The sequence below is a fragment of the Cebidichthys violaceus genome, unplaced genomic scaffold (assembly GCF_023349555.1).
Source record: "Cebidichthys violaceus isolate CVI_PGR_0920_01 unplaced genomic scaffold, fCebVio1.0.p SCAF_13, whole genome shotgun sequence".
NCBI classification, from domain to species: Eukaryota; Metazoa; Chordata; class Actinopteri; order Perciformes; family Stichaeidae; genus Cebidichthys; species Cebidichthys violaceus.
In genome coordinates, this window is record NW_027176296.1 from 15,756,570 (window position 1) to 15,828,658 (window position 72,089).

Consider the following 72,089-nt stretch of genomic DNA (forward strand, 5'->3'; position numbering starts at 1 on the left):
GATCTATATGTATGAATATGTAAATATTGCATTGTTAAAGACAATAAGAACATAAAGGTTAATGTCAAAATTTAATTCAGTGTCAAGTAGCTCTGAGAATCGTGATATGCACAGAGAATAAGAGTATAGTGGACTCTACCTCTAACATGTCATAATTAAAATAATACAGTAGTATAATAAAGTTCATACACATATTCATTTATTCAGAGGTTGATACAAATGTAACTGGCATTAATAGATGAATAGCTATAGACCGTAAGCATCGAGGGACCGTCAGAGAGTTGTCATATCTCAGTATGTGCTTACAGCGCCTCTGGTGGGAATGTAACATACACGTTCAGCTTCCAAGTAGTCAGCGCTGACTAGGAATCAGTTTCACTGTCCGCACGTTCACGGAAACACCCCTAAAACCGACCGGAGACCAGCTCAACCCCAAACTCCCCCCCCAAAAAAACGTTGGCGGCTGCGCTGCATCTTCTCTACCGGCAACGTGGCAACACTCAGCACTTTAAAGTTCTACTGGTTTTCCTTCCTGCCTCATGTAACCTACAATCCGAGGACACGGTTAGTCACGTGGACATTACACAGGAAGGACTGACAGCATTTTTGTTTTGTTGGAGTGATCCTGGAGATGGACGTGATTTCCTCTTTTGCAGCCCTGAGAGGCTGCAGCTGTCAAACTTCTCAGGGCGTGCTCCACTGTTTACTCTCAGCTCACTGACCACACTCTCAGGCCCGGGACTCACAATGCAAACAGAACGGAGATGAAGGACTATTCATACCCTGAATGGTATGATTTTGATTTTAAAGTGTCCATTGGTAAGTTGTTTGTTTCCTCTCATCAGATCCTCATTTTGAAGCACTGCTTCCTGTGCGGTATCGACACAGTGTTATATGGGTGAACTTTATCCCCTTGTTATCATGCGGACTTGTTTATCAGCTCCTGTGCTGAGTTTCCTGTGACATGATGTGGCAGTGGTTGGATGCACTTTGACTGCATCAGGAACATGTGCGAAGCAGTGAGAGCCTGAACACTTTTTCGCTGTGTGGATCTCTGCTCTGCGTACCTCAGGTGTCGAGGGAGGCTGATCTTGTGTGAAGGGCGTCATCATGGATCACAGAGGTCACCCCCGGCCCGACCCCGTCCGCCACTCTCACGGAACTAAAGACAGAGAGGACTACTACGGGTATCCTCAGCGGGACAGGGACCGCGGCTACCAACCGCCGAACCCCAGGGAGGGGGACAGGCACTGGGCTCAGACGGATGCCCGCTACGGGGCTCACTTCACCGGTCCTCCTGCCAGACCGGAGCAGTATCCACACAACGCTCAGCAGTATCCTTATGGCTACGGCCATCCGGAACTCCAAAGACCCCAGTCCAGGTGTGTACAGTAAAGGGACTGAATTAAAGAGCTCAGTATAAATGGGCGTTGTGTTATCGCACACTGATTTCTGTTATGATGTGGATTGGGCCATAGTGACTGTAACATATTAAGAAAATGTAGTTTGCAGGTGGTGCAACAAATCCAGGATCAAGTGCGTAACCCATTTGGTTGAGTGCGTGTTTTCCTTCCTGCTGTTTAGTGCATGCTGGGATACTCACCTGTCACCACGAGAAGGGTTAAAGAAAGGCCAGAGGGAAGCTCTGTAGACCAGTGTTTCGCTCTCTTTAGAAAGAAAACGAATGAATGCTCTGATGAAGCCCTTTTATTTCCAGGCACGGGTATGACTACCCCCCCCACAGCCACTGGGACTACAGAGACAACTATGGTTACTATGACCATGACTACTATAGGGGACAGCGCGGACAACAAGGTACAGTGATCAAAGAGAGCTCTGTGGGAGGACAAAGCTTTTATTAGCAGCGCTACACTCTGTGTCTTGGTTAAAAATGAGAATGAGAATGGTACTTGTTGTCGTTAAGATGCCGGCCTGTGGGGGGCCCAGGACTCCTCGAGAACGGCCCCTTATCCTGACACAACGTACAAGCATGAGCACTCAGGGAGCTCCTACACTGATGAGCACAGGTGAGCCGAAAGATTATTGTTATTATTGTTTATTGGAAACATTGTTTGTGATTTTTATGTGGTGTTTTTGCACCACAAAGAAGGGTTTTTTTTTTTCTTCTAAAAATGCAATCTGAACACACAAGGAGGACAAAAGATATCTTAAAAAGTTAAGATAGAAGCGTTGCAATAGTAAAAGAGAAGTATTCACAAAAAACCTTCTATATTATGGTTTTTGAAGAGTTAAAGGGCCAGCGTGTAGCATTTAGAAGGATCTATTAGCATCAAATGGAACATGATTTCACTGTATAAGCACCTGGAAAAAACAGCATTGTTGCGTAATTGTTACCTTAGAATGAGTTGTTATTATCTCCATACGGGGGGGGGAGGGGGGGGGGGGGGGGGGGGGTCCTCTTTACGTACGGCGTGTTTCTACAGTAGCCGAGAAGGGACAAACCAAACACCTGATGGGAACATTCGCAGCATCACGCTGGCCACCGTAGTTCTTCTACGAGCAAAGCACCGAAGGGACTTTCTCAGTTGATTGTGATCTGCAACCTCACCGTTAGATGCCGCCAAATCCTACACACCGGACCTTTGAGATAAATCCAAAAATTAGGAGTGTCCCAAAACCTGCAGAGGGGAAAGCTGATTTTAAAGAAGTCAACAAATCAGCATTTTATTTGGGCCAAATAATGCCTAAAAATGTTACATTTTAAAACCAATGCCAAACCCAACAGGAAGCCAGTTTAAGTTGGCTAGCATGGGAGTAACAAGGTTGTTTTTTTTTCCCCGTGCCAGTTATTATTCAAACAGCACTTATTCAGCACTATGTGGAGCAGGTGGAGATTGCTCTGACGTCTTCCTCTTAACAACATTAGTGTTGATAACATGACGTTAAGGGTGAATCACTGTGTGCTGTAGCAGCAATAGAAAGTTGCAAATTCAATATGCATTTCTATGTAAACGCCAGATGTTGTTGCCTCCGTTCTTTCAGGTATGACCAAGGCAGAGGCAACTCCCAGCATTACCTCAACCAATACGAGGATAATCCCTCCAGAGACAACGAGGAGGTGTCCTCTTATTACCAGGGGACGTTAGAACGTTCCAAAAACTCAGGGCTGTCCTCCAGCAGCTATGAGCTGAGTCAGTACATCAACGGGGCTGAGCTCAGCGAGCCCCCCCCGCAGTCCGTCCACACGTCTGACGCAGGTGAGCGCGCGTAGTTTATTCTCTCTCCGTCCGCCCAGTGCTCTCCGTGACGCGCGTTCTTCTGTGCTCTTCGCGTCTCCACAGAGCACGGGCCGGTGCACCAGACGTCAGCGCCTCTGAAGTACTCGATCCCTCACGCGGTCGTGAGCTTTGGGCCGGCAGGCCAGCTGATACGGGTCGCCCCAGGCTTGTCCACACAGGAGAAAGTCAGCCAGCTGGAAATCCACAGTCTGGAAGTGGGTGCAACACTAGCCTGTGTTAATAAACTGTATTAGATTGTCTAAACCACTAGTGCTGTATTCTTGAAGACGAGATTATTTTTGGTCTTCATGCCTGCACAGGTAATTCTGGGTGAGACGAAGGAACAGCAGGAGATGAGAAACTTCCCAGGGCCTTTGACCAGGTATCGCCATTTGAGTATATTTTGCAGAATGTCAAATCTAAAATGATTACTGGTCTTGTGAGACGTAAAGAGATCATGTTTAAAGTTCAGTGTTTGACTGTACTCTGCTTTTCATGTTTTTGCAGGGAAGATCTGCACAAAGTAGATGCCATAGAGTTTGCCCACCAGAGGGCAGGCGCCTGCATGAGCGGTGACGAGCTGCAAGATAAGAGCTCTGCTGCCCTCCTGTGGAATCTACTGATCCTGCTCTGCAGACAGAATGCAGTACGTGGATAATGTCTTTGTTGTTGCGCGTGGACATATTTGGCTCAGCATCAAACAACAAATCTCAGGAAAAAAAAAAAAAAATTCCTGATACAATTTTCTCCAAATTTCCGTTGTTTCAGCAAACAGTTGGCTCGGATATTGCAGAGCTGCTGATGCAGGGCTCACATTCAGATGGGAGCTGGGAGTCAGACGCTCCCACACTCATTGACTTCGGCGACGGCGCCACTGCTGAAGCGCCGCCTCGCACAGGAGACGACCTGCTCACGGGAACCTGGAGCAGCTTCAGCTCTGAGACCTCCGAGAAGGCCCTGCAGAGCTACACTCAGCTGCTGCTGGCTGGAAGAAAGAAGGTTTCCCACCTTTTTAACTCTCTATACATTCATCATATGTTTCTTATTTATTTAGTTTATATAGTTTATTTAGTTTATATAGTTTATTTAGTTGCCTTGGATGTCATACTGTGTCTGAGCGTTTGTCCCCTCACACTCTACAATGTGGTTTCCAGGAGGCCTTGGAGTCAGCTATGAGCAGCGGCCTGTGGGGGCATGCACTGTTTCTGGCCAGCAAAATGGACAACAGGTCCTACACCACTGTGCTGAACAGGTGAGAAAAGCAAAGCCACACTGAGACACGACGGCTACAAGAAATCTGCATACGACTCTACACGCGAGAATGTGATCCATTTGGCCCAATAACATTCGAAAAGTTGTAGAAAACGAGAAATGTAGGAAACGTAGAGGAGCCGTATGGTCCCCATAGGATGACTCCTAATGATTTGGGTGACCCTTTGACCTTTTCTATACCGCCACCGTGAAGCTGACTTTTGTTGTTTAAAGTCAAATGTCTCAGCAGCTCTTGGATGGATTGCCATGAAATGTGATACAGGCATTTGTGTTTCATCATTATCAGATCTGAAATTTGCGTTTATGACCGAAAAATTGCTAAACTGACACCCCTTTCATCCTTCTGTTTAGCGCTGATTAGCAACAGTTAGCATGCTAACAGTCCTAACTAAAACGGTGAACATGGCAAACCAGCTAAACATAAGCATGTTAGCATCGTCACTGTGAGCGTGTTAGCCTGCAGATGTTAGCAATTACCCCGAAGCTCCACTGTGCCTAAGTATGGCTCAATAGAGCTGCTAGCATGGCTGTTAATCTGTGGAATTTCAAATTATCATGCCATTTTTTTAGTACAAAAATGTATTTGACGTTTTTTTATGGGTGTTATTGCACCTCCAATCAATAGTTCACTGTGCTGAACAGATGTAAAGACAATTCAGTAATGAAGAAAAAATCAACGCAATCATCGCCTCCAGTCAGAACTAAGAGAGGAAGACAAATTTAATACTTGTGACTTGAGGAGCACATGGCAAGGAAGACGGGACGTCTCGGCTCTGTCCAATAAGTCCCGTGGCTTTCCACACCCGTGCATCCAAAAATAATTCCTTTCATTTAGAATCTGTGGAAGGTAATTACAGTTATCAAAACAAGAGGAGATGAGACCTCTGGAACACTTCAACTTGGCTTCCTGTTCCTGAACACTTTCCAAAGAAAAGAAAGAAAAGTTTGATATTTTCCGCATGAGGCAATAGATCGAGTTTGGTTATCAGTGGTATTTCTAACATGTGCATTTGTCCACCAGGCAAAAGTTTAAAACTCTATTCATCAATCAGTAATGATTTATTACTTCTGTGTGCTGATCGACATTAATAATAAATCATTGCGCCATCGCACTAAACTAAGGTTTCTGTGAACTATTTGTCATGTAACCCAATCCGGCTTTACAGACTATTTTGGCATCTGCAGTATGTCTCGCAGCAGCACTTGCCACTAGAGGAATGCCCGGGGGAGGGTAGATAGACAGGCAGATTTTTTTTATTTTTTTTATTTGTGAATGACATCAGCATGGTGTATCACTTCTTTACAGAGTAGCAGCAGTGACGCTCTTTAACTGACAAGATTTAAAGGTGTGCATTGAGACAAAGGGCTCTTTTGGCAGGTTTACAGGCCAGCTAACGGCCAGCGATCCCCTCCAGACCCTCTTCCACCTGCTGACTGGGAGAATCCCTGTTGTATCCATGGTAAAACATCCCGAACAAAACCTCTGCGCACATCGTCACAATTGCAGTTATTGTACTGTTTTTAAGACATCAGTCTGTAATTTATTAGCCAATAAGAGCCATGTGCTATATGCTCTATATGCTCTGTACCCAGTGCTGTGGAAATGAAAAATGGGGAAACTGGAGGCCCCATCTGGCTGTTATGCTCTCCAACGAGACGGGAGATCCTGCCGTCCAACAGAAGGCCATCGTCACCATGGGGGACACGCTCGGTACCGACTCGCCGACTCAAACGTTGCAATGTCGTCTCTGCGCAGATGTACGAGCTGATTGTTCCGTGTTTGCTCTTCCCCGCTCAGCCTCCAAAGGCCTTCTACATGCCGCCCACGTGTGCTACCTGACGGCCGGCGTTCCCTTCGGGGTGTTCACGCAGAAGGCGGAGAGACTGGTGCTTCTGGGCAGCAGCCACAGGTGAGCTGCGCCATTCATCTGACCATTTTTAGAAGAAGAAATGACCAGTAGGCAGGGCTGGTAAACGTCTTTCAATGCTTCTTGTTTTAATCTGCTTATGTTTTGTTTTACCTCCTGTGTTTGCTGAGATGATCTTGCTTATGTCTGGTTTGCTGTGGTCCTCTCCTCTCCTTCAGGCAGTCCTTTGAATACTTTGCCACGAACCTTGCCATTCAGCGCACTGAGTTGTATGAATACTGCCAGTCACTTGGGGGCAAATGCCTTCCACTACCGTCCTTTCAGGTAGTTCCCACATACACCAGATCTCACTGCTTTTTAATATAGAATATTGTTCTCATTTGCAGTCATAGTGATTCAGATTTGATGCTGAACATTGCTGCGTTGTGGTCAGGTGTATAAGTTCCTGTATGCCAGTCGACTGCTGGACTGCGGCCTTGCATCTCAGGCCTTCCATTACTGCGAGGTGGTGGGACGGGCGATCCTCAGACAGAGGGAGCCTTTCTTTGTGCTGACTGGAGAGGTTGTGAAGGTATTCACACGTCCTCCTACACACACATTATGTCTTATACATATGAGTACTGTAATCAAAGTGATTCAATGTGTATCAATTCAGCTCTACAGGGATGTACTGCACATTGTGTGTCTCTTTCTCCTGCAGCTGTCAGACAGGCTGAGACACTCCGAGGGTCAGTTCAGTGAAGCAGGTGTTAGCGGAGCCGGGCAGGAACCCGACTGGCTGAGGCAGCTGCGTGCCAGACACCACAGTTTACAGGTGTGCTTCTTCGTGGCTTAGATTTCAGAAAAATGTCTAATCTTAAGGGGAAATATGAAAATTTGGCTGATCAGAAATTGAGTTTGAACAGGAATCTTAACTGGTTGGATAAAGCAACAGTCCTGGGAAATGTTAAACTATATAAGAGAGTGTTAGAATGTGTGGATTGACCGATAATTCAGGAGACAGGGTCCCTCAAAGTTGACCCATATTAGACACCCACCCCACCTTAAGGCACAAATATAAAAAGTAAACACGTCAGTACGGTTCCCTGATCGTCGTAAAGCAAACAAACATCGTCCTCCACAAGGTCAAAAGCCCGCTTTTGGTCCAAAATAATAAAATATGGTATTTGCACACGATTTCTGCCCCTAATGCTACATGTGTATGTTCTTGACACGATTATTATTCAAATTCAAGCACTGCTCCACATTCAAAATGAGCAATAGTGAGCGTTACATCGTCGTCCAGTGTCTGAAAAATGTATTTAGCTTTCAAAAGGCTTTCTTGATCTTTGGTGATCCCTTAACGTTTCCTCTAGCGTCAGCATCAGGTCAAAATGTAACTGGTTTATGACCAAATACCTTCAAAATGATGACATTCCCACCAGCCTCAGCTGTACTGTGTGTTAAGCGTTAGCAAACATGCTAAACTAAGCCGGTGGACTTTGCAAACATTGCACCTGCTAAACATCAGCATGAAAGCATCGTCACTGTGAGCATGTTAGTTTGCTAGCGTTAGCATTTCGCTCAAAGTGTTGTTGCGGCTAACTCTTGTTTGTCTTGTTTACAGTAAGACGATATAAGCGTCTACATTTCTTATTTTTCTCAGACGGGGAGTTACGACTGTGCTGAAACATACCAGCCACCTCCTGAGGGAAGTGCGTTGGCCCATGAGGGTGGCAAAGTGTCCTTAGGTAATTTCTTATCCTCTCATTACCTCAACTGATGCAGCTGTGTGGCCTGTTTCCCATTAGAGAGCAGCGTCTGTTGCACCTGCTTTCTTATATCTGCTGATGAATACTCAAAGGACACTTCCTTTTTTGATTTTTCTACAGACTCGCACTTGGATGACCTAAACCGTGACATCCAGAGTCCAGAGCCAGAACTCCTTTACCACAGAGGCACTGGGGGCCAAGCGAACCTGGAGCATCAACTTGAAGGAATCACTGAGGAAATGAACGTGTTGTCGTGGGACGATAACAGAGTTCAGGACTGGTACGAGATGTGCAGCAGCATGCCTTACACGTCTGTCAACGACAAAGAGGAAAAGCGTTACTGCTCGTGTGACACCCTTTGCTAATAGACCATTATGTCACTGTCCTCTCCCCGTTGCTCGTCTAGGCCGCACGCCAATCCTCCGATGCCAGTACCGTTGGTTTACGCTCCCCCAGCGGCCACAGCGACTGCAAGCCAAGCCTTCAGTTATCATAACACAGATAGCGCTGAAGTCAGGGCTGCCTCGCCACATTGTCCTCTGAGTAATCAGCCAACGGCAGCAGAGGGTGAGAATCTAATGCGAGATCATTTCTTTCTCCATTCAGATATGTACTATGGGCCGCGGGGGAGCCGGCTTGTGTGTGTGATGTTTGCGATTTCTTCTGCAGGGGCGGGGTCGTCCTCTGGAGCAGGCACAGTGAGTAATCTTTGTAGTATTCTCACAGATAGAAAACACAAAGACGGCACCCTCCTGGTTTGATGTTACATATGTGATCTTTTCATGGATTTGTGTCAATGTTTTCCCACTGTGTTTCAAGATTTGAACCCTTTTGAGTGTTGTTAAATGTTTCCAAAAAGCGACCCTGGGTGCGTGTTTGTGTTTCCTCTGAAGATGGGGGTTCAGATGCTCGATGTCAACGTCAGTCGCCAGGGGCAATTCCAGCAGAGAGGCCAGCGAGGTTCAGGAGGCTCCGAGCAGACCGGCGAACCTCCTAAACAGGTTGGGTCAGACCTGCTGAACCACAGGTGACAGAATGCCACTTTGTTGGACGCGCGTCTCATTCTCTCTGTGTTTTAATGCAGAGCACCAAAGCCGGATGGTTTAGCGGTTGGTTCAAGTCGAAGCCCAAAGATGTTCACGAGGAGAGTTCAGAGCAGAGAGGCCCGGCTCCGATGGTAAGAGTCGAATGAATAAACATTAGACTGCTCCGTTTCAATTGGCGATCTAAAATGTCTATTTTTGTACGTTTTCTCAGGCGCTACCACCGACTACTGGCTTCTCTCCTCCTCCCCCGCCTGCCATGTTTCCATCTCAGCCTTCCTCTGCTGGGATCAACCCGTTTTCTAGGAAAGCAGGTGAATTATGAAATGATTTTAACAAAATGTTTTCATCGTCAGTGTCGAATTCCTTTTTTCCCCGTCTTTTTTTTTTTTTTTTTTTTTAGAGCCACTAAGTTACACAAGTTGCCGAGTTCCACATTCTTCACATGTTATGTGGGATTTCTGAGGTCACCGACCTCGCTGTGTCGCTGCCATTAACACAGTTACTGACCAGCGGGTCCAATTTCATATTTGGGCTAAAATGCAGTCATGATATGCGTGACATTTTACCTACATTAAGCAATGCAAATGTAATCGTTTTCTATAAATAGCCATGTTTCCTTCCTAGGCCAGCAGCTGGGGTAGAAGCCCAGTCCGGACCACGAGCCCGTATCACAGGTAAATGAAGCTACTGAGAGATAAACGTGTCTGCACCGTATTTAAGGACTCGCACGGTTACTTTGAAACCTTCTGTGTTTGTAGGATGTGGGGATATCAGACCACCTGTCATTCACAGTGCCTTTATGTCTAAGGAGAGCTTCACCTGAGCTTGGATGAACAACCCCCCCCCCCCCCCCCCCCCCCCCGTATTTGTATTTCTCTATAAAGGATGTCTAACTATCTATGTACAAGAGATTTAACCAGGACTGCCGATGACAGCAACTGACCACGTAACAAACTGCCACGCCGCGTGCTGCAAGGGCATTTAGCTCAATTTATGCTATATTTAGAAGTGTAAATCCATCCATCCATCTTCTTTTTTTTTTTTTTTTTTATGATACGACGTCTGTCCACGCCACTTACGCACAATTGTTCCAACAATTAAAAACACATTCAAACATAAATGAGGTGCGAAGTGAAATGTAATCCGACGCTGCGGCCGTTTATTGGCCTCACAGAAGCCATCCGAGCGGAGTAAGCCTGACTTTGCAGGGCTGGCAAATTATTGCACCAGTGTGAACATTATCTGACTGCGTTAACCTTCTGTAAAGTGAATTATACTGTATACAAGACATTGAGTTGTGACGCTGCCAAGACGGATGATACCACGTGGTGCGAGAGGAGGAGGAGGGGTGGGGGGGTGTGTGTGTGTGTGTGTGTGGGGTGGGGGGTGGGGGGGGGGGCAAGCAAACCACCATGCCGTATACACCCACTGCACAGCCAGCCAGTATTCCCTTATTAGATTAAACTGTTTATGCGCTGATACTTGCAAGGCCTTCAACCAGCTTTAATAATAGCACTATCATATAAATATATAAGACAAAGCCAGTGTAGGCTCCTTAAGATGTATATAAAACACAGTAATATATGTTATTATTGCGTCACCTTTTTTTAATTCGATTTTTTTTTTTTTACTTCTATCACATGGCTTTGTGCCGTCTGTATTAAAGTATTTGTCTATGCTTTTTTTTTTTTTTTTGTACCTCTGTACCGGCACATGCAATGTGTACCGTTTTATCAAAGTCATTTTTGCCTGCCATATTGAATAAAAATATCTTGCCAAGAAATACGTGGGATTCCAAACGGGGCCTCTTATTTAACGTAGAGCAAGTCACATCGCGGCAGGTGCGGGTCTCCTTTTACAATTAGTCGGCAGTAGCCAAGTGTAGCCGGGCCGCACTGGCAGGTCGACGGTCGCCGCCTGCCAAATAATGTGTCGGAGCTTAAACGCATTTAGAATGGATCGCTTTATGAAAAGACCCTTTCAAGTGGCATCCGGAAAATAAATCTCCCTCAATAGTGGAATTCTGACTAGAGTTACAGGCCGATTCCAAAAATGTGATTTCTCATCAAGTCATTCACCGTCTGTCTGCATAACTGTGATGCTGTTTTAAATGACCCCTCAGGGATAAAACATTATTAATAGTACAAAAAAAAAAAAAAAAAAAAAGCTGATGACATTTGAAATGACCATTTGGTTTATTAAGAGTAATCTTCAGACATAATTTAATAAGGTGTGCAATGTTGTTTCCCTTTCATCCACTAGAGGTAGAGCTCCTACATGCTACATACAAACCAAACATGTTGTGCACCGCAGTGTGTGCAACAAGAGCCGCAGCTTTACACCCGGCCTTACATGCACACTGAAGTGTACACTTCACACATTTACAGGTTCTCCTGCCTGGAACTAGCTGTACTCCCAGACTGAATAATGAATACAAAGCACCATGACGATAATTTTAAAAAAAAAGAAGAAAGAAGCAATGACAGACTTGATTGGCTAACTTCCCTGAACCATCAAAACGCATTAACGTGGTCACAGCAATTGTGTCTCAGGAGGTACGACTGGCTTACGTTAGGGCACGTCTGCGTGCGTCCAAACAATAAAAAAAAAAAAACAGCCTGCACCTGAGAATAAGTCAATATTGATAAAGCTGTTAGTCGTATGCGTGTGACAGGCGCTGATGGGTTGAGAACATTAAGCTGATGCTAAAGTCGGGTCTATGAATCTCTGCGTAGCCGTGAACGCAGCACGAGGAAGTGATGGGCCTTCTGAAATGCAATGCTCGGCACCATATCCTGCTTGAATTGAGTCCGCATTGTCCCAACCGTAGCCGCCAGATTCAGAGTGACCCAGACACAGCACAGGTTCCTCCTAAGGAACTGCCTGCATTGCCTACAAGCAGAGGGGCAACGTTGTGAGATTAGTATTAGCTAATTATTAATAACTACTAACATATATATCCTCATTTTAAAAAAAGGGTCCGATGCCCTTGTAACCGCTTTCACGTGACACCATTAATCTGTCAGCTCCGGTGTCCATGGTGGCCATTTTTATCCCACTATGTTCCTATGGGAACCCAGCACGGCAGGGACAGAGAGTCTGTGTGTGTGTGTGTGTGTGTGTGTGTGTGTGTGTGTGTGTGTGTGTGTGTGTGTGTGTGTGTGTGTGTGTGTGTGTGTGTGTGTGAGAGTGACCAGTTTTAAAACTGAACAGGGCACAATCATCCTACATACATACCATGACATAAATACAACTGGTACCCTGTGACTGTGAGTGGATCCAATGTGGATGAGAACAGCGCCTGTCTTTTAAACGGATTCAGACATGCGTTGTGTCCCTGTGGTTCAGCACGTGCTGAGCGAGCTTCGTGGCGCACTGGAAAGACTTGTGGCACTCCACGCAGACAAAGATCCTCCCGGCGCACGCCTGCTCCTGGTGAAGCTTCAACGTGGCCAGGTGGCTAAAGCTCTTGCCGCAGCCCGTGCAGCCGTGGGGTTTCTCTTTGCTGTGGACGTACTGGTGACGCACGAGGCGGGAGGCCATGGCGAACGCCACGCCGCACTCGGCGCACTTATGGGGCCGCGCACCGCTGTGAATGGCCTCGTGCTCGGTCAAGTTGGACGACTTCGTGAAGCACTTGGAGCACACCGGGCAGACGTACGGGCGGACTCCGGCGTGGATCTTCTGGTGCTCTGCCATGCGACTGGCCAGAGCGAAGGCCTTGCCGCAGTCGGGGCAGGAGAAGGGCCTCTCTCCCAGGTGCTTCCGCTCGTGGCGCTTCAAGGAGAGCGGTTTGTTGAAGGTCTTGCCGCAGTGCGTGCAGGGGAAGGGCTTGTCGTTGGTATGCATGTTCCGCTCGTGTTTCCGCAGGTCAGAGGAGCGAATGAAATCCTTCCCACAAGTGTCACACACGTAGGGCTTTTCACCAGTGTGTGTGCGGATGTGCTTGCGGTAATCCGAGGACCAGATGTAGGTCTTGACGCAGAAGGGGCAGCGGTATGGTCTTTCACCCGTGTGGAGGCGCTTGTGCTGCTGCAGCGTGCCCTGGTGCGAGTAAGCCTTGCCACATGTGTCGCACACGTGTGGCTTGAGGCCGGTGTGCGTTTGCAAGTGACTCTGCAGGTTGCAGAGCTTCTTAAAAGCCCAGTTGCAGTGGGTGCACTTGAAGGGTCGGTGCTCTTTGTCGACTCCATTGCGCTTTTTCATCGCGACCAAAAGTCGAGGGATTTTGTCATCTTCGCACTTTTTAAGTAATTTCTTGACAGAAGGACTATGCACATCCTTCTTGTTGGTCTTATTCCCGACACCACCTGGAGAATATTCCTCCACGTTTAGCTCTTTGAGCTTAGACGCCCTCTGGTTGGCTGATGCGTTACTTTGTATGGTATGGCTCTTGAGGCAGTTACTTTCCTTATTTTGCGCAGCATCCAGGAGCACTTCATTAGATCCGCACACTTTATTGTGCTCAGCATGTTCGGTGCATTGTGACAATCCTCGACTGCCGTTGTCTATCTCGTCTTTAAGTCCCGTGAATTCTCCCGGTGAAAGTTCAGCAAACTTCTCCACGAGAGACCAGTTCGGTGTCTGAGGATTCAGATAAAGGATTCCAACTTCGCAGCTCTCCGAAAGCGAGTTCATAGCACAAATTGCGTCAAATGAAGAGCCGACCTTCACATGCGGAGGGTTCATTAAGAGCTGTCCGTCAGAGGGAGAAGAGGTGACAGAATGCCTTTCTTGGTGTTTCCTATTACTCCTCTTTTCAGCAGCTGGCCTGTCGGACGTCCGTGGGGAGATTTCATCAGCCATGGTCACTTGAAATCATGCCATGAAATCATCTGCATGAGTTGGGGAGTTCATGACAATAAGCCTCCTTAAAAAAGACAATAAAAATACACAGACCATGCTATTACCATCCTCATCCAAGCCAGTGGGTCTTCATTATAACTTCCATTTCTTAAATACATGATCATATCAAAGCCTTCTCACATGGATTCATTTTTTTATGATATAACTGTTACCATACAGGCCGGCTCACTACTTACTTTGCGGCTGCATCCACCATGACCTTAGGCGTATTCTTCACATACTGCATCTTGCAGTCACGTGGCACATGAATTGCCCAAATTTCCAACATATGTTTCTCCATAGACTTTCCTTATATTCCCATTCCAAAAAAAAAAAAAAAAAAAAAAAAAAGAAAGTCTCCTGAATATGAACTAACCACATTAAAAACCATCTCTCAGAGCTAAGCTATACTCTGCGGTCTCCTTCCGAGCAGGTCCGCTTGAGGAGATGCCACAGAGATATCCAAGCCCCCGGGTCGTGATGTGCAGTCGGTGGTGTTAACGGGCGGAGTTCTGGCAGCAGCCGTCTGTGGGACTTGGTCAGCATCTATCCTGCTAGTCAGCAACGGCAGTGATATCTCCACAGCCTGGCTCAGCTTACTTGTTTAACTGACTTAGCTTACCGCCTGTTTGCATGCAGCCTGTTGAGAAGAGACTGTTGAGTTTCTTGCATTCCTGCAAATAAAATGAAAACGTTCAATGATTAAAAGGCACAAAAAAAAAAAATACTAACACAAATACGTCCACTTTTGTCCTTCCGCCGTATCGGTGTAGCAGGTTGGCAGCGCATTGGTATTTTAATGAACTATTAAGTTGAAAGGTCTCGCGTGTGTTAATTCATTTAGCCAATTAAAGCAAAAAGTCAGAAATAGCATCGTGTATGTAACCTACATCACGTTACTAAATATGCTACTTAAGTGTTTTAACGTGTCATTTACATTGACGCGGCCCGTTTTCAGAGATGGAATTTGAAACCCAGTATCACAACATGATGCCGTTTCACACTGTCTAAGCTTTCGTTCCTATTTTAAACTCACTTGCAGTTTCTTGTAGCGGCCTCAGCGTGTCGCTGTTCACTTGCTGTTTTTTAGGAACGCTCGACCCACAGACTGTGGAAAATCACCGGCTCCATTCAGCAACAAGAGAAATCCGTGGAAATCTCACTTCAGGCCTGCCTCATTGTGGCCATTTGTATTGTTTACGAAGAACAGAATGTTCTCAATTGATAAAGAGAAAAAAACGATTTATTTTGAAAGATCTTTTCGTGGAAACGGAGGTTTTTAGTTTTAGTATGTGACCAATTCATGACTTTGAAGAAAAAAGGTTTTAGATTTTAATTTGGTGTGACGTGTTCAGCTCTCAAGATGATACATAAGTTGCAGGTTTTTTTCCCCAGGTGACCTCGCATCCCTTCCCTATTGATGATTTGGGAACCATCATGTTGCGTTCAGTGAGGAGGATGTAGTTACTCGGCATGCACTTATCAATATCAAGTATGGACATGTATCATCAGTTTTAAGAAATCTTGGCTTCCTCTATAGGTTTCCTCGTAATGCGTCTTTCCTGAATTTCTCAGTTCATCACCTGTTCGCCAAAATCCTTCTGTTTCTTGTCTTCCGATCAGACAGTGGCCGTCTGTCTTACACTGTAGAGACAAACAGGCCTTAAGCGGCTTGCATGTGTTAAGTAATTGAGCGGTTCTCGTGAGACTCGTGTCTTGATTAAATGGACAGTGCTGGCACTCGGGGTATTTTCCCAGGAGGGCAGACTGAAATTTGACACTTATCAAATAACCTCCACAAAGCTGTGATGCACCTTCTTCGTCGACACATATCAAGTTTTAATCTCCGCCGACTTCCTCCTGCGTAGTTTCCCACACAGCTACACCACACACGTACTGTATCATCAACAAAAAGTGAAGACAAAACACACAGTTGTGGGTTTGTGAGATTGAAAACTGCAGAATCCAGTAAAAGCAAAGTAATTGTTGGCCGACATTATGACTGGCAATTCCTTTTTTTCGTACTTTATGTGCAATGTGACTGTGCTATTGTGCATGCGTGTGTGTACTATGCAGTGTGCAAGGAGTTTCATCTTCATTCAAATAAGTGAAATAAAGTCAGTCAGAGGGAGTTGAAATGTCTTTGCCGTCTTTGTGTTCGTCAACTGGAAGCTGTCACAACAAAGCTGTGGTGGATGTTACACAAGTGTCTTTTTTTTTTTTTTTTTTTTTTTTTAGTGACGCAGTAAATGAACCAGAATGCTTAAGCTGTACTAACACGCCGTATGAGGAGCATCACCCAGGAACTCCCTGTTGGGATTCAAAAGATTGTGGTTTGTTGGTTTACTGGGTGTTTGTGTTTCTTCTCTTTCCACTAAGGAAAGTTTCCTCATGATCGCCTCAAAGGCATAAAGGAGAGGACAAACACATGCTTGCTTACACTGAATTTGAGAAGTCTGAGCTTCAAACAAATACTGTCCATTCATGTGAAAGTATCACTTCACAACATTTATAGTATTTCTATTCATCCCGACTGATTTAGCAGGACACGTGTAATCTGTGAGGGCTAGTTGTCCCTGAAGCCATTGTCCTTTTAAATAACTCAATGTGTTCTTTATATTGTGTTCATTGCTTGTTTGACGGTTATACTTGGGGATAATAAAGATACTCTTGATCCTTGATCCAATCAAAGAGGTCTAAATACTTCAAATGCGTTTTGTTAGAAAGTTGGACATATATACGTAACTCACTGGCACACTGCAGAGACAAAAAGTGCAGAGTCATTCTGTAGGAGTGGGGGGTGGGGGTGGGGTTCCTGGATTTCACGGTGGAGGAGAGTAGACCGCCTTGATTGAGAACATACCAGATTTTGGAATTTTCCGCAGAACACAAGTTCTCCGGCTGTGGAAGCGGTTGGATTTGCTTCGCTAAGGATCCGGTTGCATAAGTCGCACCGTTTACACGACCCACTTCGAACCTCTCAATGCAGACTTGATGTAGTTACACTATCCAGTACACTCCTTCCATGTAGAGTTTTGGGTGATTTGTTTTGTCCGGCTTTGTAGCCTAGTTTTAATAGAACATATTTCATTGGTCTTGTATTATTGCACACATTAAATTGCTGGTGGAATGATTCCTTTTGTGTCTTTAAAGCTACACATTTGTGGCCAATAATGACTTGTTCAGTAAATCATATCATATTTAGGAGAAAGCTAACAAGCTTGGCACTGCCAATGGAATGCAAAACGGACAAATCTAATGCAGCATCTAAAAATAGTACAAGGAACTGTTGTCCCAAAGCACTGATGTTATTTATAGTGCTGCAGATTAAGTCAATATTCCATAAGAATCTTTCACTTGGTGATACAAGCACCAAATTTGGCATGGATAATGCATAGGAACTACTCTTTCAGAAAAGCCCGGTATCCACCTGAAAATCCAAGATGGCCGCCATTTTTCAAGATTGCCGTCGCCGAAAATGTGAATAAAGGTTTTTCAGTGTAGAACTTAAATGCCACCTAATTGGAGAAGCTTTCTGCGAGATAATGACAACAAGACTGAGCTATTTGAGTTTCTGGCCGAGAAAATCACGACATTGTGTCTGGAAAATGTTGTGATTGTGACCAAAGGGGAACATGTTCTTTGCAACAAACCCGACAGTCTGGAAGGCAACCATGAAGAGGCTGACCTTGCTGCGTGCCCAACAACAGATCAAATCTGAATTGATCGAGGCCTGTGATACCGACATACTTGTTCTTGCAGTCAGTGTTTTTGAGACTCTCCAGGATGCGGGCTTAGAGGAACTGTGGCTTGAGTTTGGTCAAGGTCAGTCCATCAGGTGGTTACCTGTTGATGACACGGTGGCGCATATAGGCCCTGAAAAATCCCGTGGCATCCTTTTCTTTTAATACCTTCACTGGCTGTGATGTCGTATCAGCCTTTCGTGGTAAAGGCAAAAAGACTGCATGGCAAACCTGAGAAGTGTGCCCTGAAGTGTCTCATGTCTTCCAGAAGCTCAGTCAATACCCACCAGTTACAGACGATGCAGATCTCAGCGTGATTGAGAAGCTTGTCATAACAATGCACGACAAGAACGGCACTGCTGACGGGGTTGATGAGGCAAGACTTGACCTATTTGCTTGGAAGCAGAGGTCCTATGATACCATTCCACCTACCAGGTCACGTGAAGCGTGCTACTTACCAAGCTGCCTGTATCTGGGCCCAAGCAACTGTATGTCAAATGCATACAGAGAGCCCTGCCAACTGATGGCGCAAAGAAGGTGACATTTGGCAAGTAGTGTGGACGACACTTCCGCCAATTGCTCAGAGCTGTCAACAACTGACAAAATGTGGGTGCCAGACTGAATGTCGTGGAAGATGCAAATGCTATCGCTTTAGCTTCAAGTGCACACAGCTGTGTGCCTGCAAACGCGATGAGAACAATCCGTAATCCTGACATTCAGCTGTACACCCACTGCCACACGTTGATTTTGTTTGGATTTTTATACGGATCAATCCTAGCGCCAAGCACTGATTGAGTTGAGGCCGCCATCATTTGTAATACTTCTTATAATTTGTGTGATATCACCATTGCACTATGCATTCTCAAGACCATGTATCGATCATATATATCTCAGTCAAGTATTATGAAATGATTTAGCCTTTTATTCTTTATGGATTGATGGATATAAATGCCCGTCAAAGTCGTGTGCTTTGTGCACCCAACCCAGGCATCTATCAAGCACCTGTCTCTTAGTTGTATATGAATGTAATCTGCAGGAGACAAGCTTGTATCACATGTCCTCCCATCTTGTTTACTCTGCCCCTTTATTCTTAATCTGTCCGATACATCAGCAAGATTTGGGCCATAATTCTGCCCCTTTTGTCCTCCATTCACACAATCAACGCCTAGCGAGTTATTTAACTTAAATGTGATTTGTGGATTCTATTCGCCTGATGCTCATTCTCCCCTTTATGAGAATGTCAAGCCTTTCAAATGGACCTTTGCACGATCCAGTTAATAAATGCACCAAATATTTGCTACCATCTTGTGGCAAAACAGGATTGTAGCTGTGACACTGACTGCTTTTCATTTTTTGGTTAGGACTTCATCTACTGTAATATTTATATGGCCAAACCCGAAGAGGCTGACAGCAGAGTCTTGCTGCATGCCCTACACGCAGTTGAGCAACAGAATCTGAATTGATCAAGGCCTGTGATAAAGACCGCATGACAAACCTGAGAAGTGTGCCGCCAATTGCTCAGAGCTGTCAACAAATGACAAAATGTGGGTGCCAGACTGAATGTCGTGGAAGATGCAAACGCTATCGCTTTGGCCTCAAGTGCACACAGCTGAATCTATCATATCTCAGTCAAGTATTATGAAATGATTTAGCCTTTATTTTTATTGTTTATGGCACAATCAGATATCGGGTCAAATTCAGCACCGATCAACACTATTTATGTAATTAATTGGCTTATATCTCAACAATTTTGGACAATTTGGACTTTCTAAGTGCAGAATTGGATTTCTTGTGCTCAAAAACACATATTTTGATGCCAAGATCAGCAACATTGGATTATCCAATCACATTCCAGGTCAAAAATCGCATATAATGGCATTTGCTGGTGGCCATCTTGGAAAATGGCGGCCATATTGTTTTTTCATCGTAGATACCGGGCTTTTTTCGAAAATATAGGTCTTGAAGATAATTTGTGCCAAATTTGATGCTTGTATCACCAAGTGAAAGCTTGTTTCACTAATCTGCAGTTCTAATATCCCTCTGATCTCAGAGTGTCTGGGGGGTTCCAGTGTTTTCTAACATCGGGTCCTAAACTGCAGGATCCCAGTTGATGGGCAGTCTCCCTCATCAAAGTGCCACCTTGCTGCTTTCTCTTGTCTCTCCCTTTTTTTTTTCATAAATCATCCCAACTGTGGAAGTGAGTTAAATGAATAATGGGATTCTGAGTCTATAACGTCCTTTACATTGATCGTCAGGTAGCAATTATCAATGCAGCCATTCGGGAGGCTGAAGAACAGAGGCGGAGGCTTCTTCTTTCATTCACCCCCGATTTCCCCTTTGTCTTTTAAAAAGGCCATTGTACCTCTCACAGCTGAAGGACTTTAATCTTTGCTCTATTGTGCCAACCTTTTTTTTTTCTATTAACATCTACATTTGGGCCTATGACACTAAGGGCAAGACTGAACATGCCCAAGTCTAACTCCACTTTGTTACTTCGATCTGTCATTGGAGATTCCATTGGACCCGTACTTGATGGTCACGGAGTTAAAGCATCGGATATGGTATCACTAAAGGCTTACGGTAAATTGCCAGAGGAATTATAACTAATACACTTAGAGGGAAAATGGTGCCATGACACCCAACAGCTAAAATTAGGACGTGTAACTTTAAAGGGACAATTTTAAGATCACTATCTTTCACGTCATATATCATTTGTTTAATCAGAACAAAAGCAAAGTTATTATGAGGGTGCATTATTTTACTATTTAGATTTTGTATGGAGCCAGGTTAGCTGTTTCTTCCTGCTTCCAGTCTTTATGCTAAGCAAAGCTAACAGTCCCCTGGCTGTAGCTTCAAGTGGTCATTCGTGATGCATGACGCATTCTAATGCCAGGTGTGAACTGATGTCCTTAGCACTGTCCACTTGTGATTGGATCACCCAAAACACATTTCAATGCAGGGCCACTTTATTCCCTCTTTGTGTTTCATTTTCACCAGTTGTCTTGTCGTCTAATCGTTCTCCCTCGTTTTTTGGAAAGTGGAAAACAAAGGGGTGTTAAGTGGCATTACAAACAGACAACCCTTTTTACCAGGACCACATCAAAACTTGCAAAAGTCAGCAAAACCAAAGGAAGCATTAAGTCAGCGGTCTTCAGTGGATCTCAGGCTTTAAGGCAAAAAGGAATCACCTTTGTCCATTTGTCTCAGGCTAGTTTCCAATAAGGCTCAATGCGTATGAAACAGACATTAACATAGATAAGGCATTGATTGGGCACTGAACGCTAAAAACACATGGCATTTTGGAACAACAAAACCCATCACATATTATAGACTATGTTGTTGTATTATCCCTACGAAGACATGTAAAAGGTACAGCTGTGTCACTTCCTTTTCCCAGAACTGTAAATCGAGGTCAGGCCCATGTCTGTGTCTAGTTTCTGCTCACTCTATGCTTACTGGTGTGACCGTTGTAAAATTCCACTATCTTTGTAGCTGGAGGATGGGGGTGGTGTTGCCTTCACGGTTCCTGAAGGCCGGGGCAGCGGGGGAGGAGAACACACAACCAGAGGACTGGTGAAAGAAACAGTCCAGAATGAAAGTCCAACTAGATCAGTTGTGAAAACAACTCTCTCGGGGTACATTGTTTGCTTCAAACTTATCAATTGTACACATTAGCATTGATTAATTGATGTGGTGTGGTTACATTCAAAGAACAATGGTTATAAGAGGAGTTTACTGCTGATTATCTGGTCCCGCAGGTCAAAGACTTGTTTGTTATGATGATGTCATTACAAAAGGCTCCTTAAAACCTGACAGAAAAAAGAACGAAATGCTCTCGAGGAGCAGACACATGTAGACATGAAAAAAAAAAAAGAAGAGAGAACTCCGTGTCCCAGCCGTGTGCTAGCAACCCGACACCGCAGAGTTCAGAAAAACAGGATGAGAGGGGGAAAAAAACGTTCAGGGTTTTCAGAAGTGCCTGCTCTTGTCAGCCAGTCATAGAGGCCCAAAACAGGTGACGCTTTGACCCATGTTTACGACTTCGTTTAGTGAAGTTCAGCTTACTGTACATGCTATGTAAGCGTGTAGCAAACGCATATGATCACACTGATATGGATACAACACAAAACTCCTCGGCATGTGGGGGGGGACAAATCTAATATTCCTGGTGGGTTTGTATTTGTCAGCAATACGGCGGGGGAAACCTGACTGGCCAAAAAGCAGGTCTCTCTATTTAAACTTTAAAAGTGCTTTTATGAGGGGCTCCTCTGTGTGGCTGTAAAAGGGTGAAATGTTCACAGTGTTTTCACAGAGTGAGGAAGAGATGTTGACGTAGACGAAGTTTCACAACTGACATTTTTGTAGAGACTTTCCATTTTTCACACACTTTGTACTAAACAAACCACAGAAGTGTAGTGATTGCAATAATGGAAGCAAGGTGGAAAACCTTGCTCTGTTCAGAGTTAACGAAATCCTCTGAACACCTCTGAAGCTCACTAATTAGCATTAGTGAAACGCCACATAGTCATGTAACCCCTCATTAAACGCAACACTGCGATTTTTACACATTTTGGTCTTTGTACAGATTAAACAAACCAGATGTAACATGTTAATTAGAAGTGCTGGTTGGCAGAGCCAGGCAGCTGTTCCCCCCTGTCTCCAGTCTTTATGCTAAGCTAACTCGCTGCTGAATGTAGCTTTGTATTGAACAAACGGATATGAGTTTGAATCTTTCTTAAAAATGAGCGTATTTTCCCAAAATGTTAAACTATTTTAAATTGAAATTCCTTAAAGCTCCCACCAAGAGACAGTTAGCTTTAGCATAACGTCTGGAAGCAAGGGGAAATGGCACCAGTCAGCTTCCAGTCTTCATGCTCAGCTAAGCTGACTGTCTCTTGGCTGTAGCTTCATATTTATCATACAGACATAACAGTGGCATCGATCTTCTCATCTGAGGCTCGGTAAGAAAGCATTGATTTGATTTATCCCACGAATCCTGGGAATTCAGATGTGTGCCTGCAGTGTGTATGTTGACATGCATGGGGCTTATTATTAGGCCTGTCACACACTCACATGTTTATTTTCACAGGGTCAGCTGTGGTGCATCCGTCGGACAGCCATAATGGGACACGCACACAAGCGCACAAGGAAGCTCCTTGTCCAAACATTATTGAGGTTTTATGTGCTGAATTTGGATTTGGATGTAACCCGAACCGGACATTGTTATGTGCCGTTATCCATCCGAAGATAGAGTAACTACATTCGATGTAATAGTCACAGATACGATCTGAGGTTTGAGGTCAGATTCAACAGTTACAGTCAGGACAGCTCCGATCACACGACCGCCATGTGCTAGTTTGACGTGTCGATGACGTCTGACGGCGGTCCGATCTCCGCCCGTGCTCCTCCATCCAGGGTTCTCTAACCCCTCGGTCTCACTGTGCCGCTCTGCTTTCACAGCTGCTCAAGTTTCCGATCATCAGGCCAGCAAAGGCTGCGACAGTTTTCACTGCATGTCCTGAAACCCACCCGGGATAAGGCTCTGTGGAGGGGGGGGGCGGGGGGCACAGAAGACACAGCAACACTCTTGTGAGCAGTGATAGCGGCGGGGCTATAGAGCCTCCAAATCAGAGGAGACCGCATACATGTGATGAGATTAGAGCTAATCTAATGGTGCTTCATTTGCTGCTTGGACTCAAGACACCTAATTCAGTCTAGAGCCTCTGATTGAATTGCAGTTCAAATGCCTCTTTATATACTATCAATATTCTGTGTCGCGTGATGAAAAGGGCAAAGTAAGATTATGTAGCGCGTCTTCAGACGTGATACTGTTTTAAAAAGAGCCATAGTTTCAGTTTGTGTCCCTTTGTTCTGTGCGCTATGCATATTCTTGACCGGCCTGTTGTTATGTAATAGCCTGGTATAGAGCCCCACCCCCGCCTCTCCTCCTCACACCAGATTGCCTGAGTTTAGACTCCGGCTGCCATGGAAACGAGGCTCTAGGCATAATGGTTTTCTTCATGAGACCTCCTCTTTGTCCAAATCGGCCCGGGTTATCTTATCTGAATTATCAATGTTTATCTGTACACAGACGGTGCACAATGGGGTCGGATAACACGGGAGATACTGAGGAGGGGCTCCGCTTGTAATGCAATGGGGAACAGGCCAATAGGTTGTGCAACAGTAAATGTCCCAATACAAAACACACGTAAGAAAAGACATTTCAAAAGAATGTCAACCTCCTCAGGTGTCACTACAGCATGTGCTGACAGACTCAATCAATAGTTGGTTTGTAGTAAAAGTGAGTCCCCTTCCTACTTTGTACTGAAAAAGGGACACTGAGCCACTGAATAAATGTCCCCATATGTCTCGAACATGTAACAGTAACATTTTCTGAGCTGAGCTTGTGGACAGGACTTAAGGAGGCCAATGCAACGCGATTTGATCATTTGGCAGTAAGTTCCGTACCAAATCGAATTTGGTGTGTTCTCAGACGGCCGCCAAATGCATTCCTGTGGGCTAATGGCACAACACACACACAGTGACTCCAGTTTCACTTCAGGGCATCCACCTTAAGTCAAGACGAAGAACACATAGAGCTATTACTAGAACTATTATGCAACTTTATGGAAATAATTCAATGCAATTTACATTCCCTATCGCTCTATCTACTGTACTCTCATCCCAGTCGAGACAGATTTTAGTCCAAGCTGAATGTGCTTTAGTGAAACCATACTAGGGACACCAATTCTGTCCCTGTAAGGCAAACAGGCCGTCCAGTGGTGTGCAGTCCTACGTCTTACAGTGTGATTAGGTAACTACAGTACTTGTTATGCCCCAGTGTGTTTAGTTTTTACACCAGAATTATCATGGTTTAAATGGTTTTTAACACTGAAGCCACCTTTTTAAAATGTTTTCTCTTCGGGCACTACATACTTTTTGAATATAAGAATGCCCCTTCTTTTGTTGCCTATGTGTTTGCTACTTATTAGTTCATATAGCTCTCCGTGTACATGATACAGTTTGTATGTTTCCCGATGGAACACGACACCACAACTCTTAAGAGTCGGGGGGGGGGGGGATCGCAGCTAACAGCGCGAACAGCGTTAACAGCGCAAACTACGACAGTGCTTCCCGAGCCAACGGTGTTTACTCAAGTGGTCTGAGCCGGCAAAGTATACAGAGAAACTCTGATAACAACACACACACACACACACACACACACACACACACACACACACACACACACACAGACAGAAGGAGAGTGACTTCATTATCTGTTTTAGGAGACATTACTCCAGTATGTCTTTACATTGCAAATAGTTGGTTGCTGTTACTTTAAATTTAGGCGAAATGCCGGCATGTTAAGGATAAATCACTCAAAGACAAATTCATTATACAATATTATTTGTTAATATATTTTGATGCATTGAGGACTCTTTTCTTCCAACTACTCTTCCAACAACAAGCCTTGCAGGACACCGTACAACTAACGTTTAAACAGATGTTTTTGATGGGTTTTCAGGTCTTTTCAGGATTTTTGGAAGGAACTCCCCTCCCTCGTCTTTACTTTCCTGGACTACTTTAAAGAACGAGTCCATAGGTTATCGAGGCTTGGGTCAAAACAACATACCAGAAAGACAGCTCAACCATTGTGTTTGCATTGACCCGCGACATACAAGAGAGTCAGCAAAGTCAGTGCGCTCACGTGCACGTTGTCAACGCCTTTCGCAGTTCTTCATAATCCTGTCAAAACTCGTTTGAAGTCATGTCGACTTCTCTATTGACGGCGGCCACTTGGTCCGTTTTGCATAAGCGGGAAGATGTGAATGTTCCCGTGCCTTAAGTAACCACCATTTGTTAAACGTTACGGCGCATTTTCCCTTAACGCTGGTCACATTTCAGGAGATTCAAATCAGCCGACCGTCTGCATGTGACCGACGGGCATGTCGGCTTAGAACTTGAGGCAAAACAGGACACACGTGGTATTAATTCATTCATTTTCTTTGACAATGACACATGAAAAAACATACATGGATTATTAAAAAAAACAAAAAAAAAAACATACAAAAGTAGATTGGCTTACATTTGACCCTATCTAGACACAACATGATATAACCACCATTGTGACAGAGGCCAAGACTGCTAAAAAGTATTCAAATGCCTCTGGGATCCTTTGGGTCAGAGTTACAAGATTTGCAGAAAAACCCCGCCGCAGTTATAGACAGTTTTTCATTAGTACAAGTTAAACACAGTACAGTTACGTCATTCTATACACGATATCAGCCGTGACAAAAGCGCGTCGGCAGTGATCGCGTCGGGATATTAAGACTTGCTGCATACAACTGAACGCACGAAGAACGAAGGTATACCTCGATTATCATTTCACCTGTCAAGTAAAAAATTCAGAATGGTAAAGATCAATCCATGCATGGCTAGATACAGTACTGGTAATGACACTTGGTCTTAAGACTGTTCATTTGCTGTGATCTGTGGGCTCCTCTCCCTCTTCCTTGAGTAAACACGTGCGCACCATGGCCTCTGTGACGATGTAAGGGTCGCAGTTGGCGGACGGACGGCGGTCCTCGAAGTAGCCCTTCTTGTCCTGCCCCACCGAGCGAGGGATGCGAATGCTGGCGCCCCGATTGGCCACGCCAGCCGAGAACTCGTCGATGCTCGAGGTTTCGTGGCGGCCGGTGAGGCGCCTGGCATTGTCGAGCCCGCCTTTGGGGTCGTAGGCCCGGATGTGGTACATGTGTCTCTTCGCCAGCCTCTCGATCGACTCCTCGATGATCCTGCGAAGGACAGGGAATCAGCAAGACACTCAAAAACCAGAGCACAGTGATTTACGACGCCGCAGCGAACGGGAAAACTCTTCTCTTACTTCAGTCCGCCGTCCTCTCGCATCTCCTTGGTGCTGAAGTTGGTGTGGCAGCCGGCGCCGTTCCAGTTCCCCGTGATCGGTTTGGGGTCGAAGGAGACCACCACGCCGAAATCCTCACACACTCTGTGAAGGATGAAGCGAGCAACCCACAGATGATCCCCCATGTTGATGCCTTCGCAAGGCCCAACCTGGAACTCCCACTGAAACACAACAGAGGCTGCGTTATTAACTGATTGTGAATTTGTATTACACAAGTGAGACAATGGGAAAAAAATTAAGGACAAAAGGGACAATACCTGAGCTGGCATGACTTCGGCATTGGTGCCGCAGATGTCAACCCCAGCGTACAGACAGGCTCTGTAATGCGCCTCCACTATGTCGCGTCCGTACGCCTTATCTGCTCCCACCGCGCAGTAATAAGGCCCTAATCAGGCGGAAGGAAAGTAAATATTAAAACCCCGCTGGCCTTTAAGATCGTGTTACATTTCAATAAACAATGAGACAAGCTAGAGACCCGAAACTCACCTTGTGGACCAGGGAAGCCGTTGGAGGGCCAGCCGAAGGGATGCCCATCCGTGCCCAGGATAGTGTACTCCTGCTCCATACCGAACCACGGGTGGTTATTCTCCACCATGCTCATGATCCGTTTACAGGTGTTGCGCAGATTGGTCTCTGTTGGAAACGACAGTGGGGATTAGCCCCGAGATTCAAGACGGCTCTATCTCGCAACCGCTGTCAAGGCTCGTTCGTGTCTGCTTTTTACCTGCGGGCTTGCCGTTGTACTTGAGCACTTCACAGAGCACCAGCTTGTTGGGGTCTTTTCTGAACGGGTCCCTGAACATGGCGGCAGGGATCAGGAACATGTCGCTGTTGGAGCCCTCCGACTGGTACGTGCTGGAGCCATCAAAGTTCCACTCGGGAAGATCTGACGCAGAAGAAACAACAACAACAACATTTGAAATCAATCATCTACTCCAAAGTCTAAAAAAACCCAAAACATCACGTTTTAGCGCATGCTGTGCATGTGGACCCGTGGATCATATCTGGGGGGGGGGGGGGGGGGGGGGGGGGGGGCAGATCTTACCCTCGATCGTCTTGGGTTCAGAATCCAAAGTTCTAGTCTTGCAGCGCAGTCCCTCTCCAGAACCGTCGATCCAGATGTACATGGCTTGGACCTTGTCCCCCTGAGGGAGGTCCATGTACTGGTGCTTAACAGCTTTGTTCAGCTTAGAACTTGTTGAGGTGGCCATTTTCTTGACCCAAACCTGCAGAGTGAAGAGGACAGACCGTGAGCCTCCCACAGTGGACACACGTATTCCTTCGTGCATGTGTACAACGTGTGGAGGACGTCGTGACAAAACACACGAGGCTGACGAAGAAAAGGTTCAGCTTAATGTTGAGAGGAAAAGAGAACGCTGATTACACAACAGCAGCAGCATCAGTGAAACCAGCCTGCAGGCCTTCTAATTCTCTGCTGCTCTAATATTTAACTACCAGTCAGAGGCAAAAGAAGAAGAAATCAACATTGATGCAAGATTACATTGCATAGGGTTAATGTTAGAGGTAAGTCAAAAACCAAACGTTGACATATTAAGTAGAAACAAAGGGAAAGTTTCAGCAGCAAGCAAAAAGAAAATCAATGTCTCCTTATTGGAACAAATCCAGCAGCAGATGTCCGTGTGTAACAGGCCTTACCTTATGTGTTAAGTGTAGGAAAATATCAAAAGTTTATAAGAGCCTCTAGAAGCGTGGTCTTTGTGGAGCTTTCTATTGTCTTTCATTCCTGCTTCTCCTCTGCTTCCACGTCTGATTTATAGTGCTGCTGCGCTTCTCCGCCGCCTCCGATTGGCCGAACACTCAGCACGTGATCGCTCCGTGACGCGGAGATGCGGGAGTCCCGCAATCACTGCGGTGAATAACAACGGGAGGAGGCAAAGAAGCTTTTTCTTTTTTTTTTTCTGTTTTTAAAGTCTCGCTTGCCTATTCATCAACGTTATGTAAAGCATGAAAAAAAGAAAGCTCATGTAATCAATGAGCGCAAATCACACGTGACACACGAAGAGACGCATTGTACTGGTGGTGATCGACCGTTGATTGTGATCAACAAGTGGTGGCGCCCTCAAGCGATTTAAACCGACTTCTTGTGAACGGAACTATTCATCCTCAGAAGTTACAGATGCGTTACAATGTCAGCAGACAGTTAAAACAGAGCGTGACGCACGGTGACACATTTTAAATGGTCGGAGTCTCAGATAACATATGACTTCAAATCAGAAAAATAAATCCACAGAACACAAGTGGTGTAATAAGCAAGTTATGAGCAAATATATTGCTTATAAACACACATAAATAAAATTAATATTAAAACCAAACCGCCACCTTTGTTTTACTATGCAATTAAATTGTATATGTTTGGATACCAGCGGTGGGTGATGAAGTGCTCAGATCATCTGCTTGAGAATTGTAGCAATAACACAGTATTACAAGACAATAAAAACACACTATTACAATTATAAGTCAGTATAGTACATCAAGTAGCAAATGTATTGTTTTTATTGGATCATCATTAAGGAGTGCATTGATGTGAGCAACATTTTACTTTGGTAGTGGAGTAAAAAGCAGAATATTTGTCTCTGAAAAATAGGGCAAGAGAAGTATGAAGTGGCAGAAAAATGGAAATACTCAAGTGAAGTACAAGTGCTTCAGAATGGTGCTTGTGTACAGTGCATTAGTAAATGTCCACCAGTGAGCACATTCCCATTATAGTCAGCAAAATGTACTTAAAGAATAAAAAGTAAAAGTTGTCATGATGCAGCAGAATGGGCCCTGCCAGTGATGTATGATTATGTTATATGATTATGTTATATGTAGGATAATACTACTACTATAACACTACTATATGATTGGATAATTATTACTGATGCGTTAGCATGTAAGCAGCATTTTAACGTTGTAGTTGTTTGAGGTTGAGTTCATTTTAACTTCTTTATATAAGCTGTTTAACGCGTAATAATGCGTCATACTTTACAAGCTGATCATGTATTTTGGACCATATATATATATATGTGTATGTAATATAATATAACTATACCAAACAAAGGCAGAGAAGAAAAAACTGCAAAACACCACTTTGAATTGCGATGGATTAGAAGTATGAAGTATAATGAAATGAAAATACTCAAGCAAAGTACATGTACTTCAAGGAGTAGAGTAAATGTACAGTAAATATTTCTGTCTGAGAACGATACAAGCTAAGGACACAAGGCTGTGGGCTTAAGCAGCTGAATCCTGATTGTAAAATGTGACCACTACTAAATACTTTATGTTGAAACGCAAACGCCACTGAATTCACAGCGTATTTTACTTTGAAAATCATCGATCTGTGATTTGACTTCCCCTCTCAAAGGTATATTTTTGATTAACATTTTCAAAGCGGGGCATAAAAAGCATATAAATGTATGTCTTCTAAAGTAAAGTATGTCAGGACACCAGTGGTGCTAAAACAACAAAAAATATGGATTTCAAAATTTGGGTTATCAGTTGCTTGTATAATTCCAATGATTACAGCCTCTCTTTACCTTCACACAAGGACATCCGTCAATTTCTCTCATTATTTTACCATCAAATGTCTCCAGAATAAACCAACCAACACATTTACACTTTGCAGCACTCTAGAGACCAAAGATCAACCTTCTCTTCAGAGGGTGTGTAAAAGTACAGACAAGACTAGCCACCAAGGAATCAGGACAAGTTCACATAGAGAGAGGACAGTTTCATCATGGAGCTCCAAAGACACCCGAGACATTTACTGTACGTGGAAACAACGGCCCACAACAATGCAATGCAAGTGAACACTCTTCATTCAAGTAAAACAGGAATGATGTTTCCTCCAGAACAAGTGATTTCAGGTTCTGAGACTCCACACATCTGGATTGAACACACTCTCCTTGTCTGTTCCCTTCAGTCGGCCTCACAGCAAGAACACTTATGGTGACACGCAGACTGTCAGCTTGTCGTGTTGTGTCCTTTGCTTTTTTGTTGTTGTTGTTGTTGTTGATGGGAGGCCTCAGTGCAGCTGCTGACCTCTTTGGCAGCAGCTCCCGGAGCGTTTTCCCAGACTATCTCTCGACGTGGTCCATTGTCTGTGTGTTCCATCTAACACAAGCGGACCCACAGCGTTGTTTCATAACTGCAGCTTTGTTTCACAAGCTGTTCCCAAAGTGCTTCAAATCAAAGTTGCATGTCACATAATTATCTAAAACTATGAACACCTGTTTACAGATGAGCGCCGTAAACCCAGAGACATATGTGGTCAGACAGGGACATCTAGTGGCTAAATTGCAGAAGAGCAGGACGTTGCTCCTGTGCCTTGGGTGCTGTTGTGAATTCTTATTGTTCTGGGTTTGTCTCCTCGGGTACCGGGTCTTCATCTGTGAGACACGAGCAGGACAAAAACACGCAATGTGCATTAAAACTCCCATTATGGAGCATCTCAGTGCGATCAGACATAGAACTCTTCATTGGTCGGATTTTGATTGTTTTTTTGAAGAGCTGTCCATCTAATATTCTCTATATATTTATATACTACACACACTGCCGTTTAATAGGAGCGAGTCACTTGTTTCATTGATGTTTTTCTTCTTTCCTTCAATACTCTTAACTATTTTAACAGAGAACCAAAAAGGTATAATTGACATCAAATGTACTATTCACTTTTGAAAAAGTATTAAATGATTACGTGACAGGGGAGAATACAGTTGGAACCATTTCCCCCCTGTAAATGCTCTTCCATGTTGAATTTGTCTTCCAGACCAGACAAACACAAGTGACCCGCTAACATCACTGAACCGCGACGACGCAGCTGAGCTCTAAATATTGAGTCGATATTGCAGTCACTCAGTATGTTCAGCTGATATTCTGTGAATTCCAATAGTGCTAACCCTACACTACCCTTCTGTTTCTACTGTAACGTTTCAAGAATGAAACAATACGCCTGTTGACATACGAGCTTGTTAAAGGCTGCATTATTATGATCTTGACACTGAAACAGAAACTTATTCCTATTTATATCTGCACACATTTGGATGATAAGCTTCCATTTTCTTTTACCAATGACTTGAGATTGTTTTTTTTTCTTATTCAAGCGTTGCTCAGAGCGCTTTCTGTCTGCACAATGTATTGCGTGAGCCAAAGTTCAACTGAAGGGATTTTTCTGCTTCCATTGAGTCTGTTGGATTTCAAACAGTTTATGAATTCTTCGCTCGTTCTCACGTAGTCAATGGTTTAACCAACACTTCAACGCCTGTGCACTACTAACCATTCGGACCAGTCTCTGCCTCTTCTCTTTAGTGTTCTGTTCAGCTATTCAGTCCTTACATATAAATCAAAAAATTGAGTCATTAAAATCAAATTTCACAGCAGATTTGAATTCAAATTTAGCAAAATAAAATGTACGGTTTGCCTGCGTGGTGAAGAAACTATTGTGACGTTCATCAACGGCTGTCATTCACAGCCATGTCGACATTTATTTTCTAATGGGAATAAAGTAGTGGATTACATTTGTTGTTGCTGTCAGAGCAATACAACGCAGTGTAACTACAGTGTAATCATTAAGCAATACATATTTATTATTTTCAATCGTGATTCCAAATCATATAGCTACATAGGCTTTAAAAGTGTCTATTTATTGATGATTTCAGCAGTTCTCCGTACAAATTCAGTCTTGGCACGAGGCTTAATAAGGTTTTCCATAATTAACATGTTGTATCAATTTCCACCACAGGGTGGCGCAATGCCTCCACCTCCAGTCCACAGTCCATTCAATGACACGAGTGATGATAAAATACAATGAATGAGATCGTGGATTTTATGTCCTTTACAACATACAGAGAAACAAATGCTGCACTCTGACGCGTTTAACATTAATTCACAGCTGAGGACAGATATATTGGCTCGGTAATTTGCTCTTTGATTCTCTCTTTTTTGGCTTGGAATACTAAATATATAAACCATTAAGTGGGCCACATAAAGAGAGCCAAGCACAGTGATGGTCATTTCCCTCAAACAGAAATGGTAATTGGCTAATTTCTGTTCTAACATGTGCCATAAAAGCCCCGCCAACCCTTTTAATTATGCCTCCGTGAAAAGACTTGCTTTGCACAATAATACAAAAAAAATGGTGTCAATTAGTATGCGGAACAATGTTAAACATATCAGAAAATTAATCTACACAGCACTTTGAATTAAAAGTTTCTTTCTGGAATAACTAGGGCAGGCCAGCAGAGAATGCCATTGTATGTGGTCTAAATTACTCCTTTGTTACCGCTGTTGAAAAGCAATTAAAACAGGGATTCAAGTGTGGTCGTGTTCTCCACACACCTGTCACTGCTATATACTGGAAATAAAAAGAAAAAAGAAAAAAAGCTCTATGTCTACTATCTGCTCATTTATGTTGAGCCTTGAAGTGAATTGGATTCTGAAAGGATAAAGTACGGAGGGATTGGAAGCTATCACAACGCCGAAGGAAGTCCTGTTTGTGTTATTGTTAGGGACGAGCTGAGCTTATCTGATACCTCGCTCTTATTAATGATGGAGGACTGGTGAGGCCTGAATTTAAAAGCTGCCTCAGGCCGTGTTCTTATGCAGCTGGACCTTTTCTCCTCCACACATCCTCCAGTTGCTTCATGACTATTTTAAAGCACCATGTTTCCATGTTGAACATGTGTTATTATTGCAAAAAAAAACAAACGTTCAGCCCTTTCACATTCCCAGGGCGTCAAATATTGGTGCTTTGTCACATCAGTGTTTGATAGCATGCACTACGTGAGGTAGACGTCAGCCTCTTGGGAGTGACATTCAGTGTAGATAAGTCACTGAAAGCATTAGCTCAGGTGGTAGAACATCTGTAACATCTGTCCCATGAACAAATAATCACTTCAATCGCTTCCAAAAATAATTTCATTCAGGAAATATTTCGAGAAAAGATGTTTACTATGTTCAATTCGATAAAAAGTCATCGTATAGCATGTGAAAAAATGAAAAAGAATCATACTAGAGTATGTCAAAAATCCATAAATAAGTCATAGAATAGTATGTTGAATAAAGGTCATGAAAAATTCATAGTATAGTATGATGAGTAAAATCCATAAATAAGTCATAGTATAGCATGTCAAAAAAAAGTAAAAGTATGTCTAATGAAGACATACTATCATGGTAACACTAAAATCTGGGAAAAAAAGTATAGATAAGGCAATCAAGCCATTAGCTCACATCTGTCTCACAAATAATAATAATAATAATAATAATAATAATAATAATAATAATAATTACTTGGAATCAAAGGTTTGACTCCAACCTGTCCCATCTCTTCCAAAATATATCTCTATCCAAATATTTTTAGAGAAAAATGTAAATATAATATAATATAATATAACATGTCACTATGTTAAAAAATTCAATAAAAAGTCAAATGTCAAATAATGTAAAATCATACTAGAGGACGTCAAAAACATCCCTGAAAAAGTCATATAGTCTGTTCAAAAAAGTTATAGTAGCTTGAAAAAAGTCACAGTATAGTGTGTCAAAAAAGTCATGAAAAATTCATAGTATGTCGAAGAAATCACAGTATAGTATGCTGGAAAAAATGATAGTATTCTATGTGGAAAAAATACATAAAAAGTATAGTATGTATGTCAAAAAAAGTCATGGTATAATATGTTGAAAAAAGTCATACAAAATTCAGAGTATTCTATGTCGAACAAATCCATAAAAAGTAAGAAAAATAATGAAAAAATCATAGTATACTATGTCAAAAAATCCATAGAAAAGTCATAATATAATATGTTGAATAAAGTCATAGTGTAGCATGTCGAACAAATCCATAAAAAATCATAGTATAGCATGTCAAAAAACGTAACATAAAGGTCATTATGTCGAAACAAAAAGAGAAACGTGGACAGCGAGATCAGAACCTTTAACCAAGAACGGACAGACTCTCATATGTTCATTCTGGTACCGAGACCGTGGCAAAGGGAAGCGCCACTACGACACAACGAGCAAACATACACACTCAATCTGAAATGAAGGTCCTTAACAACAAACAATCTAATGATCAATATCAATATGATCAGAATGATAATCCTAACACATTATTAAATCACTGCCCAACAATGAGAGGAACAGAGCAGAAACAAGTGGTCTAATAACCACAGATAGAGTCCTCATTAGAAGAAGAGGTTATTGGATATTGTTTGTTTTTTTTGGTTGACGTCATTTCACATCTGAATTAACTGAATTTAAAGCTGCAGGGCAATTCAGTTAAATACATTTTTCTAAAATGAATTACTTCATTTCAAGATGCACATTCAAAAGCTTTCTGTTATGTAACTTATTCCTAAATTCCCTTATTTTACTTGAAATGAGAGAAGAACATTCATTAATTATTAGATTATATATTATTTCTAATTAATCCAGTTCAATTTGGAAACTGACAATAAATATTGTTGAAATATTGTTCAGTTGAACGTTTTATTATTTGATTTGACAGTCAGTTGTCGACTACATACAGACGTTAATACAACTGCTAGGCTACTTCAATCCATACGGTACTAAATCATTGCACAAGTTATTACTGTGATGTTCCGGATTATCAGAACAGAAAACAACAAATGAGGTGAACATGGCTTGAAACAACACAATGTTTCTTTTTCTATCGGGTCTCAGGGCTAAAGAATCTCAGCCGGCTTCTCCTTAAAAACATCACCGGCCCCACTTCCTGGTGGGAACTACCTCAGAGGGGGTCGACAGCAGCTCATTTCCCTAAAACACCCTTTTTAATTAAACAAACAAGCATAATAAAGGAGAGAAAAGGGGAAAGAAGATGCTCCCGCTATTCCCGTAGGAGGAGAAGTTCATTAATATTAAGAGGCCCTGTGGGCTTCCGCATATTTTCTGCCGCTCTGCTCGGCCTTTTGCCGTTTATGAGCTGACGATGTACAGGCAGCATGCTGGTACTGCAGTCCTCAAATTGCTGTAACCTGTAATCTCTGGTTAGAGGTAGAATTACTGTACGCATGGGGAAGATACTCGGGGTCATCCCGACTGCGCTTTGGTACAACCGGTAGTTTCTGTTTGACATTTGGGTGCAAGTACGGTTATTAGCTTTCATGTGAAAATGAAAGCTAATAACTCTCATATCGGAAAACTTTCTTTGAAATCAGGGGAGTTAGTGAGCTTTGGATCAGCACAAAGACTGGAGGAAAGGGAGGACATGAATTGACCAATGCAATAACCCCAGTAAAACCATGCTGCTTACCCCTGCCTCAAGTGTTTTTGCTATGCTAAGCTAACAGCTTCATGTACGAAAGTCAAATATGAGAGTATTGTTCTTTCCATCTTCTAATCTTAAACACGTTTAATTAACAGTTAAAACAGGGTTTCAGCTCTCTAGCTTTGCTCTGAAGCATTAGTCTTTCAACTGTATGAGGAGATTATATATCATCCTTGTAAACCTGAGAAGTTAAAGAGACATATATTCTCAGGAGGAGCCCAAAACAGAGCAAATAGAGAGTGACATTTGGCCGTTAATTGGTTCAGGTGGAGACGTGATTCCAAATGAACGCTGATGTTGCTCCGTGTCTGCTGGACGTGTTAGTAGGCAACTGTTTGCTAACAAGCACGTTCATCACGTTCATCGCGTTCATCACGTTCATCACGTTCATCACGTTCATCGCGTTCATCACGTAAGATGGTCATTGTTGTGTTTACAGGTTACACAATTTAGGGTACAAAAAGTGCAGTTTTGAGATCAGTTTGCAGGTATATGTTGCATTTGATTGCTTTCGGAAGCTATTTTGGGAGGTTCAGTTCAACATACGATATTTCATACAGTTTAGCAATATAATACAGACATTTTTGCGTCCCCCTTGAGTTTTTTTTTACATACATAATAGAGCAAGATTCAGGGGAAGGTTTCTCAAAATAACGCTGCCATTTCAGTTTCTGGAGAATACATTTGATACCCGTTTTATTCCTCCTTTGGGGCTCAATGTAACTTTTGAAAAGCACTGCTGTGCATCTGACTTTGATATCAAAGAAAAAAAAATCTTGGTTGCGTTGGGGCGGGCGTTCCATACCGAAGGCTTGTTGTTGCCTTTGTAGTCACGTTGCTGCTTGTCTCTTAATTGACAGAGAAAGTAGACCGAAATGTTATGGATTGTGGGTGTTATCTACAGTCTAGCATCCCCCCCCACCCCCCCCCCCGCACAACTCATTTCTCACTTTGGTTGCAGGGGCTTGGAGCGTGTCTCTTTCTTACAGACCCTCAGAAGTCAGGTGGCCCTCAGCCATTCCAGCTGTCTGTCGGGTGTCATTGTGAATCAGCATCACGCAGGGGTGTAAAAGACAATCGCACAGTTTTACATGCTACATTTGCCTTTAATCGAGGGGAAATGGTGCGCAGAGCCGAGCCCCGAATAGAAATCTCCAGCAACACTTCTATGCACGTGTAATTAGCCCAGTAAATCTCCTAATTAGCTTGTTGCATTGTCAGTGGGTATAGCAGCATCCGGATGGGCTTGTGGGTGGAGGGTCTGGGGGTGAGGTGGTGATGGTGGGGGTTGGGGGGGGGGGTGATCCAGCAGATGGCTGTGTGCTGTCTTGCAGGCACATAGTCATGGAGCGGAGAGGCTGAGGCTGTGTCAGACGATCCCCCCCCCCCCCCCCCCCCCCCCCCCCCCCCCCCCCCATGTGCCTCAACCCTGCTGTCCTCCACCCCCAGCAGCCAAAGAGGCAGAAGTTAAGAATAGAGGAAGCCTTGTCACATTGCATGTAAAGGCATCCTGTGTTCTGGGGGGGGGGGGGGGGGGGGGGGGGTGATACACTCTGGAAACAAACAATCGCCGCTCGGCTGTGCAACCCTGATGTTGTTTCCCGTAGTTATTAGAGCCTTTCGGTCAGATACTGTCACAGATCTGCACTGCTTGCAGTTGACTTTAGGCCTCGAGTTGACATAATCCAACGTGGGCCCGATGCTGTTGTTTTTTTTTGTTATTACGAGTCTGAATGTGCCTCTGGATTACAGCACCTATGTTGATATCATTAAGAATTCTACGCTGTCAAAATCTCTCCTTTTAGTTTTTTTTATATACTGTATTTGTCAGGGGAGTGCGGACGAAACATGTTTTAATGAGATGACAAAGATGCTTTGTGTGGGATTGTGTGACGTATTCCAAAACATAATACATCAAAAGGCGTGGAATGCCGTGTGGATGTAGACATCCATAATTCTGTAAATGGAGAGAGGAGCTGTAAAAGTCCTCCTTAGTTGGTCGCTGCAACTGAAATGCGCCCTATTTAGGACGAATCACCGCGGCTGCCCTCGGTCGTGCCTCGGCCGGTCTGAAATCCGTTCTGACGCAGAGAACAAAAGCAGTTTCGGGGACTTGCTCCTCCTCCAGATGTTGAACTTGATTCGAAAAGAAAAGGTGATTTTGAGGGGGTTGGGGAAAAAAAGGGAGGAGGAGGGAAAGGGGGGGGTAGGGGGGGGCAGCTGCTGCAAGAAAGAGAGCAGACAGGGATGGAGCCTTACAGTGAAATCCCCCAAAAAAGGAGAGACAAAAGCATTTCAGGGCAACAGCAGCATTGGTGAAGTGTGCACTTTGTCAGACGTCGATGTGATTGACGGATTTCTCACTGCACCTTCTTGTTCGTCTCTCTTAAAACCACATTTCATCCTCACGCATAGAGCAGCCCACACAAATATAATAATGTATAATGAATATAATAATATAATAATAAAGTCTGCTTATTGTGTTGTATTGAAAACCAAACACCGGCTTCTTACTGAAATGTGACTATAAAGACAAACGATTTTAGTAAATAAACAATGTCTGTTGAATTTATTCTATTTATGAATAACAAAAGTATTGATGGAGATTTCTAATCTTGTTTTTCTACCTTTCATAACCCCAAAACAGCACTGAGCTAAGCCGAGACGAATGAAGCCCTCACCGTGGTGTCCCTCAAGGAGCCGTTTTAGTTCCTCTTCTATTTTCCATTCATATGCTGCCACATTTATAAACATACACAAATCACATCACACGCACACACACACACACACACACACACACACACACACACACACACACACATACACAATAAGGCTGTTGTATTTGACATGTTTGAGCAGGTGCATAACCTGAGAAAGTAGTGCTTTATTTCCCTTTACTTGGACTACTGTAATCCTCTTATAACATGACTTCTTATGCGTTGATCCCTGATGAGCCACAGCACAATCTGTGACCCTTGAACAGATCTTTATTACTTATTACTTCTAAATTCAATTTCAGTGGAAAGCCTTTCTTTGAACTATGTTGTTTTATTATTTTTTTTACTTTTTGGATGCTCCTCTGTGTTTTACTAGTGCTCTACTTTCAAATGTATCTGGCAGACTCATTATTTGATCATTTTATTTATGGTTTAGTCCGTTTGCTATTATTATAATAATTAGTTCTATTCTAACTGTTATTATTATTATTGTTATTGCGCCGTCATTCTGTTAGCTTCCGTTTTAGAACAGATGGGTTTTTCCATCTTCATATCTCCAAGCAAAACTCTGATCGATTCTTCCCGTCTTTAATCTTTTGATCAAGTCTACATTTTTGACGAACCTACAATAGTATCAGCGTATAAATATATTATAATGCAATTGGAGATTTACTGTAACATCCCTATTGTACTGCAATTAATAACAATAATGACAAGTTTGATATTAGTTTATTATTATTTTGTCAGATGTCAGTTCGCCAGAGGCACAAATGTTCTAAAAGTGTGAAGTGTCAAAATAGGAATACAATTTGAGAGTGTATGATATATATATATATATATATATATATATATATATATATATATATATATATATATATATATATATATATATATATATATATATATATATATATATATATCTCATATAGTTTAATTAAATGGCATCCAGTGATTGAAAAAGATATAGTTTCAATTAAAGAGCTTTAATTGAAAAAGGTCATTTCAAAAACTAAATGTTCTATTAGAAATTCAATTACCTCCCAGAGAAAAGGAATATAATATAATTCTTCATAATGGACTCTGGAATGTAATAAGTCGACCAATTAACTATTTTTTATTTGATTTAGGTAGATTTTATGATCTTTGTTCACAATATCAATTACATGGAGAGCTTTGTGTAGGCAATGTTCATAATGGCTGCAAATGGCAGAGGAGGAAAGAACCCTTGACTAATTAATGCATCCCTAACCAGCTTTCAATTATAACACAAATCATGCACTAACACACATCTAGGTCAGGATTCTCAGCCTTTGTTCGACACTGAGTTCTAATGTGACTTCAATACGAAACTTGCGGTTTTCTTTCAAACTCAAGCTGAGATTTATGTCGAAATAACAAAATACACGATTCAAAGTTATAACGCCGCATGTGTACTTGTGTTGCGTTGGGTTGGTTTCCAGGCGTTGGAGCGGCGCTTTAAACACCGTCAGGTGAATCTTTGCTCCGTCAGGCTGCTTTTACACTTTTGACAGATATCAATCAATCCAACAGATGAGGTCAGCTGTTTTAATTTGCTCACGCTGCGTCCTGGGAAATGAATATTCAGCACTTTGATAATAAAGCGTTGCTGTTTATGCACATTGAAGACATTCATTTGCTGGCACCATTGCTCCCCCCCCTCAGCACGTGTACTGAAACATACTGTAACTGAGAACATTTCAAGAGAGCAGAAATCAGGAATGTTAAGTGGTAAGCTTTACATTTCAGACACAAATATTGCACTTTATAATCAATTACAGCTAAAGTTACTGGTTGCTTTTCAGATGAAATGAATACAATTGTTCCATTAATGTTTCATGCATGCAATTATCCCCAGCTCTCAGGCACTCACGACATAAATTCATAAGAGCCAGAACAAGTAAAACACGAACTCATACGTCAACCTTAACCAACAATGCATCAGTGATGATAATCCAAAAACACAATATAGATAATAGTTGAGGTCTTAACCATTCATCAGTTCTCTAAATGTCTTTTTTTATTAAGTTAATGCTATTTACTCACATGAAGGTCCAAATGCTCTTTCAAATCATATCATATAATTCTGGTTTGTTTTTTTATTATTCATTCATTGATATGAACGTATTTACTCCTAAAATACTGGAATCATTCTGTAAAACAATCATCACGTGAAAGATTAATATAGCTAATTGGCAAAAACCTCCACTTCCATAGAACACACAGAGGATGTCATGACCTCAGTGATCTCACTACTTTTACTTTTGATACTCAAAGCACATTTTGCTTCAGAGACTTACATACTTTGACTTTTTACAGTGTGGGATTTATTCTTTCAATAAATAGATCTTCTGCCGCCACTTTTCACAAACAGTCTCGTTAAAGACGTCCTTGACTGACTTGGTAAATGTGACAAGAGCGTACCAACGCTAACGCTGGTGATCAGAAGCTGGCTTTGTGTCTTCTCACTTCAATCTTCATCCAAACCAGACAGTTATTTGAAGCTGACAAGTTAATAAACAATGACGTACTCTGCAGTCCTTTTTTTAAAGTTAAAAAGGTGTGAAGATTTATTGCTTTTCTCTGTTTTGTTTATGATTATAAATTGAGGGTTTTGGACAAAAGAAGCACCTTGAAGACGTCACCTTGAGTCTGGGAAATGGTGATGAGCAATTTTGTGACATTTTTTGGACTAAACAACCAGTCGGTTGTTCGAAGAAAGCAATCAGCCGATTAACTGATAATGAAAATAATTGTTTGCTGCAGCCTCACTTTCACCCTGATTGCTTGAGATAAAACTCCAGTGCTGTAAGTCCAGCGACTCAAAAGATGGCAACACCAGTTGATTTCCAGCAGGGGGCAATATTAACCAGGGAGGGAGGACAATCAAGGACTTAAAGGGAAGATTTGTTACTGCGAACCAAAAACAGACCCAAACAACACCAGAATGACATGCTCCATATCAATTAAACCAGTCCAGCAGGAAGGAGGAGATGGACTGGGGATGTGGTAAGCTGACAAACAGCCTACAAGCGTCGCTATCCTCAATCACAGCACGCGGAAACTATATGCAGAATGCAATAAACTGTCGCTCGATGTTGAGGATCCACCTCAAATGTGCGGCTGCTGCTGCAGAGTGTAGAGCGCCGCGAATGATCACATCTTCTTTGTGCAATGCACAAAGTAAACAAACGTCTGATTCACAGGCGACTTTGATACGAGCTAAACTGACTGATGCTGCACTCAAACCGGCTTTATTACATGTTTAGTCTCAAATCCCCAGTGAGAAATTGTGTGTTGTTTGAAAAAAGAAAAAAAAAAAAAAAAAAAAAAAAAAGGTTTTCAACATACACACACACACACACACACACACACACACAGTGTAAGACTACAAGCTGAATAATTTCACAGCGCTTCCTGAGGCAAACAGGAGTGAGACTACCACACGAGCAGTGGATTATTATCACTGCATAATGTATTTTCACCTTCGTAGGTGAAGTGTAAGTGTCATGCAATTATTCCGAATTTTTACCACAAAAAAAAAACAAAAAAAAAAACAGAGCAGAAGCAAAACATCAGCTGTGAGGAAGCTGGAGGAGATGATACAGGCTGGTCAATCAATTAGTCTTCTACATATTTATTATTGTTATGGTCATAACTTTTGTGCCTCTGATGTAACGTAAATCCCTTCCTAGACAGTCTTGGAAACACATTACATTTGCAGTAATGCGCTCAAGTGCAATTTTGGGCTACTTCATACAAATCCACTAGATTTCAGAGGGAAATGTATTCCATTACATTTATAATGTAATTTATTAAGAGCTACAGTTCCTTTAAGGAGAAAGGTTTCACAAAATATACCACTGTCTAAAAAAAATCCGATGCATTTTTATGGAGGACAATTAGCGCAACATTAACTAAATAATAATAGAATTTTAAAAACAGGACTTTTAATTATATCCGTATTGGATGGGTGTTTCACACAACCTCTCTCTTTGGCTCATCCGAGTCAAAGATGCAATTGTTGGTGCCAGTTCTGGCAGACTGGACCATATTGTTGCATTGTGCCGCCAGAAAGAGCCTCTTATGTCATGGAGAAACGACAAAGCTGCTAAAGCAAAGTGGCGTAAGTCCTCCTTGCAGGGTTTTACTCTGGAATACTTGACCTGCCTGCTTCACTCTTGAAAGTGAAGAAGTATGTGGACTCCATATCTGCATTTTTTTTGTGCTGAGCTTTTTGTTATTTCTGTGTGTGTATCTGTGTGTGTGTGTGTGTGTGTGTGTGTGTGTGTGTGTGTGTGTGTGTGTGTGTGTGTGTGTCCCAAAAAAAGGATCTAAACTCAATTGAGAGAAAAAAAAAATACTAATTGGATAACACAACACATTATTAATGGCATGAAGAAATCTTATAACATCCGTCATCAGATTCACATTATTTACCGTGAGTGTGTATTTTATTGTTCCTTTCGGCTTCTTTGTTCGTCCTCTGAAGCATCTACGTCTCAGCCGCGCCACGGGGGTGTCTATCAGAGTTAAGTTGTGGAGGGAGATTAAGCCTCTATGTGTGTGTGTGTGTGTGTGTGTGCACCATGTGTTTACGTACTCCTATCTATACTCGTGTGTGTGTGTGTGTGTGTGTGTGTGTGTTTGTGAGTGAAGGGTCGGCGCGGCAGCTGGCTGAGTTTTTTTTCCAGTGCACCCGCCTTGGGGAGCCCCCACTCCAGCTGTGATTGATGCGCTCCTGTTGCTGACCGTGCAGAGGCCAGAGCACAGAGACCCGCTGAGGCTGATGTTTATTTGTGGTCAGAAACCGCCTCGGTCAGGGGGCCCTGGTCGTCAAACATCTTAATCCTCACAAACACAGCTCAGGGTCTGATTTTCTCCTTTAGAAAAGGGACACATCAACTTCTCTTTTGGCTGTTGACTGAGGCCCGCTGAGCTAAATCTCTGCTGATTGTAGTCTCTGTTGTTGTTTTTCACCATCATGTGAAATAGGAAGTATATATAAGAACGGCTTAGAACGTTCTTTTTCATACACATATAGATTTATTTTGGGGGAAGGAAATATTTTCTTCACAAAAAAACCCCTGTTTTTTTAGAAAACCTTGTTTTTTTTCTCTTCTCTAGCGCAGCCACATATAGGAGCAGACAGTGGAGTCTAAACACACAGTACTTGTGTTTCTGTGGGAGAGTGCCAAATACACTCACGTCTCTTTGATCACGATGGACGTCGGGTTCTCGGCACCGAATGAAGAATGCTTTTTGTATGTGACATTCTGGAGCACTTAAAGGAAATGATCGGTCAAAGTGCAATCAACAGGCGAAGCCAGAGCTTCATACCGAACTCCCAGCGGGGCTATAGAGGTAAACCCAGCGAGTCTGAACTCACTGACTGATGGGAGACGAGCCCGCCCGTTTGTTTTCCCTTTCAGTCAAGTCGTGTTCAGGTGGAGGAGGGAGCCTTTGCAATTATTACTGTGTTTGCGTTAAAAAAAGAAAAGAAAAGACACGAGCTTTACAGGCACAGCTCAGCTCGTTTGGTCTTTACGTTATCAAAAAAAACAAAACAACGATCTCACACAGTACAAACAATCACCCACTCCCACTCTGCAGATGTAGGATAGTGCGTGAGGGGCTACACCATGTAGATCAACTACATGTCAGCACACATGTAGGCGTGATTTACTCTCCGCTCCTCTTTTGTCTGGGAAAGTAACCTCTGTGGCTGTGCATGGGGCACCTGTTCACGTCAATGACTTTCGGTCATTTATGAAACCCCTTTGGACTTAGTGTTTCAAACAAGATGTCTGCACATTCAAAAACATATCCCACCTATTCTCTGAGAAGTCAGAGCGAGAGAGTGAAGGCATAATGTCACAAGCTGTAGTCTGCTGTGCAGAGTCGAGGATGAGGCTTCTGCTGGGCTACGGCTACACCACTTGGGACAAACCCCATGTAGTGCACTGTAATAGAACCGATAGTAATAAATGGCAATTTGTTAAGATTAATTATCATTATGATTACATTTGCTAATGATTATTCCGGATGGTCGATGCACGTCGTAACCAAGCGATATTTAAAAATATATCATTTGTATATTAGAATTATGGCTATTAAAGTACATTTACTCAAATGCACTCAACCACAATGACTTACTTCTACTTGGTTCATTTGAATTCATTATAATATTTCAAATTATAATAAACTTCATAATTCAACACTTTTACCTTTATTAAGAGAGAAATATTGTGCTTTTCACTCAGTGATACTTGACAGCATAATCAGTGGCAGAGGAAGTATTCAGATCCTTTACTTCAGTAGAGCAACACTGGAATATCAAAATAGTAGTATTGGCAAAACGCGCTTTCGGTATCAAAAGTCAAAGTACTCATAATGTACTCATAAGTACTGATGCATTATTACTGTGGAAGCAGCATGTTAGTGTTGGAGCTGGTTGAGGTGGAGTTTATTTAGGCTACTGTTGTGCAGTTTGATCTCTAATAGATCGTATGATTTGTTACTTTGTATGGAAAGAAATGAGCTAATAAAGCTGTCAAATAAATGCATAAAGCATCGGAAATACTCAAGTAAAGTACGAATACCTCAAATGTGTACTTAAGTGCAGTTCATATGCTCAGCATATTTAAAGGCACTATAATAAAATAATAATGTCTGCATAATAAGTACATGTACTAAAGGACTTTTAATTGAGTATGCTATTGTACTATGAGACCTGAGCACATCTTCCACCACTGTTGTGTGGTATGCAGACTGTCTCCTGTTTGTTTTTATAGAGACCTGCCTTACCTCTCTCGTTCCACATTACACCGCAGGTTAATGGTTGACTTTAAAATTAACGACCCCTAAAGATATACGAGCTCCCGGGGTTAAAGGCGTGATGTATAATTTCATGTCATCATTACCGTTGGCGACAATCTCCAATCTAATGTCAGAGCCGAAGAGAAGAATTATATGTTTTTTCTTCTTTTTTTTTCCCGTTTTGCAGGCTTTTATGTTCGAGTGCAACGTGGGGATCTCAATAATTGTGCTTGGTCGGTGGTTCAAAGTGAAGATAGAAATGCGTCAGATTGCTTGTTTTTTCTGCCTTTGATTACCGCGTTGTTATCTAAGTTGACTAAATGTTCCAGAAATAAGGGTCCGGTGTGACGGCAAAGAGATTCCTGCAGTGTTTTATTGATTAAGATCACACTGGGCCTCGGTGCCGCGCGGTGACAGCAGATGCTATACATCCTTCCAGGTTCAAATTAAGCCCCCTCCTCTTGGCATGCCGGAGTGTGACAGTGATGCTCTCGCTACAGTGTCCAAAACATTCAGTGGATTACCAGGAATAATAAAACCAACACCCAGCACTTTAAACTGGATGTGCCTATCTGATGCGAGGGAGGGGGAGGAGATTGATCTCCCATAATGCTTTGTCTTGATGAGACAATGAAAAATGGCCCTAGCCGGCGACATGTCAATATCAGGGCTGGAGATGCACCGGCGGTCCTAGGTTCTTATTTAATCCGGTTTTTCTTTAAGATGATAGCTCTTGTTACATTTTCACTGCCTGTCTGTCAGCTTGACATCGCAATATTCCCCCTCTCCTCACTTTCCTGCTCGGTTTCATTTATTTTAAAACGCCATTTCACACACGGCTGACTTTAACAAGGCATTATACAGCACTGAGGGAAGGTCTGGGAGATAGAATTGTGACAGATACAACATTTTTTACGGCGAAAAAAAAACAAAAAACCCGGAATATTGTAAACAGCAGAGTGTATAAACGTGGCAGAGTTCGCAGAGGAAAAGCTGCTCATCTATGTATAGATGTCATTCACTCTCCTCCTCCCTGTGAAAATGATGTCCACTGTCAATACTGCAATCTTTTAGGGATTATACGCAGCGCCGGTTGTCCGGGCCTCATTTATTAAAATGCAAACATTATGATTCAGAGACATTGATTACTGAGTATTGATTGTGTCGTTTGATAACAAGGCGTTATTGGAAAAAGATAAACTATGTAACACAGGCAAATATAGGCAATTTCACCGGCAAATACTCTGTGACTTGTGGTATTGTTTTCCTGCCAAAATGCCGCCCATCCACCCCAACCGCAAAGATAGTGAGAATAGGTGTGCATGTTTTAATAACACTATTCGGGGTATTTTAAAGTGTATATGCCATTAAAATGATTGACCCTGCTATAGGATAAAAATAGAAATAATTTGCCAATGATGTGGCAGGTCATGGCAGAATCCCCATGAAACCCCCAGGAAAAAGCTCCACCCTGATATTCACGGTTTAGTATTCCCCCCCCCCCCCTGTCTGGTCTGGTTGTAACCACCATGGCGTTTTACTGTGAGAGTGCAGTGACAGTAGGGGTGCAGTTGCTCGCTGCACCCTCCACGATGCAGCTGCGGGTGAAACATGCCGTGGCTGACATATCAGTGATGTTTATTAAGAGACGAGTCTATCAGGTCTCATAAGCCAGTTCTCGCTGGCGGCAGATCTTTTGTTTCTTCCGGAGGGTGTCATCAATCTTGCGTGGCTGCGCTCTCCTGAGCGCTTGATGGGAGATCACGGATTCCTCCCTCCCATTGCAATGGGTTCAGTGGTGGAGGCAGGTAGATAGCGCGCACACACACACACACACACACACACACACACACACACACATACACACACAGCCTACATGCTCTGCAGAGCACCTCCATTCTGGGATGGAAAACACAGAGGAGAGAGGCTTCATTTTCGACATGACACTGGAATTCTCTCTGTGCTGCTAAGAGGGATAGCCTTGCAGATAGCAAACAGTACAAAAATACACTATTTACATTTTTGTTTTGACACAGGACTTTCAATAACTGCTCTTATTAAAATATCCAAAAGGTATTAAGTGCTTTAGCCTTTATTGGAGCTTGTATGCTATAAATATATATAATAAGTAATTTAGTTGGCTGCTGTCGATGCAGCCCCAATAATGTTGGCATTGTAAGATTCTGTAAACCACGGGGTAGATTGAACGTGGACATTTTTGCATTCGGTGAGAGCAAGTGACGTAGTATATTGAGCGCTATTGTAGGTTATGTGTTATAATAATGAGTATGAAAAGTAAGAAAGTCCAATAAGGGTGGATGGGTCACACAAACACTGGACCTTCACCCAGGAAACCGCTGTCCCACTGTCCCGTGAGAAACCAAAAGTAAATGTTGTTGTTACGTAAAGTTAAATAAGGAAGTTGCTAAGGGCCGTTTTTTGTTTATTTACCATATGTTGTTATGCTACGTTGTTAATTTTCATTGTTAAGTTACATTTTTATGTTGTTACGTTATGTTACGTCATTACATTACGTCACGTCACGGTTACGTTTTGTAACGTTACGTTGTTACGTTATGTTGTTACGCTGTTACGTTACGTTGCCAACTTACGTTACGTTACGGTGTTACGTTACGGTGTTACGTTACGTTGTTACGTTACGTTGTTACGTTACGGTGTTACGTTACGGTGTTACGTCGCGGTTACGTTACACTGTTGTGTTACGTTGTTATGTCACGGTTACGTTGTTACGTCACGGTTGCGTTGTTACGTCACGGTTACGGTATGTTACGTTACGTTGTCGCGTTACGTCGTTACGTCGTTACGTCACGTCGTTTCTTATTTTAACATAAACCATGATCTTTTTTCGAACCATAACCAAGTAGATTTGTTGCCTAAACCTAGCCAATCATTTCACAACATTAACCACGTGTTACTGTGCGTCTCTGCAAGTGTGATTCAAGGCTGCTATTAAACCTACTTATGATTGACAGTCCTAAATGACAAAAAAAATAGACTTTAGAATAGAATAGAAATAGAATGAATAGCTTAGTAGTTTTTAGAAAGCTCTTACACAAATAGGAACCTGAAGCAGTGAACATAATATGCAATATAATATAGTATAAAAGCACATTTTATTCTGTGAACGATTGCAGTACAAATAAAATAGTTAATAGTTGATCCAACAAAGCTAAGTAGCTGTTGAAATGTGTGGCCTTGCAGCGAGTGTCTCTTGCCTGTAATATGAAATTGATATACTTGGCATGTAGACACTTGGATAAAAAAAGAGCCCTCTGCACCAGCTAAAACCAAATGAAATTAGATAACGGCATCGACTCGGAGCCTTCCGCGGTGTCATAACTTGTATGTAAATCTCTGTGGCCGGGATCGTAGACCTTCATTAAGTGCGCTTTAGTAGATTTATGAAGTGATCTGTGCAGAAGTCGTTTGTAGACGCTGTTCGCTTTAGACCTGGACATGATGAATATACTCCACTTGGCTCTGGCTGGACTGCTGAATCTGAAATTGGTGCTGTCCAGAGAACGCTGCTAGCTTCCAGAGCTGGATGCAGCACTCTTGTTTATTCTCTGACTCTAACGTGTTGACCTTTAACAAAATATGCCACCACTCTTGCAAAGGGCATACATTGCTTTAAGTCTTTTTTTTTGCCATTATGATTCTTCTGCAGTCTCTGCTGGTACAACATGGTTACCTTTGTCAAGAATATTAACTGTGTAACATTAAGCAGCACTCAGTGCTTCAGCTCTTATTACAAATGGTATTCAGACCACATCGAAAGGTTAGTGTTCGGCCCCGATTCCTCATCGCTCTCCCAATACTAATGAATTGAAGGGATCATTTCATACTAATTGCTTTTTCAGGATGATAATCCAAGCAATAAACTGCAAAGAGGCGTTGCGTGTCTACGGGGAAATGCGCCCAAATGAAATAAACACCCGTTCACTTTTGATTTGAATCTGTTCAGCAGAACAGAAAACATGCCGGTGCCTGGACAGAAAGAGGGAGCGAGGGAGGAAGTTTGAATCAATATTTCCTATTAGAGACGCTGATGCTTAAACCAACAATGACCCGCGCTGAAAGAGGTCCAAAGCATTGTGTGTTCAGGTGCGCAGAGTAATTGCATTCTCTATTGAAAAGGCTGCTCTGATTAAAATGAAGAATAAAAGGAAAACGCAATCAAAGGGACGGTTGCTTGGGACAAAGAATTACCTTCAAAGTTTGTCATCAAAGTTATTTTGATTAATGTGTGACTCGCTTCCTCGAACGGAGCAATGAGAGGAACATACTGGAACATTTTTCAGGCATGGCTGTTTGTAACTTTTTTTATATTCATCTAATCTTCTATTTTTTTGCAAGTACATCTTTCAAAACATGCGTGCGTGTGCTATGTTCTTATCCATGTGTGTTTATGGCTGCCAGGTGGGGTATTGTGTTAATAGACGGATAAAAATCAGTGAGGACATGGCCCTCCCCGCCGCTGACCCTTCCACCACCCCGGCTCTATCTGTCAAGTTGTCCTCCCTCTGACTTTTCACCCTCTGATCCCCATCTCCTGCTTCGGAGTAAGAGAAAACAGACCAGCACTCCCCGAGCACATTGCAAGCCAGTTTAAGAATGCTGCCTTCAAGTTATGCCTTGAAACGCAGGCTCAACCTGGTCGGGTTAAAGGTGCAGCTAACCCCAAAATCAAAAATTACATTTTGTCCCTCTTACCTGCGGTGCTATTTATTAATCTAGATTGTTTTGGTGTGAGTTGCATAGTTGTTGGAGATATCGGCTGTAGAGATGTCTGCCTTCTTGAGAATATGATGGAAGTAGATGGCACTCAGCTGGTGGAGCTCAAAGCGCCAACAAAATACATTTGAAAAACTCAACAAGAATGTCTCTTTTCAGAAATCATGACCCGGTTCCTCGACATAACCCACAGAGCTTGATGTGAGCAATTCCATGTCGGACCGATTCAAACAATCAAAAGCACATTGAAAGCATAACAGGAAGGAGGGAAAATATGTAAGCCTATTTTAGATTTTTGAGGTTAACTATCCCTTTAAGTAAGCTCATTGGAGCATCGTTGGATTTAAAGAAACTACATCTTCTCTCTTCATCTGAAAGGAAACATACACTATATCAATACTGCAGCTACTGTGCATTATCTTATTAACTTTCAACATAAGGCAAACTGAATTTAACAGAAATCTAAGCGTTCAAGTGATTGACATTTGAGAACTGACATTGCTGAAGGACAACGACCTTGGTGGGCCACTGAGTGGAAAACGTCATAGCCCTGTACAGCTCACAAAAGGTAATTGCTTTCACATTTTCAACTTTTTCAAGGTTGTAGATTGAGGTCGACTGTCTCTTTAGACGTCGGTTTGTATTCCATGTGGAAAATGGAAGCTAGCAGGCTGAGCTAACCAGAATCCACTTGAAACGCGATAGATAGCTAGCCTAGCTCAGCTAGCACAGATCCCCACTCGACGGTATTCACGGGTTTAGCTAGCATTAGCTGTCTCTCTTTCACGGGTCCAGTTGTGGCGATGGCATCTGACCGGACTGACAAAAAAAAAAATCCGGCAGTCCTATAAGGACCAATTTCACAGTTATAAAGGTAAACACTCCAAATGTGTCAGTTTATTTCCTGTTACAGTGTATGCGAATGACTTCAACTGACAGGAAGTACACACGGACCCAAGCTGTTGACTATAGCAATGCAATTCCGATGAAAAGGTCTATAATCCCGGCACTCCATACATTACCCGATGACAAGGATCAGGAGACGGGAGCAACACACGGATTGGTGGAATCAGAGAACACTACAGAGGGAGCTGTACAGTGGAGAAGATGTGTAAAACTGATTTCAGTTTGACTTTAAATGAGCTCCAGTGAAAAACAGCATGTAGCATACAGTTGTTATTCATACGCCGCATAATGTGCAGGTAGAATCTGATTTGATACCGGGTGTATATTTTTCCTAATCTCTTCCCATGTCCTCGGCTCCTCGGATATCTCTGTATCGGTTTGCAGATAAAAAAAAAATAAAAATTTTGCAGTGATAAAATGCTGCTGCAGGAGAAAAGTAAGAATTGGTGCTGTGCTGATTGCTTTTCCCCTGCCTGCGTGTCAGATAGTGGTCAGCAAGAAACTCTTTAGTGTGCTTCATCCCGTCTCCACCTGCCCGCCGCTGTCCGTCTATCTGTCTGCGGCTTCTCATTCTGTTGGCCTGGCAGAGCGGAGGAGAGAGGAGCGACACTGAATAGATGCCTTGAAGGCTGAGGGAGACCTCTCTTTTTAAACTCCCATCTGATAGGACCGGCACAAAGGAGCCAATCACGGTTCTGCTGAAGTCAGTATATTGGAGACACATACGTTAAAGGGTTACCGGGTGAAAAAGAAAGTAAAGGTGAGAAATTAGACAGGCTACTTTGTAACCCTTTCTGGTGATTTTGCTCCTGCAGTTCTTGTAAACTCAAACCGATAGGCCGTTAAAATTTGATTATTTTCTTCCTCGCTGCTTCTGCTCTTGATGAGGCATCGACAACGAAAAACAACTTGGAGTATCTTTGCCCTGACGAAGAAGTACTGACATCTTCATTCACGGTCTCTCAGTTTCTTTTTGCAATACTGTTAGTTAATGTCTGACCTTGTCTCTTCCATGTTGCAGACGTTTTGCCTCTCGTGGCTCCTGGAGAATACTGTGGGCGCATGTGGCCAGGTGGATCAACTGCTATATTAGACAGTATTCATATATACCTCTCCTTAATATCACCAATTAACTTTGATTATTAAATGGAATTTGGTATTCAGTACATGTGTGTATATATATATATATTATAGTTTTGGCTTGTAATTTCTAAGCAGCCCTGTCTCTTACAAAATGACATTTTTGTCAAATTACGATTCAAAGGAGGCGTATTTTTTCCCGGATTACATTTGTTTTGGACGTATCACAAATACGTTTCGAATCATTGTCTGCATTCATTCTTGTAGGAAATAGGTTGGGTTGAATGGATGGGTCAAACGAACAAGGGACCCAGGAGACCGCCGTTTGTGTCACGCGTGAAACCGTGGGTCTGCAACGCACTTACGTACATAACATAAGTTACGTAAAAAACATACTTATTCTAACTCAAACCATCTTTTTCTCAACCTAACTTAGTAGTTCTCAGATCTTATTAGTCGGCACAAGATGTTACGTCCAACGGCACTTCACCGAAGTCCACAGCAGTTTTTCTTGGTACTTTCCGGCTGTTGACGGCGAAGGTAAAGGAGCTGAAAACGACGCTTAAAAGACAACCGTCTCTGTTTACCAAACCGATAAAGAATGCCAACGCAGCAGCAGAGTTTTCCTTTAGTGGCGCACATCCTAACGAAAAACACAGAAAGCCGAAGAAATGATGTCTGCTGTTGGGGATGTACAACTTGGTGCTATAGCTCCCGCCACTTTCGTTTTGTCAAATTAGCTCTCAGAGGAAGAAAGGTTGAAGACCACTGCAGTCGAGGCAAGTGATATTTAGATATCCAAGTGTCATTACTAATGGTATAATGGCACAACTATGTTGGTGGTGCTGTCTTTTTTTTGTTTCAGTTAAATAAACATAAAATAGATCTGAATTTCTCGCACACTGTCGTGACTGCATACTTCAACGTACCATCGGCCGGCGCTCGCTCTCATTGCTGCCTCTGAGAGGAAATATCAGGCCGAAACATCTCAGGCGTGATGTGCCTATTAGATTATTCCGGAGACCAAACAACAGAGCTGGGAGAGGAGGCAGCGGAGAGAGGGTGGCAGACTGGGAGCAAAGCCTCTCTGAGCGCTGGCAATCAGGTGGTATTAGGCTCTACCAGTTAGAAGCATCAGTGAGGCAGACACAGCTCGGTGTTAGTCGTACATGTGTACATACTCTCAGCCATCATCCCAGGCACAATAATGGAAACCCAGATACCTTATCAAGCTCAACTGACAGGCTTGAGGCCGAGCCGTGGAGATTAAGTGTGGGATATGTGTGACGGTGCGATGCATGTGGTCGGGAACTGGGGTTGGGAGGAAGTGTATTGTGAATGTGAGTGAGAGGATAGAGGGGTTATTTGCAACTTCCCGAGGTTTGTTTGCAGAAGAGTCCCAACTGTATTATGCCTGCTTTGTTACGGAGACAGTGCAGCATGTTTTTTTTTTTTTTTTCTTTCTTCTTCTTCTTCTCTTCATCCTACTGGGAGATCCTTAGAGTGTTTCTTGATTGACGCTGGGAGATCCACCCACTTCGAGGTTGCTAATGAGAAAAGCCCCGAGGACACCGAAATTCAGCAGACATTACTCCCTGACCTTTTGCGAGGTTTTGCCGGGGACGCGGCGGCAAGGCGTTCATGCGGCCGCGGCGTCGTACGCGTGTCAGGCTCCTCGGGGCTGCGCTCGGGGACGAGGAGTAACACTGGGGAGCCTCGTTATGTGCGCAACATCAAAACGAATCAGGCTCCGTCCGCCACCCCTCATCTCAGGCCCCCCGCTGCGGGCTGCAGGGTGAGTGTGTGAAGGTAATGAGACCATGGTGCTCCTCGGCCCCCGCCGCCACCTCCACTGCGAGAGACTCTGACAACTACTGGTGCCCCGGGGATGTCCGTGAGATAGGCAGTGAGAAAAAGAAAGAGTGAAATGGGGGGGAAAAAAAAAGAAGAAAAAAAGAGTGTGAGAAATGAAGAGAGAGACCAGGCAGTCCACCTAACCAGCTGAAGTGGAAGTTATCCTTATGAAGTGTGTGTGCGTGTGTGTGTGACTCATGCGCTGCCAGGGGTTTTCAGAGGTCTTGAAGGAGCTCTGCCAAGCTGTGTGGAAGTTTCTCTTGTTGCCAACAGGCGTTGAGCAGTCAAGCCTCCTCCCTGCATTCGCACAGAAAGCATTCATGAATCTTTCTTAATAATTAATTTATGCGCATACAATCATAGATTATTCTTGTTTTGAACAGATGGTAAATATTGCACAGAATGATATGTCGTCTCTCTTGATAAACTGGTTGAGAGCGCTGACGATCTCAGTTGATTGATGGAACAAAATGTCTGCAACGGACGCCTCGCTAAGTTCCGCCCACGAACGCAGACCGGCCAATCACAGCGTGGCGTCGGCCAGCTCCGACGACGAGGGTCTGACATCGATCCGGCTCTGCTCCATAGACTCTCATGTAATTGTCTCAGATTTTCTTAATTTTCATCTTCCTTTTTGTGGGTTTGGAGATAGTCGTGGTTAAACGTCAATAGTGATAGCCTGGAAACGTTTCTACATAAAAACCTGTGGAGCTAGTATTAGCAAAGTAGGTTAGCACATCATTAGCTAGCGTTAGCATGTCTATGCTGTGCTAGCTACTCAGGGTATACTACTTTGTAATGATTTTTACAGTGAATAAAGACCTAAAGACCGGCTTTACAGGAACTGGTTGTTCCATACTTTCATTGTCTTCTGTCTGGATCAGGTGATGTGGCGGTTCCAAGAATTAGATTACATACAGTCAGGGAGTGCAGTTAGTGACAGTGTGTGCTCCATGGTAGCTCTGACAGCTTGACGGAGTAGCAGTTGGGGGGGCGGGGCTTTTCGAAGGGTCAACTGGACAAAGAAAAGAGGTTTTTGAATATTGGAGTTCAGACTCACAGAGACACACAAGCCCGTCTGTGCCAGTAACAGACGTGATTACTTGAGGGCTGTTCTGTCTGGTCTACTCAGGAATGCCTTGGATAGCTTGCAGCTCAGCCAAAAGTCAGCAGCTTGTTTGCCAACCGAGACAAGAAGGAGAACACACACTGCATTACTCCTGTTACAAATTATCTTCTGGTTTCTGGAAAGTTTTAAAATAAATGTGAATATTTCGTTTTTTTTAATATTCTAAGCTGGAGCAGCAAGTCAGAAGAACTGAGGACAACAGAATCTGTCTGTGCTGTGCCTATTTACATGGACCATGAGGACAATTTTACAATTGAATTATTGTTAACATTTGAATATAAATTACACCTATAGGAATATACTTGTTTTGCCCAATAACAGGAGTCTGATAATAACTATGTGAATCTTCTCTACTTCTAACTGCCATCCCCCATGAAGTGAATGCAGCGCTGGCATTCACATAATTAAAACGTTGGTTGACCCAAGTTAAGAAAAAAACAAACATTTTCTCATCGTATTTTTGGCCATTTTTGCTTAGTTTTGAGGTATCCTGCTCTGAAAGGTTGTTTTTTTTGCCAGAAACAGAGTCTTATATACTTTGGATGATGCAAAGACCTCAATGTCAGAGTTACTTCCTACCTAATCAAGCCATTACTGACAGTTAACTTCTGTTGGTCATGAAGTTTGAATCAATATTTTTGTCTTCTTGCTTATTGTTACTTACTGTGAGAACGTCGCCTCGGTGAGTAAGTCTTGGGATGTACTGTACAACTGGTGCTTTTGTTCTATCATATTTAGTCGGCGAGCATCTGAGAGGCTGAGAAAAGCCATCATTTGAAAAATCTTCCCACACATGGTATGTGTCACAGCACCATTCAGACTCTAGCATCACAGTGTATTCATTACGGTCAAATGATTCCCTGCATGCACCAGGATGGTGGATGTGATGTCATGCTAGGTTATGGCTATCATGAAATCACAGAGCAAGTTATATTTCATGTCATATCCATAATAACATGAGCAGGTTAAATATTAGATACAGATTTGCTATCCGTACGATAGCTTTTAATCAGGCACATAGGCAAATAGGTTCTTGACTTCTTCAGTGCAATATTAGACCTAACTAGAATATATTATTTTTAAATGAATTTTGATAGCATGTAATTGTCGCCATGGATCATTTGGTGTCGAGATATGCAAGAAAGACCGAACAGAGCGGGAGCCTTAACCAAACCAGGAAGAGGACCGCCTCCCTCCACTTGTTAGTAGCACTACAATACAATAACAAGTGTGTGACTCGTCTGCTGCTACACAGCCGCATATGTAAATGAGCTGTCTTTCTGCTTGTATTTGTAACGTTTTTTTTGCTTCGCATTTTCAAATGTCCATTGAGAGTGCAGCATCACAACATATAGGAATGAATCCAAACTTGATCCAAACTGGACTTTTACTTCTAAAACGTGCCTTGATTCACGTGTAACATATACATGTTTTATATGTTTATTAACGTACTAGGGTTTGTTAACCAAGTTTAAAATTTAGGCCTAATCACATTTGCCTATAGCGCTAACAGAACGCATGTACAGAGCTACATTCTGGTGAGTTTTAGAAGCGCTAGCTCGACCGTTGAGCTGCTAATATCTGATTGACAGAAGGTTTTGCTAATGAATCGTCAGTTGCGATACAGTTGAAGGCGTGACTATGCCGCGTGCAGAGCAAGTGACGTAGTATCGACAGTGAGGAGGTACTACTTATGGTGGGGTAAGTCAAACAAAGTCAGGACTATGAGAACTCTGTTGGCCACCTGTTTGTGGTCCAACGATTTGTTGATGTATTTTGAACGTCGAACGTACTGTACGACAGAAAATGTCAACTTCTATATGGAGAATATCAATGTGTCGTCGGGCAATTAAGTCCAAATCAACCATTACTGTTGACACCAGTGGGTCTCAGTGCTCAAGTGGAATAAAACCACTATGTTACCTTGAAAACAAAGCTTGACGCACCAATCAGATTGAAGCTTCTACCAGCACAAATCAACCCTCGATACAAAATCTGTCAAAAATCCGTTTTTTCATCCACAGTTAAAGTAACTTGCGGAGATGGGTACAGCCTGTTTCATACAGATACAAATAGGAGGTCGTAGCAGTACTATCTGTTTGTTGGAATTCCACTAATATTTGCTTCCGAGCAGCTAATTCCAACATACTGTTGCTCTTTCCTCGATCAGATTCTAGGTGCATCGTATGAGGCATGCACGAATAATGCCAAATGCAGTTTTCTGAACCGGGTCGGGTTAACTCGTGTGTGTGTGTGTGTGTGTGTTTTTCGGGGGGGTCCAGTCACTCATTTTGAACCCGGTAGATTTTGGCTGCGCTCTAATTTCAGCACAAATTAAACTTGTGAACAGGAGGATGTGTCTCCGGCAGCATGTGGCACAGCAGCTCAAGCTGTTAGCAGCTGAACAGGCGCAGCTGAGGAGCAGTCTCCCCGGGTCTCAGGGGGCTCATGCAGCAGCCTGTCTGTCCTTACCTATTTCACTTCTTCTCCGCTCTCTTTGGGGACTTCTCCTGTTAGTGTAGTGTTTGCTGTAAGAGACGCGTCTGCCTTTCCATCTGTGCCCAGTTTGGGAGTGAGCTAAACTGCAGTCAATGTCACACAAGAAGTTGCTGAATTATTAAGAGTTCCAGATTTGCTGTGCACTGCACATCTTTCATCCATCTGTTGGAGGAGCGTTCATATATGGCAAAGTGTACCTGCTGCATTTGCCGGCAATCTGTCGCGGATCAAAATTTGATGCTTCCTGCATTTGTTGTCACCATTAGGAAGTTTGGCTCGTGGTGTTTGACTGCCGGCTAGCTTCGCTCCCACTTTCAGTGTACCGTGATGTGCACTATAGGTGCAACCCCTCTTTAACGCTGAGCATTTACAAATGAAGTAGACCGAAAGATCATCGCGCCACCTCTGCCAGCGCTTATTAAAATGTTGTTTCCTGAAACAAGGAGAAAGAGATAATAAGAGAGAGAGAGAGAGAGAGAGAGAGAGAGAGAGAGAGAGAGAGAGAGAGAGAGAGAGAGAGAGACTCAAGGGTAAAAATAGCAGCCCACTAACACCTTCTCAATCATCTGGCCCATTTCCTCAAGGTGATAGGGGTGTAAAGGTTGCTGCTGTGTGTCCTCACAGAGAGCAGGGGAACATTGCATCACCTCAGGTTTCATCATTGCAGCTTTATTCAACAGGTTTTTGTATTAAGTGAGCTGTGGGGTGCATCTCAGTTGTCTTAATGTCATCTGTTGTAAAGATATATAGGTACAGCATGGCGGGCCTATTTAGTGTCCAGTAGATCAGACTAACAGCCTGTTAGTGCTAGCTGGGATGGCTGAAGATGCTATTGTAAAAATTATTTTTAAAATGATGCAATATTCATCAACGGTATGTTATTTCTGTTAAATGCTTTTTCCGGTGAAAAAGTGAAAGAATTTAAGTAATCGAGACAATAAAGTTAACAGAACTGTGATGCAAAAAAAAAATCAACTCTTGGTTTTGTAAAATCGTATGCTGTAAGTCAGAGGTCCTCAACAGGGGGTCCGCGACCCCTAGGGGGTCCGCGGAGGTACTGCAGGGGGTCCGCGAAATGTTTGGTTGGTTAGACAATTTTTTTTTTCAAAACATGAATCTGTTAATTATTTTAATAATTCAATATTGAATGCAAGATAACATATGTTTATGCATGGCAGTAGTACTAATAGGACATCACTCACTTTCATTTCCACATTTATGTTTAAAATAAAAACGTCAATTTGAATAGCTTGTATGCATGATTATCATACAAGGTATGTTTATGAATGGCACGGCCACACTACTCACTGTACCTCTAAAATAAAAACATGAATACATGAACCTGTGTATTATTTGAATAGCTTAGTATTGAATACACAATAACAAGGTATGTTTATACCCAGTTTAATATAAAACACAATTGTATACAATATACTGTGTATAGTAGGGGGTCCCTGCTCCATCTCTCTATCAGTTTGGGGGTCCTTGGCCTGAGAAACGTTGAAGACCCCTGCTGTAAATTACATTGAAAAGAAGAACTTGCTCTCTGAGGACGTTATCAGTCATGTTTTCTGTCTTAGACCTGGAAAGGTTTCTGATAGAACTGCCAAGGATGGACTTGAGGAATGTCTGTGAAGTAAAGAGTTAGAATAGAACAGCATGATTTACAGTATGAACATGTTCTGCACCTTTCAATGGCAGGGTTCTCTTTTTGGATCACTATTTGTCCTCAAAAAACATTTCCCAGACACGCTGAAGGCCTTTTCTTGATCTTGGGATCGGTAAAGGTGACAAAATAATCGCAACTCAATGTCGACGTATAAATGAAACACGGTTTAAAGGACGTGGAATGTTTCTGCAAAATGTCATTAGCGAATGGTTGAAGCAGGAGAACGGTTTTCTGTTTCTTTTCTTTCCCTAACCTTAACCAGTACTTTTGTAGTTTGTAGTACTCTAGTTGGCTAGTAAGTCTAATGCCTTGTTTCCACATAGCTCTGTGAACATATGCGAGTCAACTAGAAGTCCATTAATTCGTAAGGGATGCTCCGTGATCCCAGATCGGCGAGCAAAACCTCTTCTTGTGTTTTTTGGGAGGTGGTTTTCGGTCCCTTGCCTTTAGTATGTTCAAAGAAAAAAGTCAGATATTGCTGACATATCAGATTTACTGTGTAGCACTTTATACCAGGAATAAGCTAATTCATTAATTAACAATTCTTTTCATAAGTGAAAGGTCTGACGGTATATTAGGTGAGTTTTGTGAAGTATAAAGTATAAACCACAACGCATGCACTTCATTTCCTGACGTTGACCACTCGGGGCGCACTCCTTATGCTATATACGGAATTACAGGACATAAAAACAATCTGTGTATCCACGCATGGAGCTCAGGACTAGCGCTTCCGTCTTATTCTAAGGTGAATACCACATGACTACAGGGTCCCCGACTTAAATCTAGCCTGTGACCGTTGTTGCGTGTGAAAACACTGTCTTTCGTTTGGCAGTTGTCCTGCCCTCCTTCTGCTCTTCAGTGAGTCATCCTATCACTGGGATCATTTGATTGGCGGGGTTCGGGGGTTACAATCGACAGCACAGCAATGCTGCTCCACCAACAAACGCATCACACTGGTCGTATTTGTCATCAGAGTAAAAAAAAAAGAGAAGAGATCATTATTGCTGTGGCCGTGCGAAAACGCTGGCGCTGTTCTGGTATTGTGCTTTAGTGCAGTTGTGGCCGGTGCCTCCCAGTATGCAGGCTCTTCACTGTGTTCTGTGGCAGACTTTGTACTTGACATTTCCGTGATTCATGCCTGGTGTGATGGCTGGCCTGGAGGCTCACAGAACCTTTACTGAGACAGAACCAGGCTGCATTCGTCTGCATGGCCAGAGAGCTTCATCAAACCACAGCATACTGTGTGTGTGTGTGTGTGTGTGTGTGTGTGTGTGTGTGTGTGTGTGTGTGTGTGTGTGTGTTTGTGTGCGTGCGCACATGACCCCCGACTGTGGTTAATATTTTGGCTTTTGATGCTTATTAATGTTTAAAGAACAATTTTGTAGGATCTGTTCTGCGGCATTGTGTGTAAACCATGTTATTTACTTTAATTTATAGCTTCTTTTTTTTTCTGGCATGGTGTCACTGTTGCAGTTGCATAGTGAACTTTTTTTTTTCTTTCCAGAACTTGTGTTCAGAGCGGTACGCACTACTTTTGAGAAACCCACACGGCGTATGCTCTCTTTTCATGTTTTAGAGAAATCATGAAGTCAGCTCCGCATGCATACGTTTCAGTGCTTTGGGGAAATGATAGTGGCTATGAATAACAAATAGACGCGAGTCAGTGCGGTTGGCTTTGTTGCCGTTATTAAAGCAGTGGTAGCAGGAGAAATGGATCCAAAGTATGCTGTTGATCTTTCTGCGAACAGATATCAAAGCCTGGACAGCAAACGAGTGGTAAGTACTGGGGGACGGGGGGGGGGGGGGACAGGGGGGGGGGATCCCTGGAGTAAACCGAGGGTGAAGATGAAGGGATATGGAGGAGATGAAAGACGGTAGAAGAGAGAGAGAGAGAGGCGGTGAGAAAAACAGAGGAGGAGAGCGAGGGAGAGCCTGTGTGCCTTTGTATGTGTCTGTACACCAGTGTCTGCTGGAGGAAGGACTTCAAAGACCCAGCAGAGCAAAGGCTGCTTCGCCTTTTCACTTTTTTTTTTTTCTTCTTCTTTTTACCAAAGCTCCTCTCGTGTTGGATCCCCCCCCCCCCCCCCCCCCCCCCCCCCTTCCCCTCCTTCCCTCTCTGGTTATTCATCTGTCTCTCCTCAAAGGCAGCCAGGCCTATTGGATTCTGTAGGGCACCACTGACATGAATATTTCTGCCGCATCAGAGACATTTGCCGCCGTTGCCTCACAGTGCTTCGACGGTAATTGAGCGCATGATCCCACAAAGTTTATTGACTGCAATATTGGCTGCATTGTAGACTGCAGCGCTGATGTCTGGTGTCGCTCGTAAAAAGGGGAGCCTCTGAGCTAAAAGTGATTTCTTTTTTTCTTTTATTCATTGGAAGTATTGCATTGATCTGAATGTAATTGTTGCGGGGAAAAGGAAGGTTGTAGTGGCAAAAAAAAAAATAGATGTATGAAACAGACTTGTACATGAATAAAAAATGGATTATTAGAAACACAAATTAAGCAATTAGGTTATTAAAAAAAACCTCTTCATTTTATCTTTTTACTATAGAGTTGTCTATCGTGGTTATTTGGATAAAAAAAAACAGCATTTGGAAATAAATGATTTTAATTTGAATGCTTACTTTGATTAAAACTAAATATTGGCATCACTTTAATACATATATCATTATAAGCTGCTTGGAGTTAGGAAGTGTAACAGATCCTGATTCCCTCTCTAATATTCATACTGCTATGAAAACTAAACATTATGATGGCGTTATAGCTTAAATGCTCATTGGAAGTGTTAAGAGTAGCGCATATTTACGCTCATTCATTAGGATAGGAAGCAAAAACTGAGTCTAGAACAGGTGACACCCCAGTCTAAATAATAGGACCGCCTGCGTTTAAACTTTCCAGGGGCTTACAGCCTTGCTGTGGGTGTTGACGCGCCTCTTTCAGAGGGTGTCAGTCTTCAACCACATGACTGATTCGCTTTCCTCACTCATGGAGGGAGTCTTTTTCCCGATGCCATAATGCTGATCATGTCGCGCTTTGAAGAAGAAGCAGCTTCCCCGGAGGTACAGATGGCTACGCGCCTTCTTAGATTGTGTTCGGGGAGATGAGGGGCGACGGGGTGGAGTGTGTTGTCGTCGTTGTGGTGTGCATAGAAAGAGAAAGGGGGGGGGGGGGGGGGGGGGCACTTTTTTTTGGGGGGGGGGGATTTGAAGAAAATCAAAGCTTTGTTTGTGCTTACAGGCATAGGTGAGTGGGTACAACTAGTGCCTGCTGCTGTCATGTGAGGATATGCTGTCAGGGCTCTGATGGAGCTCATGGTTGTCTAATTTTGACTGGTTCTCCTTAGCGACACACTCAAGAAGTATTTGTGTCTCCCTGTCTCAAAGCTTGGTGGAATTATTTTATGTCTCTAACTCTACTCGAGAGTCAAAAGGGGTCCGCAAACCAGGAAAGTCACAACGTAAGTGGGACTTGAAAGGGTGTCACAACCAATTAACTTCCCACAATGTCGAATTCATATGTATTGAGTATTCAAAGTATATCTCGTATTTGGCACACTTGGTGATTTTTTTTGGGGGGGAATTCTAAAGAGCAGCGTGGCTTTGATTTGATGGAGTAAGCAGCTATTTTCAAATCATTTCATGGCTGCAGCGTTGGCTTGAACAATGTTCTTTTGGATATTTTACGGTTGCATCAAAAGTCAGGTTGCGCGGCAGTAGTCACGCTTCCCACTGCTTCTTCTTTCAGCGAATTGTCAGACTTCCCAGGATGCAAAGTTGCTGCAGAGCGGCGTAGACGGTAGATCAGAGGGCCTCTTGGGCATCTCAATACTGCCCTTGTTCAAAGAGTTTGACAGATAGATCCTCTCCCATATATTTTTAGAGCACCCAAAGGACTTCGATTGGTTCGCAAGGGCAGTATATTGGCCCTATGAATTTACTTTGAGCCGCTGGTTGTCAAGGTGAAACACTTGCGCCTCATTACATCGTACGGGCCAAGATTGTTATAATATTGCAAATCCATGACGATGGGGCTCATCACCGCGGTGGATCAACAAAGGGGACGGGCCGTATAGCACGAGTGCACAGTTGTTAACATTTAGAGGGGGTGAAATAGTTACGAGCGTATAAAATTTGATTGCCCCCTTTAGAGAACTTAGCAGCAAGTGTAAAGTTTGCACTCTGTGGGATCAATGGCTCCCTTTTTCTATTGTACACTATATCTCAATATCCGTCTGCTACTTCTCTCCGGTGGGTTGTAGATCTGAGTTCATGTTGAAGTAATAGCTCCCTCTCTCAGAAATACTGTCTTTTGATGCCGCATGCTTTAGATTCACAGTGTATTTATTATGGTGAGGATGCTGTAAAACATTATACTGTGGGAGTAGGGAAGACCTCCTCCTTTGTTTCTAATATCAGCCCCTACCAGAAACCTTAATATCAGCGTGTGAAATAATTCCGTCTCATTGTCAATAAAGTGATATCTGTTGTAGTTTATGGCGCGCGTGTGCCACGGTCATGAAGTACATCTTTGCAGGATTGATAAATGAAGCCCTGGGGTTTTGTAAAACACGCAACCACGTACTCGACCTGGGAATGGCCGATTCCACACTGTGTGTACATGTTTACCCCCCCGCCCCCACATGCGGGGCTTGTAAAGTTTTTTTATTTGGGAAGGTATGGCTGTAATTAGGAGTGAACACAAAGGCAGTTTGAGAGGAGGAGGAGGGGGGCGGGGGGGGGGGGGGGGGGGGGGGCAACGTGTTAATGGGTTGATGTGTGGAGAGCTAATCACTGCTCGGCCGTTAACCACACGCCGGCACCACTGGGCTCGTTCCAGGGGTTAACTAAACTGAGCCGTGACACATGGCTGGGCTTTATGGGGTCCAGGCAGGGAGAGGAGGCCCACGGATGACGCTAAAGAGCCCATAATAATGACAGCAATTACCACAATCCGCTTAAACGAATGGGAGCGCCGCCGAAACCTCATCATACTCTGATCAGATTGGCCCTAATGAGATAAAGATGCCAATTAATCCTGTGTTAATTGCCGTGGCGCGTTCTCGGAAAACACTGAAATATGCACATGCGAAATGCGAGCCGGGGCCTGCTGCGCCGTCCAGGATTCCAAACTGCAAAAAAAAAGGTTGAGAGCATATTTACATAATGATTATGATGATGGTGGTCGTGTGGATAACGATGATGATGATGATGCAGATGAGCGTTCATATCTGGGCTGTATTTACGGTAGATTTTGAATGATGACCTTCCCAAACCGATCACTGGCTGTTCTTGTTCTAATCCGAGCGGCTCAGAGCGCCGACTGACGCGCACAAAGTCAGACCGACATTCGCATTAAGGCAATGTTTGGTGACTGATGCCGTCTTCTAATGATTCAGAATGGCGGGTCGCGTAACCTCTCTCTCCACACTGTGTCCGAACCCCCCCCCCCCCCCCCCCCACCAAAGTGCTGAGATGACACTGTACAGTTGGTGACCTCATTATCGCTATTACCGCAGTCAGGAAATTTATAACATACATGTCTGTGGTGACAAATTCTATAAATCACGGCATTAACTCCTGCTCTGAAGTCCTCTGCTGTAACATTCTCCTCGGCGCCGATGCCACCGTGATCCATTTTCTTTCATGTTCTCTAATTGCCCTCCTCATAGTTTTGCTCTTTTTCTTGCCCGTGTTGACGTGCGGTAATAGTCAGTCCATCTAAAGTGGTTGCGTTGTCGCTTCTGCCATTATACGGGCCATTTTCATTTCATCTGCAGAGGTCCTGGCTCCTCACCACGGTGACAGCATCCCCCTAAATCATCCTCATGTGTAATTGCTCCCTACTTACCCAAATGGCTATGGCCTTCTCTATCTGCCTAAGAGCATTTACTCAGGCTTCTCAGGAATTCATGCTCCTGGTTCAATGCTCTTTGACTAGTCCTTTATGCCGAACTCGGTGTCAGTTGCTTCATTACTATCATTCACTGTAATGTCAACCTAAATGTGTTGTTTTGCATTATGTGACTGTTGAGGGGAAAACCTTGAAATGTTCATGTTTTACCTTGAAGGATTACAGGGACCTCTCTGGGTTAAGGTATTTCTACACTACTAGTTTCATGACATCTTTAAAAAAAAACCATCAAAATTATAACTATCATCATTACAACTTTTGGTTTTTATTTTTGTTCAGTTCTATCAGCTTAAACACTGAACTGGAACTTAAAATAGGTTCAGAATGGGCCATAATGTCACTAATAACGCCTTAATGCACAGTATAACCATGAGTTACGCACAGAGTGTTATGTCTTGTCCCGCCCTAGTGTTCTGTGATTGGCTACTACTACTGTGCTTGGATTGGACACTAATCTGGATTTCGCCTCAAAAAATCTCCTTAAGTAAAGGCAACAAACTTGGTTAAGTTAGGAACACATCATCAACTCCTGCAAAATGAGCCGAACAGTCGAGGCAATGAAGAGGCCAACGAGCCAATCACAGCACGGTAGGGCGGGACCAGGCGGGACACTCTGGGGAAAAAAAATGAAGGCTGCCGACAGGAAGTATACGTTGGTCGAAGCTAAACCAGGAAGTTGCGCTGTAAGCTATAGTGGAGGTTTAAAATAGAAAGTTTGGTTTGTAAATTCTACAAAGATTAATTTGCGTCTTGTCTTAATTACGACGACTGAAGAAGACAATCAACATCCAGCCTTCTAATACTAATCCCATGGTCAGGAAAGGTGGACTCAGAGTAACACTGCTATATAGAGAGGAAACAGCCTCCTGTTACTCATATAAGTGTTTTCGGATTCGAACAACTGTAATATTGTCAAAGTTGCTTGTTGGAGCCTTTTTGAATAATGATTCGTATGAGACTTTTCTGATCTGAACTGCTGTAGTTGAGGTTTGGTTCGGTGAAGGCACACAAAAATACATGGTCAGGGTTCCTGGTTTGGCTTTTGGTCACAGCGGCGGCCTTTCACCTCAAAGTCGTCACTCGCCGACCCATTCGGCCACTCTACGGCCTGTTGCCGTTTTCTTTTCTTTCTTTTTTGGCGGTGTAGTCGCAGAGGTAACTACAAATATATTAAATGGCTATTGCTGAAAAAATGCCAGACATGAATAGCATCCAAAATTGGATCTGATATAATGAAAATCTTAAGGATTATTACTCCTGTCAAGTTGACATATTGGAGATTCTGGCCTGACAGCAGTGATATTTGTCTTGTATTTGTATTTATTCATTAGATAAAAGGTGACACCAGGGAAGAGACAAAGATGACCCTAGCACACACTCACAGACGCACACACACACACACACACACACACACACACAACATGCACTCGCACGCACAGCAGCTGGCAGATTGTGGCTACCCCATTACAATGATAATAGCCATGTCCATTGTGATGTCCCACTTTTTAATTTTGATTTCGGGAGGTGAGTGAAGTCATTATGTTGCAGCCCTCGCTTGGTTTTATGAACAATCCAATGCCCTAGAGACTCTCTCCTCTACACACACACACACACACACACACACAAACAAACAGCCACACGTTGATAATAGATAAGCACACACACACACACACATTCATGCACACTTACACACACATCTCAGCGAGTCAGTCCCCTTCCCCCCCCTGTGATTTGCCCTGCCATTAGGCCCGCGAGTTCCAGAGGGCGGCTGAGCGAATGGGGTGTCCCAGACCCACTCAGCGTCAGAAACACATCACTTAACCCTGACGCTCTCGCTCGCTTTTGCTCGGCATGAAAAGCCAAAAGCCCTCTCCAGTTAGGCCCTGCCTGTCTTGCCTCTATCGATTTTGTGACAATGGGAAAGTCCAGCGTCAAATCAAGTAGCAAATCATTGAGAGAAAGTTTCAATTGGGTTTTTTTTTTTTTTTTTCTTCTTCTTTTCTTTTCTTCCTTCCTTTTTCTTCCTACTCCTGAAATTAAAGGCTACGGCGGATTCGGCTCTGTCCTCCCCTTGTTCCGTCCTGTCAGGGGTAATAGGCTGATGGGCAGAGGCTACAACAGGAAGGAGAAGATGTAACGAGCCCATGGGCCAAAGCCTTTTTTTTTTTTTTTTTTTTTTAAAAAGCCTGCCAGAATAGCTCATGGTGTTCAAAAATTTTTCCGCAAACAATCATGGCGTTCATCGGTGAAGCATATAGCACATAATCATACAATTAGAGACAATCTGTCACAAACAAAACGGCCTAAAAATAAAAGCAATAAGGAAGTCACGGCGTCGCTTATTAAAAGTAAAAACAGAACCAGTTAAGATGTGCCGTGGCTCCGATTCCAAACCTATTTGTGCACATTTGATTATTTGTCACCCTCACACGTAACGGCACATAATGAGGGATGTGGGCTCAGCAGTGATTGGATTAGTCGAGGTTCCACATCTTTTGACTTCCACATACTTCTAATGGAGATGGAACTGGCTTTAAAGTGATTACTGTCTTATTTAATCATTCCAGGAAAAAATGTGCTCTAATCAATTCTGCGAGTGTGCAGCCAGATGTTTGGAGTTTCTGTAATTGAGTTATTTCAGTCAGACAAACAGAGACGTGTTTGGTCTAATTAGACTCCGTTGTCAGGGAAATCAAAAATTCTTCAAGCGGAAGCTGAATGCTTTTAATATGCTATTGAGTGATGTATCATTTTTAGAATTAATTTCTGATGCAATAAAAAAAAAAAACTTGTCTGATCTTTGGATGTTCCTGTTCATCAAGAGCTGTCAGTTATTTCTGTCATAATTCTCTCAGAACAAACTGTTTGGAACGCGCATTTGTTTGTCTCCGTTTGATCATCCCGGAGCAATCAGGCGGTCGCAGATATTTATAGCGCTCTTCCTCAATCTTGGATGGAATTAATATTCGTGCAAATGAACGGGCTCTCTACTTCTGTCGGCGTGTGCGGGGACACAGATGATTTGTGTTGTTGTGATGTATCCGAGCATCTTATAGCTCAAATGCATCCATCTATACATATTATACATGGCTTTGAAGGGGAGACCGTCTTCATTTTGGATTGGAATAACTGGACTGATTTTCTTCCTGGCAGCTCTTAGCCTGTGTGACTTCATTACCCCCGTCAGGCCCGCCAAGCACATTGGCTAATTGCTCAGTCAGTCCAGCATTGGCAGGTAGTTGCGCACATATTGATCAAAGTGCTTAAGGCTGGGCTCTCAAGCAGAAATTAATCAGGCATTATTTTTTTTATTTTTTTTGCTGAGAAAAAAATAAAAAATACGAAATCTCAAACTGCTCCATGTTTGACGTGGTGTTTACAGAGCAATGTGTTCTTATTGGACTAAGGCCCTGAACACAAGATGACATCGGGGGAATATGAATCACTGGGCAATGACGCAGAGACACGCAGGGTGAGGGAGGCGCTCTAACTGCTGTCCAGTCAGTGAGTCAAAAAAGTCACAGATTTCTGGATTTCTCTAATAACTGGGTCCCAAAATATCCAATCACTGTCACAGAAACGCCTCTCAGTAAAACGACACAAACTGTCACCATGGAGCCAGTGCATATTTCAGCCACAAGCAGTGTTTGTTGGACAAAGTGTAATTGGAAATAAGTAAATAATAATTCACATCTCACATAGAAAATTGTAAGCAGAGGGTCTTCCTTTATCCTGCCAGTCAGATACGGGGTGAGGCTTTTATTCTGGAAGGACTAGATGGAACTGAACTGCACATCATCAAGACTTGGGATTCACTGCAGGGCTGTAGATGCACCCAGTGTTATACATTGGGTTTAGCTATAGGTGCACCTGATAAACTGGCAACTCGTTTTCCAGCACACTGCCATGCTATTTCTCCTCCTCATGTGTAGAATTCATAGCGAAAACACCAGACACACACACACACACACACACACACACACACACACACATCTAATCATGACAGTTTTATTTTTGTTTTTGTCACTTATTTCACAAAAAACACGTCACGTAATGTAATGTGTAAACACAAAGGGGACTGACCATTATTCTGACAGCCCATTATTCTGAATCCTCAATAGTCCGAAAAAGTATAAAATAAATATATTGCTTAATTATTAACCATGTGCTTCTGTTTGTTTTCCGGGTAACTCCAAAGGTACATTTTTCAGACTTTTGGGGTTTTTGGCATGATGACGTGTCAGAGCTATGCAGTGCAATGTCTTGTTTATTATTTGAGAGTCCAAACTTTACGTGTGAACTTTGCTCTTTACTGGTGTCCATGTACACTACTTTCTGCTATCAATCCCACAATGCAATGCGTCTGTTTTATCGGTCTGTAGCTTCACAGTAGTGTTCTCAAATTGGTCAAAATATGTATGCTTTAGCATCAAAATGCTATTTTCCCAAGATCTTTTAACTGTTTTCCCACATTGCCTAAAGTTTGGGACAGATAGTCACACAATCACACAAATGTTAACCTGCATTCAACCATGAATGAAGTGCGCTGCAACATTATTGGTCAATACTACTCGGACTACAAACAGAAACCAGAACGCTTCCGATGCCAAAATCTTGTCCCGTTGCATGCAGAATCTGCGTATGAATGCAGAATCTGTTCATATCGATTAGAAATACACTGAGTCTGGAGAAGTACCTTATACAACCCAACATCAAAATAACCATTTCAATTACTAGTCACAGGTAACGTTGACTCTGCGAGTATTAATATCATTCATATTAACCTTATTGTGGTAACCTACGTTACTGCTTATTTTTGAAAAAAAACCGGAAAAGAACACAGCTTGAGTTTTAACAGCTGAGAAGCAGATCTAAAGTTCTCTTTAGGGGGAGGGAACATTACATTTACTCACATTTCACATGTTAGGTTCATGGTCAGTGTCAGAATTAGTGGGCTTTGTGCATCTGCCCCGATAAGCATGAAGATGAGTTTTAGCGTGCTAAACTTTGGTTTAGTGTCTGGAGTTAAGCAGAAAGTATATGCTCTGCGGGGCCCCGCGGATTTATCTGATGTCATTTATGTAGCTTGGTGGGCTGCCAAGAAGCCTGGATTGAAACGTACGTCAGCAGCGTGATTAACGGATAATGACAGACCCAGGTGTCGATATGTTCTGCGCTCAGATTTGTAGTGTGGGCATTACCACAGGCTCAGGCCCAGTATATCACCCGAAGGGAGTCGGGAGAGAAGTGCGGTTGGGAGAGCGGTAAGGAGGCCACAAGTGTGGTAAGGAGAAGAGGGGAAAAAAGATGAGGGGAGAAGATTCGAGGCTCCCCCCCCCCCCCCCGGTGACGCGTGGAACTTATTTCTCATTTTCGTGCACAGACAGTAAATACTTTGCTTTTCCGCCCGTGCTGCGCTCCTGACCCGAACCTGTGACCTGCCCTTGGTCTCTGATGATACTCCCATGGTCCCCCACCGCTCAAGGCTGCAGAGCGGGCGGCGCGGCCGGACCCGGGCCTTGTAATTCACAGGCTTCTAGATCGCCTGCCACAGTGTATTGATTTTTGTTTCCCCAATCTCCAGGAGAGAAGCAAAGAAAAGATTAAAAACACTGTCAGTTTGAAGTTGAATAAGAATCCTGCACAGGGGAGATACCTAGGAGAGCAAGAGGTCACAGCTGAGGTACCTACATCTCTTCATAGGTTTAACCCTTCCTCGGCCGGAAATCCAATTATCAATACACAAGCAGCGCAGGGCCAAGAATGTTGACCACAATCATTATTATGTATGTTATCATCCCTAATGAATGTAGCAGCCATGTATACATGACTCCGAGTCACATTGCAAATAATATTTAACAATAATCTAATATTCTAAGGGTTAACTTTTTTTGTGAAAGTTATTTTTAAGTCCTTAAAGTTCTCATGACATCGGTAATAAATGAGGTTCATGTGAATTTGAGATCTATTTATAGGAGCATGGAGGGAGCGTAAAAATTGAAACACTGTATTTAATAATACTTTGTGTTGAAATGGGCCAAACTAAGTATGAAACATAAAGTTGTGTCAATTTTCAGCATATCGATTCATAGCGATTCCAATGTTGACTAGCACTCAATGGACTGTATGTCTACATAGAGCACTGGTGTCCAATGATTTTCAGTCTTATTTTATATGCAACACATTAATGTTGCATCACCGTCATATATATATATATATATATATATATATATATATATATATATATATATATATATATATATAGTGACAAACCCACAGAGAATCACCAGACTGCAGTTCCCCCTCAGTGTCGGCTTCCTTAAGCGTCACTCAGCTCATTTAAGAAGCACAAACAAAGCCAGATATTTCTCTCAGGAGGTGGAGACCAAAACAGAGCTAAAGGAGAGTGAATGATGGACTAAATCTACTAAACTAAACTAAATCTAGATCTAAATCAACAGTAGGCTAAAATAAAAGGGTGCATTGCTCAAACAATCACATAAAACAGCATTATTAAATGTATCCGAGGCAGAGTGCCAACAGACAGGTAGACAATTTACAGCATCACGATACACACACTGACCTGATTACATCCTCTTAGTCAGCGTGTGTGTGTGTGTGTGTTTTACATTCTCAGGACAGTAGTGTGTGTGTGTGTGTGTGTGTGTGTGTGTGTGTGTGTGTGTGTGTGTGCCTGAGTGTCCACGTGTAGCTGGCATTTTGATCATGGCAGTCAGGGCCCTTTTCATCT

General features: G+C 43.0%; 3 protein-coding genes across 4 annotated transcripts; 1 reads left to right on the forward strand and 2 right to left on the reverse strand.

The window, feature by feature from the left end:
• Positions 1-436: 436 nt before the first annotated feature.
• On the forward strand, positions 437-10,543 carry sec16b (SEC16 homolog B, endoplasmic reticulum export factor). 2 transcript variants are annotated; one of them, XM_068707924.1, is made up of 25 exons: positions 437-819; positions 1,073-1,382; positions 1,718-1,815; positions 1,925-2,027; positions 3,004-3,218; positions 3,303-3,454; positions 3,560-3,621; positions 3,747-3,885; positions 4,008-4,238; positions 4,394-4,491; positions 5,890-5,971; positions 6,105-6,222; positions 6,310-6,421; positions 6,598-6,703; positions 6,813-6,950; positions 7,080-7,193; positions 8,025-8,109; positions 8,251-8,410; positions 8,537-8,697; positions 8,800-8,828; positions 9,024-9,131; positions 9,215-9,307; positions 9,388-9,487; positions 9,801-9,850; positions 9,935-10,543. In XM_068707924.1, the coding sequence occupies exons 2-24, from the start codon at positions 1,111-1,113 to the stop codon at positions 9,815-9,817; spliced, it is 2,793 nt and encodes a 930-aa protein (XP_068564025.1). In that variant the 5' UTR covers positions 437-819; positions 1,073-1,110; the 3' UTR covers positions 9,818-9,850; positions 9,935-10,543. The 2 variants fall into 2 exon arrangements, with proteins under 2 accessions (XP_068564025.1, XP_068564026.1); XM_068707925.1 differs by having other exon boundaries at positions 437-790.
• A 1,951-nt stretch (positions 10,544-12,494) lies between these two features.
• znf648 (zinc finger protein 648) lies at positions 12,495-14,039 on the reverse strand. Its single transcript, XM_068708016.1, has one exon. It carries the CDS (start codon positions 13,980-13,982, stop codon positions 12,495-12,497), a length of 1,488 nt encoding a protein of 495 aa, XP_068564117.1. The 5' UTR covers positions 13,983-14,039.
• Positions 14,040-25,747: 11,708 nt separating this feature from the next.
• glulb (glutamate-ammonia ligase (glutamine synthase) b) lies at positions 25,748-28,451 on the reverse strand. The gene is made up of 7 exons (XM_068707931.1): positions 28,344-28,451; positions 27,733-27,913; positions 27,412-27,573; positions 27,174-27,320; positions 26,945-27,072; positions 26,649-26,848; positions 25,748-26,559 (listed from the first exon to the last, which is right to left on the reverse strand). The coding sequence occupies exons 2-7, from the start codon at positions 27,896-27,898 to the stop codon at positions 26,241-26,243; spliced, it is 1,122 nt and encodes a 373-aa protein (XP_068564032.1). The 5' UTR covers positions 27,899-27,913; positions 28,344-28,451; the 3' UTR covers positions 25,748-26,240.
• Positions 28,452-72,089: the final 43,638 nt, after the last annotated feature.

Excerpts from the sequence above, each read along its gene's own strand:
- sec16b (XM_068707924.1), top strand. The coding sequence starts at position 1,111 with ATGGATCACAGAGGTCACCCCCGGCCCGACCCCGTCCGCCACTCTCAC. Across the intron at positions 1,816-1,924 it reads GGGACAGCGCGGACAACAAG|ATGCCGGCCTGTGGGGGGCC; the intron begins GTACAGTGATCA and ends GTTGTCGTTAAG. Across the intron at positions 4,492-5,889 it reads TACACCACTGTGCTGAACAG|GTTTACAGGCCAGCTAACGG; the intron begins GTGAGAAAAGCA and ends CTCTTTTGGCAG.
- znf648 (XM_068708016.1), bottom strand. The coding sequence starts at position 13,982 with ATGGCTGATGAAATCTCCCCACGGACGTCCGACAGGCCAGCTGCTGAA.
- glulb (XM_068707931.1), bottom strand. The coding sequence starts at position 27,898 with ATGGCCACCTCAACAAGTTCTAAGCTGAACAAAGCTGTTAAGCACCAG. Across the intron at positions 27,574-27,732 it reads TGAACCCAAGACGATCGAGG|ATCTTCCCGAGTGGAACTTT; the intron begins GTAAGATCTGCC and ends CTTCTGCGTCAG. Across the intron at positions 27,321-27,411 it reads GTACAACGGCAAGCCCGCAG|AGACCAATCTGCGCAACACC; the intron begins GTAAAAAGCAGA and ends CGTTTCCAACAG.